We start from the raw sequence: 72,089 nt of genomic DNA, 5'->3' as shown, positions 1-72,089 counted from the left end.
TAGTAAATCTGAGTTTGGTGAGTGCCAAACTTGGTGGGTGTCAGAATAGCTAGCCATGATGGCCGGGCTATCTACTCAGAATATTGCAAAATGTGCTTTCACCGAAAAGCTATTTTAAAATTGGACATAGCAATTGCATAAAGGATTTCTGTATGTATAATTCTTAAAATAATTGTTATGTTTTTTGTGAACGTTTATCATGAGTAATTTAGTAAATTCACCGGAAGTTTCGGTGGGTATGCTAGTTCTGAACGTCACATGCTAATGTAAAAAGCTGTTTTTTTTTATATAAATATGAACTTGATTGAACAAAACATGCATGTATTGTATAACATAATGTCCTAGGAGTGTCATCTGATGAAGATCATCAAAGGTTAGTGCTGCATTTAGCTGTGGTTTTGGTTTTTGTGACATTATATGCTAGCTTGAAAAATGGGTGTCAGATTATTTCTGGCTGGGTACTCTCCTGACATAATCTAATGTTTTGCTTTCATTGTAAAGCCTTTTTTGAAATCGGACAATGTGGTTAGATAAAGGAGAGTCTTGTCTTTAAAATGGTGTAAAATAGTCATATGTTTGAAAAATTGAAGTTTTTGGATTTTTGAGGAATTTGTAATTCGCGCCACGCCCTATCATTGGATATTGGAGCGGTGTTCCGCTAGCGGAACATCTAGATGGAAGAGGTTAAAGCTTGGTCGCAAATGGGTCTTCCAAATGGACAATGACCCCAAGCATACTTCCAAAGTTGTGGCAAAATGGCTTAAGGACAACAAAGTCAAGGTATTGGAGTGGGCATCACAAAGCCCTGACCTCAATCCTATAGAAAATGTGTGGGCAGAACTGAAAAAGCGTCTGTGCGAGTTAGGAGGCCTACAAACCTGTGTCAGTTACACCAGCTCTGTCAGGAGGAATGGGCCAAAATTCACCTAACTTATTGTGGGAAGCTTGTGGAAGGCTACCCGAAACGTTTGACCCAAGTTAAACAATTTAAAGGCAATGCTACCAAATACGAATTGAGTGTATGTATATTTCTGACCCACTGGGAATGTGATGAAAGAAATAAAAGCTGAAATAAATCATTCTCTCTCCTATTATTCTGACATTTCACATTCTTGAAATAAAGTGGTGATCCTAACTGACCTAAGATAGGGAATTTTTACTTAGATTAAATTTCAGGAATTGTGAAAAACTGAGTTTAAATGTATTTGGCTAAGGTGTATGTAAACTTCCGACTTCAACTGTATATACTGTACATATTTATATTCTGGACTCTGACATTGTTCGTTCTGATATTACTTCATTTCTTTCTTTTTACTTTTGGAATTCTGTGTGTATTGTTTTCAATTGCTAGGTATTACTGCACTGTTGGAGCTAGAAGCACAAGCATTTTGCTGCACCTGTGATAACATCTGCAAATCTGTGTACACGACCAATAAACTTTGATTTGATTTGTAAGTGAATAGCGATAGTCAACAGGACTGGTCTGATTTCATGCTGTGTATGATGCCAGACCCACTATCATGAGGTTCTGCAAGTCCCATCTCTTCTTGTATGCCATTCACATCTCCACAGAGCAGGCAAACCCCATCCTTCTAACCCTGTGCCAAAAAGTGCTCAATCACCCACACATACTGTACACATACAAACACACATGCACCTGTAGATGAATGTAAGCATTACCACCACCATGAAAAATGTGTGATGTATGTGAAAACGGGAATGCGTAAAAATGTAAGTACTCAGGTGTCAAGATTGATCATATGGTTGGCCAAATAAGATAACCATGGATGTTATAGCGTAATGTTTCCCAAGGTTGTTAAAATATTTTTGTATGCTACCCCTTCAATTTCATGGATTGAAAATACAACAGCATTTAATTACCTTTTTTGGGCTACAACACTCAACACTTAGTTTCTTCTGACCCATGTGCAGTGTATGTTTCAAAACGATAAATCTCTCACTGAGCGTATCACTTGAGAATTATTTATTCTCAGATCTATTCAAGAAGTGCGTCATTAAATTGACTGTTACATGGCTTACTGTGTTTGCAACTGTGTGTTATTTATGAGCAATTATGAAGTCCTAGATCAATTGTAAGACATTTTAAATGTTCATTACTTTGCTTTTTATGCGTTGGTTCAAATCTCTGCCTTACTATGCCTTTAGTTTTATTTTCCACACACTCTCATCCTTTGTTAAGGGCTGTTTTGTATAATGAGGTAAACGTAATCTCATAGTCATTTTTTTTTATTAGAAACAGTCTTCAAACTAGAATCTCCCGCTGAGACAAATAATAACACTGATGATAACTGTATTACTGTGATATACACATTGAGGCTGAGTCATATAACAAGCTACAGTATTCACATTGCTGCAATTAAAATTAGGGCTCCTGAGTGACGCAGCGGTCTAAGGCACTGCATCTCAGTGCAAGATGCATCACTACAGACCCTGGTACGATCCCGGGCTGTATCACAACCGGCTGTGATCGGGAGTCCCACATGGCTGCGCACAATTGGCCCACCATCATTAGGGGAGGGTTTGGCCATGGTAGGCCGTCATTGTAAAATAAGAATTTGTTCTTAACTGACTTGCCTAGTTAAATAAAGGTTAAAAAAAATAAGTGGGAGCATCAGAAACAAAACGTTTATCATTTTAGGACAAAAAAAGTCAAGCCAAACAAAGGATTACAAACCTCAGGAGCCTCAAAGTAGGGGGGATGCTGCTTAGGGGCCAAACAATATTCTTTATAATAGCCCCCACATCAATCCATCCTAATCTACAGCCCCTGCATAGCATACTGGATGTTTGTTTTATACATATACAGTGAGATATGTAGTACTTGACGCATTCTAATGGACACTATAAAAATTTTATGATTTCATAGTGGTGGGACGTCAGCCACATCTAACTAAAGAGTAGTTGGAGATCACTGCGGGGTTGTGCCCCAATGAAAACAAAGAGAAAAAATAACAATGTTTGGAAGGGAGAAAAGCTAATAATTACATACTAATAAAAAATAATGAAATATTAACTGGTTACTCTCTCCCCAGGCTTTTAGTTGAAAGCATGGCTACTACAATTTTGTACGGTGGGGACATAAATTGAATGTTTATTTATTTTTCTTACTGCTATTATATTTTTTTCCTGTAATAAAATACAGACTACCTATGATGGACTCTGTGAAACAACTGTTTTTTAATTATTCTGTACTCTAAGGTATTGATGAAGAGTTGGCCCATCGGGAAGCAGAATTGCATAGGGAGACATTTGAAGTTGAGTCAACTTTAAAAATCAAGGCAATCAGCTGCAATACGATTCCTAGTTTACTCCACTTTGGGTCTGGAAAGTTCTGCTAACATGCATTCCTAGGTTTACTAAACACATTTTCCGAAGTTGACCCTGCTGGTCATCTATGAACATTTGAACATGTTGGCCATGTTCTGTTATAATCTCCACCCGGCACAGCCAGAAGAGGACTGGCCACCCCTCATTGCCTCGTTCCTCTCTAGGTTTCTTCCTAGGTTCCGGCCTTTCTAGGGAGTTTTTCCTAGCCACTGTGCTTCTACACCTGCATTGCTTGCTGTTTGTGGTTTTAGGCTGGGTTTCTGTACAGCACTTTGTGACATCAGCTGATGTAAGAAGGGCTTTATAAATACATTTGATTGATTGATTGAGTAAACTAGAAATTGTATTGCAGCTGGTTTCCTTGACTCAACTTTTGATTTCAAGTACTTTCAACTTAAAGATGTAAGGATATAATCAGCTGAACTATAAATTTTAAGTTGGATGAGCTATATTATAAATGTTTTCTTAACTATGGAAATGATTTTGTTATTGACAGATGTTATATTTTTTTATTTTGGTTGATGCAAGTATGGGAAAGGAATAGTTCACTCAAATTACAAAATGACTTATTGGTTTCTTTACTGTGTAAGCAGTTTATAGATACGGTATGACATCAATCCATGCTTTGGCTTTGTTTCCCTGGCCACTGTTTCAAATGCTAACATTTTAGCAAGGCAAGTCAGTTCTACCTATACTAGCATTTTCACGCTTCATGTTCAAATCATCTACACGGAGTATACCAAACATTAGGAACACCTTCCTAATATTGACCGGTGCATCTGGCACCTCTTTCAAAGGCACTTAAATATTTTGTCTTGCCCGTTCACCCTCTGAATGGCACACATACACAATCCATATTTCAATTGTCTCAAAGCTAAAAATCCCTCTTAAACCTGTCTTCATCTACACGGATTGAAGTGGATTTAACAAGTGACATCAATAAGGGATCATAGCTTTCACTTGGATTCACCTGGTCAGTCTTTGTCATTGAAAGAGCAGGTGTTCTTAATGGTTTGTACACTCACTGTAAAAGTAACTTCATTGAGTACACAAACAATTTTAGATACTTTAGGATTTGATCTGATAACAAACTAAATATGAAGAAGACCAGTTGGTTGTAATCTGATTATGACATCTTCTCAACCAGAAAAACAGTTTACAACCAGAAAATTACATCATATAAAAAACAAGTGGTTTACCATTGTATTTCTTTTTATCAACCTCTTGAAAAAGGGCATGCTTTGCTTCTTACTAGCACACTCTTAGCCAACACAAAACTGACATATCGCCCAGATATCACTGTTCTTCCCCTAAAGCCCACTGCAACACTTAACCTAACACTCCAATATGGCATATCTGTTTGCTGCTTCGCCAAGTAGTAAACTAGGAGATTGACGACAAAGAGAGGAGTTCCTTGGAGTTGAACCTTCTCATACCACATCCCTGAGCTAGGGCTGGCCTACAGTGGTACACGGCTACTAATAAAGACACACATGAACCCATGCCCTGTACCCTCCTCAGACCCCAATAAAAACCAGTGGCCAAAAGCAATAATCCATGTGCCAATTCCATGCCAAAATAATAAACTTCCCCCTCAACCCATTTTTCTTTCCATATTTTCCTGTGCTAGCAGCTACTCAGCACATTTCAATGGGATACGTTGGAGTCAAGTGGGGTAGTTATAGAGTTTGCACTTGCAGTGCACTTCCCCCGGACTGTACTTAACATATCCTTAGGTTGACCATATTTGAGGCAGTATAAGCTTTGACAAAGCTCACATCTTCCCATCAGCATCTGATAATGTTGACACACAGTACCTATATGTGCACGACAAACTGTTGATATTCAAATGCTCCAACTGCCATTATACATGGCCACATGGTGCAAGTACTAGTTAATGTTGAAGTATGATGTAATTCAATGCAGGTGTAATGACATACCTTTTAAAAGACGGAATTGGGAAGTTACAGTGGGATGGGCAATCTGGAGATATTGGTAGTGATCTGTCTTTCTGTCCCTTTCTTGGTCTCCCTTGTCTCCACCTTCCTCTCTCTTCCTCCTCTCTCTCTCCATCTCTCAGTATTTTCAAATGGAGGCAAACGGCTTCACAGCAAGCACTTTATGAGCTCTACAAACATGTAACACCAATGTATGGTTGGTCTTATGTTGGCTTTATGTGTGCTGGAGAGTTACCATTTTCTGCACCTGAGTCCTGTGGCTTTTGGTCAGACACAAATTGTTACGGAAACAGATGGCAGCAGTAGCCCTAGAAAGAAATCGCCCTCAAGTCATCAATCTAGGGTCAGGTAACCTAAACTCACCCCGACTCTAGCCTTAACCGAGGTTCCGTGGTTTCCATGGCGCCATGAGATAGTCTTTTTTCACTTTTTTTTGTTAGCTAACTAGGTTCTGATTGTATATAAGTGACCCGTTTTAGGAAGCTAGGCATATGTCACTACTTCACAGGAGAGGTATTTGAATATCTTTTTTTTTTTTTATCAAAATGTGTTTTTTGGCAGAAATGCCTTCTAGAACATGTGAACTTTCATGTGACTTAATAATAAACTGTGATTCCATCTGTAAATCCAAATAAAATTGTTAAATTACGAGCCTAGATGGTTTAGCCACAGGAAAAAAAGGAACCTTCCCGCTAGCGATGATTGGCTGAGATAATGGATGGACTGTGTCATGCCCTGATCTGTTTCACCTGTCCTTATGATTGTCTCCACCCCCTCCAGGAGTCGCTTATTTTCCCCGGTGTATTTATCCCTGTGTTTCCTGTCTCTCTGTGCCAGTTCATCTTGTATGTTCAAGTCAACCAGCGTGTTTTTCCCATGCGCCTGCTTTTTCTATTCTCTTTTTGCTAGTCCTCCCGATTTTGACCCTTTCCTGTTTCTGGACTCTGTACCCGCGTGCCTGACCATTCTGCCTGCCTTGACCTCGAGCGTGCCTGCCACTCTGTACCTCCTGGACTCTGAACTGGTTTTGACCTTTTGCCAGTCCATGTCCATTCTCTTGCCTACCCTTTTGTATTATAATACATTTCAAAGGTCTCGCCTTGTGCCTTTTAGACTGGACATACTGGGAGATGAGTTTGGATTGGTCTGCCATGTAGCATGCTTCTGTCTATAATGTAAGCTGCTCAGTATGTGTTGATAGTCCATTCTACTGCAGCGTTTTTGAAAAATATAACATTAGCCATCGAGAACTACAAAAGTTGGGCTACTTTTCTCAACAACATTGATGCCCTGAATTTAGCAGGCGCTATCGACAGATCAGTAAATTTCTGCACATGCCACGGTCAGTGTGAAACGGAATGATATGACACAATGCTGGCCAAACAAGATGTAGCTACAAACAAAACTGAGTTAAATGGTTCCAGTCTGCCGTGAATCGTTCATCCATGTATACGAGTAAGAGCCTAGCTACATTTTCAGATATAAGTTTCTAATTTGGTCAGAAATTTGTTTTCATTGCAAGTGAAAGCATACTGTTGGCTAGCTAGCGAGTGTTAGCTAGCTGGCTCGCTAGCTAGCATTACATGTATGATCTGTGTAGTAATATTATTTGAATCAGAAATCCATTAGCATTGCTATTTATAACCTAATGTTAGATAGCTAACATTGAACCTAGTTGGTTAGCTTTAGATACCTACAGATTCATACTACTGCTATGATAATGTTTGTATTGGTAGTAGTATAAATTGGGATTATGCTGGTTCATTGCTAAGTTAGCTAACTAGCTACATGTCTAAACAAATTACTCCACTTTGCCAGATGATTACATGACATAAAGTTAACCAGGTGTGTCTGGGGGTGATTACGGCTAATGTATTTCATGAACATGTGTACATGTCTAGACAATAGTGACTCATCCACTTAGCGAGTTGTGGCTGGGGGGTGGTTATAGCATTTATTTCACTTGACCCATCAATTTAGAGAAATGTGTCTGGGTAAGAGTCATCTAATACTTATGAAATATTTTTTATCTGGACACTTTCTTTTTTTGATATTTCTACTATGCAAGTAACAATTTTACTGTACCGTTTGCACCTTCTGTATCCTGTGCATGTGATCAATAAACACTGCTAGCCACGGCCCGCTAACGTTAGCTGTCTAGAGCACACCGGACTTTTAGCTTAAGAGGCCCATCGGACAAATTCTTCGGCCACTATACCTATTTTGCCAATTGTCTTGGTTTACCACATGGAGCCCTGCTGATCCGTCTGCCGACATATTCAGCACGAGGGGGCCACAACAGACTTTATTCCGTTGTGACGTCCTTCTAAGGCCCTTCTGCTAGCTGCTAGCCCGGGCCTCTAGCTGACTAAAGCCACTCACTGGACTCCCATCATAACTCAACTACGCATTCCTCTCCCTAACGTTAATATGCCTTGTCCATTGCTGTTTTGGTTAGTCATTATTGCCTTATTTCACTGTAGAGCCTCTAGCCCTGCTCAATACGCCTTATTGAACACTTTTATTCCACCTCCAACACATTCGGTGACATCACCTGATTAACCTGTTAGGGCTAGGGGGCAGTATTGACACGGCTGGATAAAAAACGTACCCGATTTAATCTGGTTACTACTCCTGCCCAGTAACTAGAATATGCATATAATTGTTGGCTTTGGATAGAAAACACCCTAAAGTTTCTAAAACTGTTTGAATGGTGTCTGTGAGTATAACATAACTCATATGGCAGGCCAAAACCTGGGAAGATTCCATGCAGGAAGTGGCCTGTCTGACAATTTCTTGCCCTTCTTGATTATCTCTATCCATTACAGAGGATCTCTGCTGTTACGTGACACTTCCTACGGCTCCTATGGGCTCTCAGAAGGCGGCAAAAAGCTGAATCGTGGCTTTGCAGGCTCTGGTTGAAAAAAAGTAGCGCTTTTGGGTAGTGGCTGGTTACAGTACTGTGAGACTCAGGCGCGTGCCCGCGTCGACCCCATGCTTTGTTTTCTTTTGTCTGTTTACCTAAACGCAGATTCCCGGTCGGAATATTATCGCTTTTTTACGAGAAAAATGGCATAAAAATGGATTTTAAACAGCGGTTGACATGCTTCGAAGTACGGTAATGGAATATTTAGAATTTTTTTGTCACGAATTGCGCCATGCTCGTGACCCTTATTTACACTTCGGATAGTGTCTTGAACGCACGAACAAAACGCCGCTATTTGGATATAACGATGGATTATTTTGGACCAAACCAACATTTGTTATTGAAGTAGCAGTCCTGGGAGTGCATTCTGACGAAGAACATCAAAGGTAATCAAACTTTTGTAATAGTAAATCGGAGTTTGGTCAGGGCTAAACTTGGTGGGTGTCTAAATAGCTAGCCGTGATGGCTGGGCTATGTACTCAGAATATTGTAAAATGTGCTTTCACCGAAAAGCTATTTTAAAATCGGACACCTCGATTGCACAAAGGAGTTCTGTATCTATAATTCTTAAAATAATTGTTATGTTTTTTGTGAACGTTTATCGTGAGTAATTTAGTAAATTCACCGGAGGTTTGCGGGGGGTATGCTAGTTCTGAACGTCACATGCTAATGTAAAAAGCTGGTTTTTGATATAAATATGAACTTGATTGAACAAAACATGCATGTATTGTATAACATAATGTCCTAGGTGTGTCATCTGATGAAGATCATCAAAGGTTAGTGCTGCATTTAGCTGTCTTCTGGGTTTTTGTGACATTATATGCTAGCTTGAAAAATGGGTGTCTGATTATTTCTGGCTGGGTACTCTGCTGACATAATCTAATGTTTTGCTTTCGTTGTAAAGCCTTTTTGAAATCGGACAGTGTGGTTAGATTAACGAGAGTCTCATCTTTAAAACCTGTTGGGGCTCGGGGGCAGTATTGAGACATTTTGAAAAAAATATGTGCCCATTTTTAACTGCCTCCTACACCAACTCAGAAGCTAGGATATGCATATTATTGACACATTCGGATAGAAAACACTCTGAATTTTCTAAAACAGTTTGAATGGTGTCTGTAAGTATAACAAAACTCATATTGCAGGCAAAAACCTGTGAAAAATAGATTTTAAAAAAAAATTGAATTTTGTGACTGTACTATTTAGTGTCATTGTTTTATAGATACCATAGTGAGAAAGGATTCATTTCGCAACACCTACGGCTTCCACTAGATGTCAACGATCTTTATAAAGTTGTTTGAAGCGTCTATGATAAACAGAGAGCAAATTAGAATCCAAGGAAGTTGACATGTCATCACTTCATTTTTTTGCGCCTGTGCATAAATCTGAGAAGCGTGAGTTTTCATCATTGTTTATCTAGACATAGGATAGGTTGTGTGAAAATATTACTGATGTTTAACGTTAAAAATGGACCAAAAGATTAATGCTAAACAACATTTGACATGTTTGAACGGACGTAAATAGATTATTTACTAGGTTTTTTTAGCTTTTCGGCGTGATTTTACACTCCCCCCACCACGTTTTGTGGGAGCATAATGAACGCTAAGTACTTGGTGTTATTTGGACATAAATTATGAACTTTGTCAAAAGAAACCACATTTGTTCCGGACCTGGGATGCCTTCCGGACCTGGGATGCCTGCCTTCTGATGGAGATAATCAAAGGTAAGGGGATATTTCCAATGTTATTATCGATTTTAGATGATGCTAACTGTATAGCATAGCCTGTTGTTCTTAGCATAGCACCCCGTTTATTGCAAAATGTGATTTCCCAGTAAAGTTATTTTGAGATCTGGCCATTCGGTAGCAATTACGAGATGATAATATATTATTCTTTGAATGACAATATTATAATTTACCAATGTTTTCGAATAGTAATTTTGTTATGTTCACCGGAAGCATTTCAGAGAAGAAAAAAATCTGAATTTCACGCTACTGTAAAATGCTGTTTTTGGATATAAATATGAACTTGATGGAACAAAAAATGCATGTATTGTATAACATAATGTCCTAGGAGTGTCATCTGATGGAGATTGACAAAAGTTGCTTTTGGTGCTTTTGGTGACGCCTGACCTTGAATTGAAAATGGATGTTTGTACTTTTGTGGCTATGTACTGTCCTAACATAATCTAACTTTATGCTTTTGCCGTAAAGCCTCTTTGAAAATCGAACAATGTGGTTAGATTAAGGAGATGTTTATCATTTAAATTGTGTAAAATAGTTGATTGTTTGAGAAATTGAATTTATTAGATTTTTGATGTTTTGAATTTCCAGCCTTGTTAGCAATCCCGACTCGGGGTTCATTGCTAACCTGTAGCCCCAACAGGTTAAAATGGTGTAAAATAGTCATATGTTTGAGAAATTGAAGTAATAGCATTTCTAAGGTATTTGAAAATCGCGCCACGGGATTACACTGGCTGTTGCGTAGGTGGGACGATTTCGTCCCGCCTAGCCCAGAGAGGTTAAATGATATTCCTAGAGACAATATCTCTTTCATCGTCACTCTATGCACAGGTTTACCCCCACTGTATTCACATCCTACCATACCTTTGTCTGTACATTATGCCCTGAATCTATTCTACTGCGCCCAGAAATCTGTTCCTTTTACTCTCTGTTCTGAACGTACTAGGCGACCAGTTCTTTTAGCCTTTAGCTGTACCCTTATCCTACTCCTCCTCTGTTCCTCTGGTGATGTGGCAGTTAACCCAGGCCCTGCAGTGCCTAGCGCCACTCCTATAACCCAGGCACTCTCATTTGTTGACTTCTGTAACCGTAAAAGCCTTGGTTTCATGCATGTTAACATTAGAAGACTGCTCCCTAAGTTTGTTTTATTCACTGCCCTACCACACTCTGCCAACCTGGATGTTTTAGCCGTGTCTGAATCCTGGCTCAGGAAGACTACCAAAGACCCTGAAATTTCCATCCCTAACTATAACATTTTCCGACAAGATAGAACTGCCAAAGGGGGCAGAGTTGCAATCTACTGAAGAGATAGCCTGCAGAGTTCTGTCTTACTATCCAGGTCTGTACCAAAACAATTCGAGTTTCTACTTTTAAAAATCCACCTTTCCAGAAACAAGTCTCACACTGTTGCCGCTTGCTACCCTCTGCCCCAAGCTGTGCCCTGGACACCATATCTGAACTGATTGCCCCCCGTCTATCTTCAGAGCTCTAGCTGCTATGTGACCTAAACTGGGACATGATTAACACCCCAGCCATCCTACAATCTAAGCTTGATGCCCTCAATCTCACACAAATTATCAATGAACCCACCAGGTACAACCCAAATCTGTAAACACGGGCACCCTCATAGATATCATCCTAACCGACTGGCCCTCCAAATATACCTCTGCAGTTTTCAACCAAGATCTCAGCAATCACTGCCTCATAGCCAGCATCCGTAATGGGTCCGCGGTCATACGACCACCCCTCATCACTGTCAAACGCTCCCTAAAACACTTCAGCGAGCAGGCCTTTCTAATCGACCTGGCCCGGGTATCCTGGAAGGATATTGACCTCATCCCGTCAGTAGAGGATGCCAGGTCATTCTTTAAAAGTGCCTTCCTCACCATCTTAATACATAAGACTGACCCTTTCAAAAAATGTAGAACCAGGAATAGATATAGCCTTGGTTCTCTCCAGACCTGACTGCCCTTGACCAGCACAAACACAGCCTGTGGCGTTCTGCATTAGCATCAAACAGCCCCCGTGATATGCAACTTTTCAGGGAAGTTAGGAACCAATATACACAGGCAGTTAGGAAAGCTAAGGCTAGCTTTTTCAAGCAGAAATTTGCATCCTGTTGCACAAACTCAAAAAAGTTCTGGGACACTGTAAAGTCCATGGAGGATAAGAGCACCTCCTCCCAGCTGCCCACTGCACTGAGGCTAGGAAACACTGTCACCACCGATAAATCCACTCTAATTGAAAATTTCAATAAGCATTTTTCTACGGCTGGCCATGCTTTCCACCTGGCTACGCCTACCCCGGCAACAGCCCTGCACTCCCCACAGCAACTCGCCCAAGCCTCCCTGATTTCTCTTTCACCCAAATCCAGATAGCTGATGTTCTGAAAGAGCTGCAAAATCTGGAACACTACAAATCAGCCGGGCTAGAGAATCTGGACCCTCTCTTTCTAAAATGATCTGTCGAAATTGTTGCACGGAATTCTAGGACCAGTGGAGATGCGGAATCAGGCGCAGGAGACAGAGGGCCGGAGCAACAGTGTTTTAATGCCACGGTAAACAAAACACAATAGCCGAAAGGCACAGGGTGCTTAAATAAGTCCGCCAGGAAAACACATTCCCAAAATAAAACACGAGGAAAAGCGCACGGGGCACAGCCCGGCAATAAATCTTACAAAGGCCAGCGAAACAGGCCACACACACAACTGTCCTGAGTGGACAATAAACAATCCCGCACGAGAACCCAAACTGAAAATACACACTAAATAACCCCCACTAATGACAGACACGAAACAGGTAGACAGACAAAACCAAAAGACACAGAAACATAGATCGGTGGCAGCTAATAGGCCGGCGACGACGACCGCCGAGCGCCGCCCGACCGAGGAGGGGCACCACCTTCGTTGGATACTGTGACATGTTGTTGTATGTGTCAAACTGCTGTGCTTTATCTTGGCCAGGTCGCAGTTGCAAATGAGAACTTGTTCTCAACTACCCTACCTGGTTAAATAAAGGTTACATAAAATAATCGTATAAATAAATTGAGAGACAGATGAACACCTCATCCAGCCTAGGCACATATAAGGAGTTTTTCCCCCACTTCTTGTGTTTTTCTTCTCAGCCTTCTCTCCTCAGCTCCAACACAGCTCCTCATTGGGACTGTAGTTATTGAGTGTGTGGTGTGTGTGTGTGTGTGGCGGAGCGTGCACAGACTCACTACAGGCCGTGCAAAGGGTTTATTTCCTAGAGCCCAGGAAATACATGCAGATCAGCCTGAGAAAAATAGTTGGAAATACAGTGTAGAACTCCTAACGGCGTCATGTCCTCACAGTGTGGGTAAAAGCTGCCCATATAGTAAGTGCTGATCAAAGCTTAGTGAGGCTGAGGATGTCCTTAAATGTACACCATAGTGCTTTAGGTTAATAGTAATATATTTAATTTGTATAGCTCTTTCATTACGTCAAGAATTTCAAAGACTCTTAATTAAAATAACAAAACAAAACATTTCAGTTAACCTATTGAAAGTTCTGGCAGGTCACATCCTTTGTCCGATCCAGAATTCCTCACCCACGCCGTCCACGTCTTTTCCAACCGAGGCAGAGATGAAGACTTGACCAGGGGAAATGATGATCAGATCCAGGGGGGAAACAAGTCAGTTGTCAGGTCACCTCTTGCCCCAGCCGTAACTTTATCCTCCGCCGAAAAAAAACATGTAGCACCCATCTGGGTGAAGCCATGCAGCTAAGCTTATAGGGTGCACGAAGCTCACTACAGTCAACAGGGATAGTCCACCTTGAAATTAACCACAAGAGAAAAACGTTTGTGATCCTTTGCCATCTTCATCCATTTCCAGGCCTCTGCCATCTCTTGATGTTTAAAATAAAAACAGTAAGCTGGCTAGCTCTCAGGTCAGTTGTTAAAATAACTTCTCAGTTCAGTTGGTAAAATAACTGACTTGCCAGACTTAACCTGTTGGGGCTAGGGGGCAGTATTTGCACGGCTGGATAAAAAAATGTACCCGATTTAATCTGGTTACTAATCCTACCCAGTAACTAGAATATGCATATACTTATTATATATGGATAGAAAACACCCTAAAGTTTCTAAAACTGTTTGAATGGTGTCTGTGAGTATAACAGAACTCATTTGGCAGGCAAAACCCTGAGACATTTTCTGACAGGAAGTGGATACCTGATGTGTTGTATTACCTTTAAACCTATGCCATTGAAAAACACAGGGGCTGAGGAATATTTTGGCACTTCCTATTGCTTCCACTAGATGTCACCAGCCTTTACAAAGTGTTTTGAGTCTTCTGGAGGGAGATCTGACCGAACAAGAGCCATGGAACGATGATGGCCCATTAGACACCTGGCGCGCGAGTTCATGTTGGGTACCCTCGTTCCAATACGTTATAAAAGAGAATGCATTCGTCCACCTTGAATATTATTCATGTTCTGGTTAAAAAAGCCCCTAATGATTTATGCTATACAACGTTTGACATGTTTGAACGAACGTAAATATATTTTTTCCCCTCGTTCATGAAGTGAAGTCCGGCGGGCTTAGATCATGTGCTAACAAGACGGAGATTTTTGGACATAAATGATGAGCTTTTTTGAACAAAACTACATTCGTTATGGACCTGTGATACCTGGAAGTGACATCTGATGAAGAGAATCAAAGGTAATGGATTATTTACATAGTATTTTCGATTTTAGATCTCCCCAACATGACGACTAGTCTGTATCGCAACGCGTATTTTTCTGGGCGCAGTGCTCAGATTATTGCAAAGTGTGATTTCCCAGTAAGGTTATTTTTAAATCTGGCAAGTTGATTGTGTTCAAGAGATGTAAATCTATAATTCTTTAAATGACAATATAATATTTTACCAATGTTTTCTAATTTTAATTATTTAATTTGTGGTGCTGACTTGACTGCCGGTTATTGGAGGGAAACGATTTCCTCAACATCAATGCCATAGTAAAACGCTGTTTTTGGATATAAATATGAACTTGATAGAACTAAAAATGCATGCATTGTCTAACATAATGTCCTAGGAGTGTCATCTGATGGAGATTGTAAAAGGTTAGTGCATCATTTTAGCTGGTTTTATGGTTTTGGTGACCCTGTCTTTGAATTGACAAAACATTACACACAACTCTTGTAAATGTACTGTCCTAACATACTCTAAATTTATGCTTTCGCCGTAAAACCTTTTTGAAATCGTAAAACGTGGTTAGATTAAGGAGATGTTTATCTTTCAAAGGGTGTAAAATAGTTGTATGTTTGAAAAATTTGAATTTTGACATTTATTTGGATTCAAATTTGCCGCTCTTGAAATGCACCTGCTGTTGATGGAGTGCACCACGGGTGGGACGCTTGCGTCCCACCTAGCCCATACAGGTTAAAAAAAATATATATATTTCACCTTTATTTAACTAGGAAAGTCAGTTAAGAACAAATTCTTACCAAATTCCTACCAAAAGGCAAAAGGCCTCCTGCGGGGATGAGGGCTGGGATTAAAATAAAAAATGTAATAAAAATATAGGACAAATCACACATCGCGACAAGAGAGAACACAACACCACATAAAGAGAGACCTAAGACAACAACATAGCATGGCAGCAACACATGACAACACAGCATGGTAGCAACACAACATGACAACAACATGGTAGTAATACAACATGGCAGCAGCACAACATGGTAGCAGCACAAAACAGGGTACAAACATTATTTGGCACATACAACAGCACAAAGGGCAAAGCAGCCACAACTATCAGTAAGAGTGTCCATGATTGAGTCTTTGAATGAAGAGATTGAGATAAAACTGTCCAGTTTGAGTGTTTGTTGCAGGTTGTTCCAGTCGCTAGCTGCAGCTAAAGACGAGCGACCCAGGGATGTGTGTGCTTTGGGGACCTTTAACAGAATATGACTGGCAGAATGGGTGTTGTATGTGGAGGATGAGGGCTGCATTAGATATCTCTGATAGGGGGGAGTGAGGCCTAAATAAGCATCAACCAGTGGGTCTTACGACGGGTATATAGAGATGACCAGTTTACAGAAGTGTATAGAGTGCAGTGATGTGTCCTATGAGGAGCATTGCTGGCAAATCTGACGGCCGAATGGTAAAGAACATCTAGCCGCTCGAGAGCACCCTTACCTGCCTGATCTATAAATTAGATCAGATGGTCATCCGAATCAGGGTTAGTTACGATAGAGGAAACCAAGTCTAGATTTAACTTTATCCTGCAGCTTTCATATGTGCAGAGAGAAGGACAGTGTACAGGCTGAGGTATAAGCGGCCGAAAGATCAAGTAGTTCACGAAAACAGATAACTGAACACTGTTTAAATGAGTTGTAATGAAAATCAACAAAGCTGTGCCAGGTCAATCTCATTTGTACAAGACCATTGTGATTATAATTAGGAGCACCTTGTGATGAGTATAGTGGCACAACAAGGCCAGGATTCAATCCGATCGTGGACTTGGACAATGTGCCATTTCACCTCTCTGGGCTAGGTGGGACGAAATCGTCCCACCTACGCAACAGCCAGTGTAATCCCGTGGTGCAATTTTCAAATACCTTAGAAATGCTATTACTTCAATTTCTCAAATATATGACTATTTTACACCATTTTAAAGACAAGACTCTCATTAATCTAACCACACTGTCCGATTTCAAAAAGGCTTTACAACGAAAGCAAAACATTAGATTATGTCAGCAGAGTACCCAGCCAGAAATAATCAGACACCCATTTTTCAAGCTAGCATATAATGTCACAAAAACCCAGAAGACAGCTAAATGCAGCACTAACCTTTGATGATCTTCATCAGATGACAACCCTAGGACATTATGTTATACAATACATGCATGTTTTGTTCAATCAAGTTCATATTTATATCAAAAACCAGCTTTTTTACATTAGCATGTGACGTTCAGAACTAGCATACCCCCCGCAAACCTCCGGTGAATTTACTAAATTACTCACGATAAACGTTCACAAAAAACATAACAATTATTTTAAGAATTATAGATACAGAACTCCTTTGTGCAATCGAGGTGTCCGATTTTAAAATAGCTTTTCGGTGAAAGCACATTTTGCAATATTCTCAGTACATAGCCCAGCCATCACGGCTAGCTATTTAGACACCCACCAAGTTTAGCCCTGACCAAAGTCAGATTTACTATTACAAAAGTTTGATTACCTTTGATGTTCTTTGTCAGAATGCACTCCCAGGACTGCTACTTCAATAACAAATGTTGGTTTGGTCCAAAATAATCCATCGTTATATCCAAATAGCGGCGTTTTGTTCGTGCGTTCTAGACACTATCCGAAGTGTAAATAAGGGTCACGAGCATGGCGCAATTCGTGACAAAAAAATTCAAAATATTCCATTACCGTACTTCGAAGCATGTCAACCGCTGTTTAAAATCCATTTTTATGCCATTTTTCTCGTAAAAAAGCGATAATATTCCGACCGGGAATCTGCGTTTAGGTAAACAGAGGAAAGAAAACAAAGCATTCGGTGGACGCAGGCACGCGCCTGAGTCTCACAGTACTGTAACCAGCCACTACCCAAACGCGCTACTTTTTTTCAGCCAGAGCCTGCAAAGCCACGATTCAGCTTTTTGCCGCCTTCTGAGAGCCTATGGGAGCCATAGGAAGTGTCACGTTATAGCAGAGATCCTCAGTCTTCAATAAACCGAGGCAAGAAGAACGACACCTTGTCAGACAGGCCACTTCCTGCATGAAATCTTCTCAGGTTTTTGCCTGCCATATGAGTTCTGTTATACTCACAGACACCATTCAAACAGTTTTAGAAACTTTAGGGTGTTTTCTATCCAAAGCCAATAATTATATGCATATTCTAGTTACTGGGCAGGAGTAGTAACCAGATTAAATCGGGTACGTTTTTTATCCAGCCGTGTCAATACTGCCCCCTAGCCCTAACAGGTTAACCTGTCTGGGAACCTGGGACGTTTGCGTCCCACCCTAGTCAACAGGCAGTGGAATTGCGTCGCGCGAAATACAAATACCTCATAAATGCTATAACTTCAATTTCTCAAACATATGACTTTTTTACACCATTTTATAGATACACCTCTCCTGAATCGAACCACATTGTCCGATTTCAAAAAGGCTTTACAGCAAAAGCAAAACATTAGATTATGTTAGGAGAGTACCCTGCCAAAAATAATCACACTGCCATTTTCAAAGCAACTAGCATGCATCACAAATACCCAAAATACAGCTAAATGCAGCACTAACCTTTGACAATCTTCATCAGATGACACTCCTAGGACATCATGTTACACAATACATGCATTTTCTGTTCAATAAAGTTCATATTTATATATAAAAACAGCATTTTCCCTCAAATGCTTCCGGTGAATCAGCACTACAATTTACAAAATTACTATTCGAAAACATTGTTAAAATGTAATATTGTCATTCAAAGAATTATAGATTAACTTCTCGTGAATGCAACCGCATTGCCAGATTTAAAAATAACTTTACTGGGAAATCACACTTTGCAATAAACGAGGTGCTATTCTCAGAAACATAGGCTAGGCGATACAGGTTAGCGCCATCTTGGAACCATCTAAAATCAAATATACTATTGTAAATATTCCCTTACCTTTGATTATCTTCATCAGAAGGCACTTCCAGGCATCCCAGGTCCACAACAAATGTAGTTTTGTTCGAAAAAGTTAATAATTTATGTCCCAATAGCTCCTTCTTGTTAGCGCGTTCCGAAGGCTACTCATAATGTACGAGGTGCGTGGGACTTGTCGTCACGAATGTGCAAAAAATATATATTTACGTTCGTTCAAACATGTCAAACGTTGTTTAACCTCTATGGGACCGGCGGGACGAATTCGTCCCACCTACGTAACATCCACTGCCAGCCTGTGGCGCGATTTTCAAAATCTTCAAAATCCTATTACTTCAATTTCTCAAACATATGACTATTTTACAGCCATTTAAAGATAAGACTCTCGTTAATCTAACCACACTGTCCGATTTCAAAAAGGCTTTACAACGAAAGCAAAACATTAGATTATGTCAGCAGAGTACCAAGCCAGAAATAATCAGACACCCATTTTTCAAGCCAGCATATAATGTCACCAAAACCCAGAAGACAGCTAAATGCAGCACTCACCTTTGATGATCTTCATCAGATGACAACCCTAGGACATTATGTTATACAATACATGCATGTTTTGTTCAATCAAGTTCATATTTATATCAAAAACCAGCTTTTTACATTAGCATGTGACGTTCAGAACTAGCATACCCCCCGCAAACTTACGGGGAATTCGCTAACATTTTACTAAATTACTCACGATAAACGTTCACAAAAAGCATAACAATTATTTTAAGAATTATAGATACAGACCTCCTCTATGCACTCGATATGTCCGATTTTAAAATAGCTTTTTGGTGAAAGCACATTTTGCAATATTCTAAGTATATAGCCCAGGCATCACGGGCTCGCTATTTAGACATCCGGCAAGTTTAGCACTCACCATAATCATATTTACTATTATAAAAATGTCATTACCTTTTGTTGTCTTCGTCAGAATGCACACCCAGGACGTCTACTTCAATAACAAATGTTGGTTTGGTCCAAAATAATCCATCGTTATATCCGAATAGCGGCGTTTTGTTCGTGCGTTCCAGACACTATCCGAAATAGTAAAGAAGTGTCGCGCGCTTGGCGCAATTCCTGACAATAAAATTCAAAGTATTCAATTGCCGTACGTCGAAGCATGTCAACCGCTGTTTAAAATCAATTTTTACGTCATTTTTCTCGTAGAAAAGCGGTAAAATTCCGACAGGGAATCTCCTTTTCGGCAAACAGAGGAAAAAATCCCAAAGGCGGGGGCGGTCGGGGTCACGCGCATAAGCTAGTGTCTCTTGATGGGCCACTTGAGAAAGGCGATAATGTGTTTCAGCCTGGGGCTGGAATGACGACATTCTCTTTTTTCCCGGGCTATGAGAGCCTATGGACGACGTGGGAAGTGTCACGTTAGAGCAGAGATCCTTAGTAAATGATAGAGATGGCAAAGAAGTTCCAGAAATGGTCAGACAGGCCACTTCCTGTAAAGGAATCTCTCAGGTTTTGACCTGCCATTTGAGTTCTGTTATACTCACAGACACCATTCAAACAGTTTTAGAAAATTTAGGGTGTTTTCTATCCATATGTAATAAGTATATGCATATTCTAGTTACTGAGTAGGAGTGGTAACCAGATTAAATCGGGTATGTTTTTTATCCAGCCGTGTCAATGCTGCCCCCTAGCCCTAACAGGATAACATAAATCTTTAGGGCCTTTTTCAATCAGAGCTTCAATAATATTCAAGGCGGACGATTGCATTGTCTCACTAAACGTTTCGGAACGAGAGGGTACCCACGGGCGCCCGCATCATACTAGTAATGGCCCTCCCCCTATGACCAACTTTCCAGGCCTCTCGTTCAGTCAGTTTCTACCGGAGAAGACTCAAACCACTTTGTAAAGACTGTTGACATCTAGTGGAAGCCTTAGGAAGTGCTAAATGAATCCTAACTCACGGTGTGTTTCATAGGCAAAGTGTTGAAGGCGATTCCACAAATCAGATTTCCACTTCCTGCATGGAATCTTCTCAGGTTTTGGCCTGCCATATGAGTTCTGTTATACTGACAGACACCATTCAAACAGTTTTAGAAACTTTAGAGTGTTTTCTATTCAATTCTACTAATGCATATTCTAGTTACTGGGCAGGAGTAGTAACCAGATTAAATCGGGTACATTTTTTATCCGGCCGTGCAAATACTGCCCCCTAGCAACAACAGGTTTTAAAGGTAATTGCCTTAAAAACCTGCATTGCAGACAATCAATTGAAATTGATGGAACACATGATTCATTTTAAATCAGTGCAAAAATATACCTGGCAATTTCAATCAACACTTTCTCTGACCCATTTGTGTAATGCATCATGGATAATTTGTAAATACAGTGTATTTACTTAAAATGTTATCAATCTTTTCATGTTATCCAAAGCCATCAGCGGTTATGAGAATGCATTTTAGTTGAGGACATATAAAATAATTTTGAGCTCATTGCCTGGGGATCTGACAAAGGTAAGTTCCCAGAGTAATCTCCTCCCCAATTCCACACCTGCTTACAATGAATGATACCACTTTATACAGGAGCACATGAGTTGCTATGAATACTGAAAAGGAGTTACATAGAACACTATATGAATGTGAGAACGGGCACTATGAATCCATTATGCACAAGGGTTCGTAGCAATAACAATCTGATGATGACAAGGCAATGGAAGGCAGAGCACCTACACCACCCCCTAGTGGTCATTTATCTACATACATGGGCTGGGATAATGGGCTTCTCTGTAAAAAAATGCATCCCAATGTGCTTCCTTCTGTCTCACAGCCAAGCAAAACTGATTGCATATTTTATTGTAGGTTCTGTTTTCCAAAGGGGCTGAAATAAGTTCTCTGGCGGGATGAGGGAATTTTATAAATCTGAATATGGCTCTTTAGTAGGACTTTGAAACAAACAATCCATTTGGCTCTGCACACTGAGGGCTAAAGAGATGTTTTTGGACAAGTAGCTGCTCAGGCAATTTGGCAAAATCCATTTTAAAGTGTGAATGTTGTATACAGCAAAGTGACGGTGCATGTGATTTATATGTGAAATTGTCTATAGTACAAAAGCAATATCTCACATATATGTTTATTTTGTACAACATTTTCTTACTTGATCAAGGCATTTATGTTTAAGGGAATGTTAAGAATTGTTAAAACTGTGTTTTGATATGTTTAAGGAGAAGCCTGTGGAGATTCTCAGGAAGTGTAGACAGTGTACTCCAGTTCAAGCCATACGTACTTCAATCAATTCTGTGTCATTTGAATGACTGTTCGCTCCGCATGCCTCATAAAGAGAGGGAGGAGAACTCCCTTGTCTCCCTTGTCTCAATAAGTTATGAATAAATACAATAAAAGGTGAAAGCAAATACACCTCTTATAGGCATACAAGTACTTCACATCCTCTAATTGCAGCTGTGAGGCCTGCACAGCGGCACACACACCACAGCTGGGATGCTTGTCCAAGCAGAATGTTCAGACACACACAGCACTACAGCACCCGTGATGTTTGTCCCAGCAGTGAACCGAGGCTACACCACCACCGAAGCCTGTGGTCCACTTCATGAAAGCCCTGGGTGGACGAAGGGCTGACGGACTACATAAAAGGGTTACACAGCTCAGCTGGAGACAAGACACTATATTCTGCTGATTGGGACCAAGCTTTCTCCGCTCTGCTGTGCTTGGCAGCCGATCACAAACACACACACACACGCACTGCTGTCCTGGCCCCACGCCACCAGCCCCCATCACACACACACCCCTCGCCAACCCCCCAGGCCTCCAACTCCCTAAACTCCTGCATAGCCAGTCATGGTGGGGAACCTTTGTAAATTAAACTACATTAAACACACTCTGGGAAAGATAATAACAGAGTGAGCAGATGTAAACAAGCAAACAGCGCCGCGAGAGTCGCCCACTGAGGCGCACTGTGGAGAGACCGGTCCTTGCTGTGAAGTTGAGCTGACAGCCCAGGGCCGTGAGCCTAAGGACTTTCGTAACTGAATCGAGACTCTGTGGGGACTGACCATATGAAGACCAGAACTGGGTCATGTTCAGTAGGCACGAAATGGAAGAAATGGTCAAAAACGGGGAGGTACTATCAGGACATCTCCAGTAAGAAAAACACATTTTCGTTTTCTGTCTCACAACATTTTGGAATGTTTTGATATGATGTGCCCTAATGAACATGATCCTGGGTTTTAATATAAGCTGGTCTGGCACAATGGAACCAATGGAATAGTCCCAAAAGGGCAAATGTCACCCATCTGGCACTCAAGGCAGGCTCAAGAAAACGCTCAAACTATTTGAGAGATACTTTTTAAACCCGTGTTCTTCATGGATTACAATGAGGAGGACTCAGCACCCTATTTTAAAGAAAATAGTTTGAATGAGCAAGTTGTTTGCTTTTTCTTGGTCCTTGGTTAGAACATGTAAACAGCGATGTAATGGTCTGAGTTAGGGGTTAACCTCAACCAGTGGAAATGTCCCTGAAGCCTCACCGATATCTCTAGATCTGAGGCTCCAGCATCTCTTGTCCTACAAAGCAGGGGAGCTGAGGGCTTCGCCAACAATGTGGAATAATGGAAACTTTGTTCAAAAGTAGTGTATACACATCCAACAGATCTCCACAGATGCAGGGTACATATACAAATGGCATAGAAAAAGAAGGAAGAGGAGAAGTTTAATAGGACTGAAATGTCAGGAGCAATCAAACAGTGTGTTGGGTACTGTCTTCTTTTTCATAATGTGAACTTCAAACCCTGAGACAATTTTAAAGACCCACTGTTCATTTTAACTCTTGAAATCATGCAGATGCTAAAGTGTATCACTTCATTAGAGGTACAATCTGTAAAATTTACTGCTGTTCAATGTTTATTTTAATTCTTGATGCAGTGGAGGTATAACCATTGATTCTTGAATAACCCAAAATATAAGGAAGGCATTGTTGGGAAAGCTACTCTGAAAAGATAGTTTACCAAGCTACCATTTAATTGACATCGAAAGACATTACACTACTTCTACGAAAAATAAATTACTTCCTTCACCGACATTTTATTTAATTTTTGCAAAAAAAGTAGTTTGTAGATCCAGTAGTTAGCTACACCACTATATGGAAAAAAAAGTATTTAACTACTGAAAACACTATTGAGTTTTGAATTTAGTTAAACTACCACCAAAGCTACTGAAAAATGAAGTTAAATTACTAGTTGAACTACATGTATATACACAATATACTGAGTGTACAAAAGATAAGGAACACCTTTCTAATATTGAGTTGCACCCCTTTTGACCTCAGAAAAGCCTCAATTCATCAGGGCATGGACTCTACAAGGTGTCGAAAGCATTTCACAGGGATGATGGCCCATGTTGACTCCTTTCATCTGTGGAGCTGCTTTCTTGTGCTAATCTACAAGTGCTGTGCTATAACATAGGCAGCTTAATTAGCCATATACACTGAGTTTACCAAACCTAATATTGAGTTGCATCCCCACCCGCCCCCCCTTTTGCCCTCAGAAAAGACTCAATTCATCGGGGCATAGACTCTACGAGGTGTCGAAAGCGTTTCACAGGGATGATGGCCCATGTTGACTCCAATGTTTCCTACAGTTGTGTCAAGTTGGCTGGATGTCCTTTGGGTGGTGGATCATTCACCATGGCATTTTTTTGCCTATACCTCCCTTATCTCACATCATTTGCTCACATTGTATATAGTCTTATTTTTCTTTTCTTTTTTTTCTTTTCTTTTCTTCTACTGCATCATTGATTGTATGTTGTTTTACTCCATGTGTAACTCTGTGTTTTTGTATGTTGTCGAACTGCTTTGCTTTATCTTGGCCAGGTCGCAATTGTAAATGAGAACTTGTTCTCAACTTGCCTACCTGGTTAAATAAAGGTGAAATAAAATAAATAAAATAAATTCATGATACACACAGGAAGCTGTTGAGCGTGAAAAACCCAGCAGCGTTACAGTTCTTGACACACTCTACCATACCCCGTTCAAAGGCACATGAATATTTTGTCTTGCCCATTCTCCCTCTGAAAAGCACACATACACAATCCACGTCTCAATTGTCTCAAAGCTTAAAAATCCCTCTTTAACTTGTCTCCTCACCTTCATCTACAATGATTAAAGTGGATTTAACAAGTGACATCAATAAAGGATCATAGCTTTCAGTCTATGTCATGGAAAGAGCAGGTGTTCCTAATGTTTTGTACACTCAGTGTAAGGTTATTGGCAAGGAGCTGGAAGGCATTAGATATTGGTTTGATGTTTCAATGTACATTACAGCATTACAGCATATCGCTTTTGAAGCGTTAAGTCACAGTAGGAATCAATCAATCAATCAAATTTATTTATAAAGCCCTTTATTTATAAAGCCCTTCAGCAGTCACAATGGACTACTGTACCACAGATGCAGTAAGAAAATATGTGCATACATAAGTGCATGCATTTTAATAAGGCACTATACAAATGTTTTATATACTTGATATTCAATACTCAGTCATAACAGGCATAAGTGGCCATTACTATTACTTCCTTTTCAAAGTGTATTAAATCATTCAACATTGAATGTGTAAGTAGTTCCCATCTGGATTATGCTATGGGGAAAGTACCAATGAACATCCAACCAATCCAGGATAATTTTGTGAAACATGGTTGCAAAACTGTTTAAGACAAAGTGGCTTTTTGGTGGAAGACCTCCTGTGTTTTGTTGTGGTAGGGTGAAGTAGTCAAGCTAGCTAGCTCAGAGGACTAGTCCATCCACAAAATAGTTCTATAATGGAAAACAAAATAATGTATGGGTGTGGGGGTTATGAAAAAATAATGAAAGGGTTTAACTTAGAGTGATTAGGAACATTTGCCTTTCAATTCGTCAGGCTCCACAATATTGTACAAATCAAAGGGAAGGTATGGTACACATTTACATTTACTCCGATTGGCAAACCCTATCAACTGTTAGATGTACACATGTAGGATCTTGTTTTGATCACTCTATTACAGGAGAACTTTCCTGCAATGCAGGAAACGTAAAACTTGTAGTGTATTTGAGGTTTAAAAATGCTTCTGAAGATCATCATTTACACATTTAAATTTCAGAATTGTATCCACCCCTACAAAAATGTCCATTAACTATAATCCACATAATAATTCACATTTCCTGTTGCTGCAGGATTATTTTCCTGCTGTAGCAAACTGTCTCTGTATGTCCATAAACCTGCTATAGATTTCCTTCATCCATCAAGGGAGAATGACATCAAAGGGTTTTCTTTCAATGTATGTGTCCTCCATTGATTTATAGAATAGCATTCTGAAGTAAAATTGATACAGCATACTCTTTCATTTGTTTATTAATTTGACAAAAACTTAAATTCTATCGTCAGTGCATAGTCCAATTATATGGTTGTGGTCAGTGTTGACATTATCAATTGTCTGCAATGCTTGGTGACTGATGAGTTAAGAAATCTATGTCAAATGAGACAAGCTAGGAAGCTGCAGGACATAGAAGGAACTGTAAGCATTCCACTGGCATTTTTTTACAATGCTCCCTCTATTTAATGTTCTCTTGACGAGAGCAAGTTCTAATACCATTCCCACATTTATCTTTAATTAGCCATTCATTCCAGCACCGACACTGGCTCATGACCGTCTTCTTCCCTCCCTTAGCCCTGTTAAATCAGTATACAGTAAACTTGTCCCCACTTTCTACTATCTTATCAGGAGCTGGTCTCTGTCTGTAACCTCCACTGTCTGCTTCTCATCTGCTCTGACTTCAACAGCCTGTGTCACCTTGCCTCTCTCCAATCCACAAGTTTGGCAATTGGAAAATGGGAGGTACATGGGGAGTTGCGAAAGGAGCTCTGGGCTGCGGTTGCATTCCATTTTAAAAGGTTGTCCCCCTCCCTTCAACCCTTGCTCAAACCTATTCACAAATCTGAAATACAACTGGATAGGTATAACTCCAGCAGCTCTATATCTATTGTCCAGCTACATTAACATCCTGTCACCTATCCATTTCTATCAGATCCATGAAGCGGATCGAACTAGGGCAGAAGGGAGGAGCTTCTGGAATGAAACACAGCCCTTGGTAGTCGGGGTGAAGGAGGGAACGAGGGAGAGGAGGAATTACAAAGCTGACCCGCTGCTGCTTTGCCTCTTCTTCCCAGGGTCCCCCTTTGTCTAGACAGCACCCTGTTATCAGTCCTGCCGAAACACTAATCAGCGAGTGTTTCCTTTCTGGTCCCAGCTTCCAATCCACTAGCGACAAGACAGGAAGCAGACTTACGTTCCTCCCTCAGAATAGAGGCGGTATGCGCTTTCTCAGCGTCCTCCAACGATGCCAGACTAAGATGAGAGGGAACAGAAGCTTTCGCTCTCAATCCACTCAGCTTCTAGTTTTATGACAGTGATTATTATTGTTAGTGTTCTACATTTGGACCTTCTGGGCTAACGACCTTCGGTTAAACCGTCTGGTTCTTAAAGCATTTAGCGATGCATGGCTGTCTGCGTACTTCCATAAGTATGGTTGCTGCTTTGAAGTTCATGGGTGCAGCAAGTACTGTACAGAGTAAATTATTGGATTATTAAGATGACAATGGTGAAGAGTTTTCTAATGACATATAAAGTACTTATACGTAGGTAGTTAAGCACATTTTGTATCACTTATAATGGCTTATTAATTCATTTGTGAAGTTAAGTTGTTGTAATATCTTCTTGCTACATGTCAGCACTGTGACCTCTGACCTAGCCCTTCTCAAGAGGAGCCCGATGACACTCCTGTCACCAACTCAACATGTCTAAACTCTCCCCTTGATCTGAAGTCTAAGTGATCAGCAGTAGTTTTCTGCTGGTGGAGTATATGTCCGTCCCATACTTTGTTTACTCTTTGCCACTGAAACTCAAACACCAAGAACAAAGTGAAGTGGTAGTTTTTTCGTTTTTTTCACCTTTATTTAACCAGGTAGGCTAGTTGAGAACAAGTTCTCATTTGCAACTGCGACCTGGCCAAGATAAAGTATAGCAATTTGACACATACAACAACACAGAGTTACACATGGAATAAACAAAACATACAGTCAATAATACAGTAGAACAAAAGAAAACAAAAAGTCCATATACAGTGTGTGCAAATGAGGTAAGTTAAGGCAATACATAGGCCATGGTGGCGAAGTAGTTACAAAATAGCAATTAAACACTGAATGGTAGATGTGCAGAAGATGAATGTGCAAGTAGAGATACTGGAGTGCAAAGGAGCAAGATAAATAAATAAATACAGTATGGGGATGAGTATAGTATGGTAGATAGATGGGCTGTTTACAGATGGGCTATGTACAGGTGCAGTGATCTGTGAACTGTTCTGACAGCTGGTGCTTAAAGCTAGTGAGGGAGATATGAGTCTCCAGCTTCAGAGATTTTTGCAGTTCGTTCCAGTCATTGGCAGCAGAGAACTGGAAGGAAAGACGACCAAAGGAGGAATTGGCTTTGGGGGTGACCAGTGAGATATACCTGCTGGAGCGAGTGCTACGAGTGGGTGCTGCTATGGAGACCAGTGAGCTGAGATAAGGCAGGGCTTTACCTAGCAGAGACTTGTAGATAACCTGTAGCCAGTGGGTTTGGCGACGAGTATGAAGCGAGGGCCAACCAACGAGAGCGTACAGGTCGCAATGGTGGGTAGTGTAAGGGGCTTTGGTGACAAAACGGATGGCACTGTGATAGACTGCATCCAGTTTGTTGAGTAGAGTGTTGGAGGCTATTTTATAGATGACATCACCGAAGTCGAGGATCAGTAGGATGGTCAGTTTTACGAGGGTATGTTTGGCAGCATGAGTGAAGGATGCTTTGTTGCGATATAGGAAGCCGATTCTAGATTTAATTTTGGATTGGAGATGCTTAATGTGAGTCTGGAAGGAGAGTTTACAGTCTAACCAGACACCCAGGTATTTGTAGTTGTCCACGTATTCTAAGTCAGAGCCGTCCAGAGTAGTGATGCTGGATGGGCGAGCAGGTGCGGGCAGTGATCGATTGAATAGCATGCATTTAGTTTTACTTGCGTTTAAGAGCAGTTGGAAGCCACAGAAGGAGAGTTGTATGGCATTGAAGCTCGTCTGGAGGTTAGTTAACACAGTGTCCAAAGAGGGGCCAGAAGTATACAGAATGGTGTCGTCTGCGTAGAGGTGGATCAGAGACTCACCAGCAGCAAGAGCAACATCATTGATGTATACAGAGAAGAGAGTCGGCCCGAGAATTGAACCCTGTGGCACACCCATAGAGACTGCCAGAGGTCCGGACAACAGGCCATCCGATTTGACACACTGAACTCTATCAGAGAAGTAGTTGGTAAACCAGACGAGGCAATTATTTGCGAAACCAAGGCTGTTGAGTCTGCCAAGTAATAAAACTTGCCCCTCCACACCCAGATGGCGCCTAGCCATTTTGATCTGGAGTGACTCAACAAGGGCAAGTCATTCAAAATGGCGTCCCTTGAAAATAGATTTCACTCAAACAAGGTTAGACATCAACTGGCAGGAGAATCTATGTCGTTGTCGTCGGCATCTATCACGCACAGGGGATAGACTCCTAGGAAATAATGAGCCTTCAAATGTAGTCTGGAGGGAACCGGCAGTTCAGCCAACCTCACAGTCAACGTTTCTTTGCTGTCTTGACGTCCTCTAGGTCTTAACCTCTGGTCGTAATGAGGCATCCCTTGTCTTAATCCCTGGTCGTAATGAGGTGTCCTCTAGGTCTTAACCTCTGGTCGTAATGAGGGAAATCAGAGCAACTAGCATGGCCAAGGAACATCGTTTCCCAGAGTTGCCGCCGCCCGATGACGCTGAAACCAACTGGAGAAACAATCAGCAATGTCACAAATTGTATTATTAGTAGTATTAATATTTTTTTCAGGGCTGGTATGGACATTACTGTCGGAATGATGGAAATCCCTCATGGAGGGAGAAAAAAGAAACTTAAATTGAGGTAACAAGCAAGACCATGGGCGCTCTGCATGGAACTGAGCACAAATACTGTAAGCCCGTGGAATCATTTTCTCGTATTTCATGTGAGGTATTTCATGTGAACTTTTTAGGGTTGGAAGTGGGTGTGCCCAGGTCACTACAACCTGATGGTTGAGCTTAAAGGTGTCCACTCCCAGGTAGTGTGCAGCCACCATGAATTTGAATTTCAATATATTTGAGATATTGTCCTTTATTTTCAATGGATTCTTGTCAATTCATACATGCATCAATGCTCCCCTGATTTGAGTATGTTATAAAGGAATCTACTCCAACGCCTGAGAGAAAATCCTGCAGTCATATTGTGTGATGGCCCACCATCGAAACACAGGTTGACAGTGGAACACGTCTCCCAAAGGTTTTTGTCCATGTCAAGAGCACCATTTTTATAACGACAATGTAGGGCAGTTCATGTCCCAACAGGAGCCAATGGTTTTTAAGGGTACAAAGTTCCTGTCTACTTAAATGTTAATCTAAGCACCACTGATGTCACTCCTTGACATAAAGAAGGTCTCCGAAAACTGTACACCTGTGCATAATCTGTCCACCAAAAACAATAACAGTAACAATAACAATAATATTGGACGTCTCTCTGAGTGTGAAAGAGCTAGTTTTGTCCCAATGTAACCAAGCCACCGGCCATGGAAGTAAACACACCGACCCAGCCTCACAGCAGGGGATGTGTAAGACTGGGAGGTTACTGCAGGGGAACATTCTTGTACACTTTTTATGTGCAACATTATAATTGCAAACCTTATTTTACCACACTTTCGCTTAAGTGACAACAATAAAAGCCAAGCGATTTTGACAGGCGCTCTGCGGGGCATCCGAAAACACGGTTCGAAACCCAAACCCTACCTTCCCTAAGAATGGATTCTGGACCCAGTTCATCTTGAGGGAACCATATCCTTGAGAGTTTGGGAACCTTATGCTGCACCAACAAAAACAAACACAGAAATCACAGTAGCTGTAATTTGAAGTTAACAAACAAAAAAATGTATATACCTCCCAAAATAATTGTACCTTTCGCCCGGCTGTGGTTGGCAGTCTGGTGTGCCAGTGACTTTTCAGATTCGTTAGTTCCCACACTGCTTACTAAGGCTTTGCTAGAAACCTCTTCTTTTCCAATGACCCAAAAAATATTCTACCAGATGGGTTGAGGGTACACTCTTTTCGACCTTCTGATTTCATGAGTTTTTCTAGGCAATTGGGACACCACTGACATGTCCTAATTACGTTTGCATGGAAATGGAAGTGATTCAATGGATACAAACAAGGATGCAGCGAGCAGTACCAGTGCGTATTAAGGACATTATCATATTTTGCTCCATGACTACATGGTAAACTCAAAATATGGTTTGTTACTATGTAATTACAGACTAGGGATTAGGTCTAGGTCTTGGGTTTGTTTGTGGTCAGAGCCTGGTCACTGTGTAGAGATGAGGTTGGATGTAAGGGTTATTTCATATTCTACTACTGTATATGACGTGCTTACCTTGAACTCAACTCTCATGCAAAATTCATCCAACTGTCACCTACTTTAGGATGTTCAAGTCATTTTATAATAATATACCACATAACGCAATACTCAACATCATTAGGGCTGCAATGTTCCTCCTGTGGGGGTTGTATAGAAATGTTCACTATACTAAGCTGTAAGTGTCTTTCTCCTTACTACATAGTGCAGTACACAAACTGTTACAACCCATTCTCTGTTGCTATTGCTAACGAATGGCCAAATGGTTCAATTCAGGAAAGTGTCATTAGGGATATTTGCCCAGGATTTTTATTTTACATTTTTCCATCCTTATATCGATTCCTCATTTTCTACAAAAAGATCCATATAAATCAATAAATCAATGCATTTGAAAATAAACCCAGAATCGTGTTTTATGGCCAATTATCCATTTTCAGAAAGTCTGCTGTGGTCTTAAATGATGGACGCTTTTCATACTGTTTAAGTATACAGATCTTGTGCAACAGACCTGGAGTCTGCAACTGACTAGCCCGTGATTCTTTCAGTGTGCAGTGAATATATGAGGTGTTCCACTCAAAGGGAAAGCCCCATAGAATGTATCCCTAAACTGTGTCCAACTAAAACGCAAGGTCATAAACCCAGTTGGGCCACACAAACCATGCCCTCACTGTTTCCAATTGGAGAGATGCGCAGTGTTTGATTTGAGGATTTAGAAAGAAGTGGATCCTCCTTAGATTATCCCAAGTTTATTATATTTCTGGGCCGCTCTACCACTTTCAGAATCGTTCCATTTCTGTAATCGCATGGATACATGCTTAGCAGCTCAACAATTTGGTCATAGTCAGATTCATGAGGTTATGAGCCAGTATGGTTCAGCAAGAAGATTCACACCAACACTCACACAGAACTACCCTACGCCTTGACTTTTTCTCCACTCATGAGGTCTGGCCGCCTGACAACCTGCCTGCTCGACCACATCCCTTCTCCAGACAATCTCTGGAGACCTTCTCCCATTCCTCACTTCCCTCAACAACTGGTCAGGGTTGCCCCCCTACTCAAGAAACCAACACTTGACCACTCTGACATCAAAAACTACAGACTGGTTTCCCTTCTTTTTTTTATTTCCAAAAAACTTGAGCGTGCTGTGTCTGACCAACTCTCTCACTATCTTGTCCTTACAGTGAGGGAGGCTTCTTCTTGACCCTAACGATCTTCTTGACCCTAACCCGTCAGGCTTCAAGACGGGTCACTCAACCAAGACGGGTCACTCTTCTCTGTGTCAGTGAGGCTCTCCACACTGCCAAAACTGATTCTCCTCTGTTCTCACCCTCCTAGATCTATCCGCTGCCTTCAACACTGTGAACCATCAGATCCTCCTCTCCACCCTCTCAGTACTGGGCATCTCTGGCTCTGCACACTCTTGGATTGTATCCTACCTGGCAGGCCGCTCCTACCAGGTGATGTGGAGAGGATCTCTGTCTGCACCATGTACTCTCACAACTGGTATCCCTCAGAGCTCAGTTCTAGGCCCTCTCCTCCTCTCTGTACACTGACAACTCCACGATTTCCCCCTCCCAGAGTGCAAAGAACCCTGACGTGACCCTGGACAATACCTTGTCGTTCTCTGCAAACATCATTGCAGTGACTTGCTCCTGTAGGTTCATGCTCTACAACATCCGTAGAGTATGACCCTACCTCACACATGAAGTGGCGCAGGTCCTAATCTAGGCACTTGTCATCTCCCGTCTGGACTACTGCAACTCGCTGTTGGCTGGGCTCCCTGCTTGTGCCATCAAACCCCTGCAACTTATTCAGAATGCTGCACCCCTTCAACCTTCCCAAGTTTTCCCATGTCACCCTGCTCCTCCGCACACGCCACTCACATCCATGGTAATTGCCTATGGAGCAGCAAGAGGAACTGACCCTCCCTACCTTCAGGCTATGCTCAAACCCTACAACCCAACCTGAGCACTACATTCTGCCACCTCTGGCCAGCTTTGGCAAAGCTAGAAATAATTTTCAGACACAAACAGAGGACTAATAAAACAGTCACATTTCAGCTTAGACTGTATCAATAAAATAATTGAATAATAAAATGTCCCTAATCAGTTTCAAACATCTGACTCCCTCATTATTAGAGCACTTGGGACATAAACAATCCCACCTGCCACCAGTTAGGGCAGCCATATTGGATGCTTTGGGTTCACATTAATTCAATATTCATATAAATTGTTGGAATCAGTGCATTTTATATAACACTTTATGACGTATGACTGTTTCTAAATTATTTTTAAAGCATCTACAGTATATGTAGTGTTTATGAAGACTTTATGAATGCTCTTTAAAAAAATAATAAGATTGGACAAAATATAAAAATGTTATGCATGCATATAAATCAAATCAAATGTAATTGGTCACATACACATGGTTAGCAGATGTTAATGCGAGTGTAGCGAAATGCTTGTGCTTCTAGTTCCAACAGTGCAGTAATATCTAACAAGTAATCTAACAATTCCCCAACAACTACCTAATACACACAAATCTAAAGGGGTGAATGAGAATATGTATATATATGTATATGGATGAGCGATGGCCGAGCGGCATAGGCAAGGTGCAGTAGATGGTATAAAATACAGTATATACATGTGATATTGTCACGTCCTGACCATAGAAAGCTGTTATTTTCTATGGTAGAGTAGGTCAGGGCGTGACAGGGGGGTTTTCTAGTTTAGTTTTTCTATGTTGTCATGTTCTAGTTTTGTATTTCTATGTTGGGTTTTGTTTGGGACGATCTCCAATTAGAGGCAGCTGGTCATCGTTGTCTCTAATTGGAGATCATACTTAAGTAGGTGTTTTTCCCACTTGGGTTTGTGGGAGATTGGTTTTGAGTTAGTGTATGTTGCTACTCTGCGTCACGGTTTGTTGTTTTTGTTCGTTCAGTTTATTGTGTATGTATTGCATAGTTTCACAGTGAAAATAAAATGTGGAACGAGACACACACTGCACTTTGGTCCGCTCCTTCCTACGACAGCCATGACAGATATGAGTAATGTAAGATATGTAAACATTATTAGAGAGGCATTATTTAAAGTGGCATTGTTTAAAGTGACTAGTGATCCATTTATTAAATTGTCCAGTGATTGGGTCTCAATACAGTATATACATGTGGTATGAGTAATGTAAGATATAAAACATTATTAAAGTTGCATTATTTAAAGTGGCATTGTTTAAAGTGACTAGTGATCCATTTATTAAAGTGTCCAGTGATTGGGTCTCATTGTAGGCAGCAGCCTCACTGAGTTAGTGATGGCTATTTAAGTCAGCCTTGAGATAGAAGCTGTTTTTCCATCTCTCGGTCCCAGCTTTGATGCACCTGTACTGACCTCGCCTTCTGGAAGATAGCGGTGTGAACAGGCAGTGGCTCGGTTGGTTGTTGTCCTTGATGATCTTGTTGCCTTCCTGTGACATCAGGTGCTATAGGTGTCATGGAGGGCAGGTAGTTTGCCCCCGGTGATGCGTTGTGCAGACCCCACCACCCTCTAGAGAGCCTTGCGGTTGAGGGTGGTGCAGTTGCCGTACCAGGATGTGATACAGCCCGACAGGATGTAAAAGTTTGTCAGGGTTTTGGATGACAGGCCAAATTTCTTCATCCTCCTGAGGTTGAAGAGGCACTGTTACGCCTTCTTCAGCACACTGTCTGTGTGGGTGGACCATTTCAGTTTGTCTGTGATGTGTATGCCCAGGAACTTAAAACTTTCCACCTTCTCCACTGCTGTCCCTGACACCCCAATGGTGGAACAAGCTCCCTCACGACGCCAGGACAGCGGAGTCAATGACCACCTTCCGGAGACACCTGAAACCCCACCTCTTTAAGGAATACCTAGGATAGGATAAAGTAATCCTTCTAACCCCCCCCCCCCCCCCGCCCCCCTTAAAAGATTTAGATGCACTATTGTAAAGTGGTTGTTCCACTGGATATCATAAGGTGAATGCACCAATTTGTAAGTCGCTCTGGATAAGAGCGTCTGCTAAATGACTTAAATGTAAATGTAAATGTAATGTGGATAGGGGGGTGCTCCCTCTGTTGTTTCCTGAAGTCCACGATCATTTCCTTTGTTTTGTTGACGTTGAGTGAGAGGTTGTTTTCCTGACACCACACTCCGAGTGCCCTCACCTCCTCCCTGTAGGCTGTCTCATCGTTGTTGGTGATCAAGCCCACTACTGTTGTGTCATCTGCAAACTTGATGATTGAGTTGGAGGTGTGCATGGCCAGGCAGCCATGGGTGAACAGGGAGTACAGGAGAGGGCTGAGCACACACCCTTGTGGGGCTCCAGTGTTGAGGGTCAGCGAAGTGGAGTGGTTGTTTCCTACCTTCACCACCTGGGGTGGCCCGACTTAAAGTCCAGGACCCAGTTGCACAGGGAGGGGTTGAGACCCAGGGCCTCAAGCTTGATGATGAGCTTGGAGGGTAATATGGTGTTGAATGCTGAGCTGTAGTCAATGAACAGCATTCTTACATAGGTATTCTTTTTGTCCAGATGGGATAGCACAGTGTGCAGTGTGATGGCGATTGAGTCATCTGTGGACCTGTTGGGGCGTTATGCAAACTGAAGTGGGTCTAGGGTGGTCAGTAAGGTGGCGGTGATATGATCCTTGACTAGCCTCTCAAAGCACTTCATGATGACAAAAGTGAGTGCTACGGGGCGGTAGTCATTTAGTTCAGTTATCTTTGCCTTCTTGGGTACAGGAACAATGGTAGACATCTTGAAGCATTTGGGGACAACAGACTGGGATAGGGAGTGATTAAATATGTCTGTAAACACACCAGCCAGCTGGTCTGCACATGCTCTGAGGATGCGGCTAGGGATGCCATCTGGGCCAGCATCCTTGCGAGGGTTAACAAGTTTAAATGTTATACTCACGTCAGCCACTGAGAAGGAGGGGGGGGGGGGCGCCGTCTTTGTTAGCGATCCGTGATGGTGGCACTGTATTATCCTCAAAGCGGGCAAAGAAGGTGTTTCGTTTGTCTGGAAGCATGACATCGGTATCAGTGACATGGCTGTTTTTGTTTTTGTAGTCCGTGATGTCCTGTAGATCCTCACTACCCTCTGATGTGCGGGGATGCCTGCTGAGCGGCCGGGGTGGGAGACGTCATTCCCAATGGCTGCGGGGGTGCCGGCAACAATAATGGTCATCATCAGCGTGATTCCCTCTGACAGGCTCAAATACTTATGTGTGACTCCTCATTAACAGGATCACATGGCACAAGGCATGCATTAAGCGTGATGTCGGTATCCGTGATGTTGGCTGTTTTTGTTTTTGTAGTCCGTGATTTCCTGTAGACCCTGCCACATGCGTCTCTTGTCTGAGCTGTTGAATTGCGACTCCACCTTGTCCCCTTACCGGCATTTTGCTTGTTTGATTGCCTTGCGGAGCGAATAACTACACTGTTTATATTCAGCCATATCTCCAGACCTCTTTCTATGGTTAAATGCGGTGGATCGCGCTTTCAGTTTTACGCGAATGCTGCCATCCATCCACGGTTTCTGGTTAGGGTAGGTTTTAATGGTCACAGTGGGTACGACGTCTCCAATGCACTTATTTATAAACGCACTCACGGAGTCAGCGTATAGGTCAATATTGTCCTCTGAGGCTGATCGGAACATATTCCAGTCCGCGTGATCAAAACAATCTTGGAGCGTGTCTTCCGATTGGTCAGACCAGCGTTGAATGGTTCTCGTCACTGGTACATCCTGTTTGAGTTTCTGCCTATAAGCCGGGGCGAGCAAGATGGCGTCGTGGTCGGATTTACCGAAGGGAGGGCGGGGGAGGGCTTTGTATGCATTGCGGAAGTTAGAGTAGCAGTGGTCGAGAGTATTAGCCCTACATGTCGTGCAATCAATATGCTGATAAAATTTAAGTAGCATTGTTCTCAAATTTGCTATGTTAAAATCCCCAGCTACAATAAATGCAGCCTCCGGATATAAAGTTTTCAGTTTACATAGATTCGAGTGAAGTTCCTTGAGGGCTATCTTGGTGTTCTCTTGAGGGTGGATGTACACAACTGTGACTATAACTGACGAGAATTCTCTTGGTAGGAGAATGGCCGACATTTGAATGTAAGGAATTCTAGTTCGGGTGAGCAGAAGGACTTGAGTTCCTGTATGTTGTTATGATTACACCAAGAGTGTTCACACCACCACCCTTCCTCTTCCCAGAGACGTGTTTATCTCTGTCGGTGCGATACATGGAGACGCCTGGTGGCTGAACCGATTCCTACAACATATCCCAAGACAGCCATGTTTCCGTGAAACAGAGAATGTTACAATCTCTGATGTCTCTCTGGAAGGCAACCCTCGCTCAAATTTAGTCTACCTTGTTGTCAAGAGACTGGACATTGGCAAGTAGTATTCTCGGGAGCGGAGATCGATGTGCCTGTTTTTGAAGCCTGACCAGAAGACTGCTCTGTCTGCCCCTTCTGCGTCTCCGTTATTTTCGGTCAGCTGCTGGGATTAGATCCATTGTCCTGGGTGGTGGTCCGAAGAGAGGATCTGCTTGGGAAACGTCGTATTCCTGGTCATAATGTTGGTAAGTTGACATTGCTCTTATATCCAATAGTTCTTCCCAGCTGTATGTAATAAGACTTAAGATTTCCTGGTGTAACAATGTAAGAAATTATACATAAAAAAACAAAATACTTGTCATGTCCTGACCATAGTAAGATGTGATTTTCTATGGTAGGGTGGGTCAGGGCGTGACAGGGGTGTTTTGTGTTTTTCTATGTTTTCTATTTCTATGTTTAAGTTCTAGTTTTTCTATTTCTATGTTTTTTGGGGGGGGGGGGTTGATCTCCAATTGGAGGCAGCTGGTCCTCGTTACCTCTGATTGGAGATCATATTTAAGTAGGGGTTTTTCTTCCTGGGTTTTGTGGGTGATTATCTTTTGAGTAGTGTTTGTTTCTCTCTGCGTCACAGTTTGTTGTTTTGTAAATTCAGTTATTTATGTTTTGCAAAGTTTCATGGATTTAATAAAACGTGGAACTACAACCACACTGCACTTTGGTCCGATCCTTTCGACAGCTGTGACAATACTGCATAGTTTCCTAAGAATGCGAGTCGACCATCTCTGTCGGCGCCATCTTGTATGGCATTATAGTCGAACAATTAAGTTGTTGGATAAGACCAAACAAGTGTACTACGCAAGTAGTAAAGATACTGCATGTTGGCATTGGAGATAATGGTATCAAGCTGATATCAAATCATATTTGCATTATCGCATGGAAGGGACTCCACTGAGAACCAGAAAACACAGTATACACATTTGTATATTTCCAATGGAAGCATCCCAAAAGTGGGTCGTTCTGTGAAGGAATGTACTTTCAAAACACAGGATCTCCTGACACAAACCTGCCAGATGCGCTCAGAGTGTCTTCATTTGTCAGAATCTGTGTGCGCGAGATCTAAGTAAGGCCCTACTGTACACAGAAGTCAGGAGATCAATCTCCAGAGGCTGAATCTCAAATCTCAGCTCTTTTTTCTCCCCTCTCTTCGACTCACTGCTGCACTGTGGAGAGGTTACAGCAAGATGAGTTGGAAGGCTGCCCACCAAAAGTAATCCACTATAAAGGGGTACTGATTCAAACTCCTTTTCCTGTTTAGACAAGGGCCTGAGGTATGCAACATGGATATGAGAGCCAAGCACGTCACGCCGTGAGTGCAGTGTGGCAAGGGACCGATGGGAGAAGAGAAATGTGGTGGGACTTTTGGAGGGGATGGAGGGAGGATCATTGTCTTATTAAAATGGTATGTTGCTTCTCCATTGATATGTCATTCTACGAACAAAACATTTCAGTGTAGATAGTAGATTTAATTGGCTCTGATTTGTGCAGTGAAAATGTTGTTCAGAAGAACTCTCTCTTTCCCATATACTTCTGTTCAGATCTCTGCTGTTAGCCATGTTAAAAAGCATTACATGTTTCAGAGAAAACAACTTCCTTGTTCATGGTATCATGAAAAAATAGCGTCCTTATTTATCCTTTTTCATGCCCTTAGTTTACACACGTTTTTTTTTTTTTTTTTAATCCGAAGAGCACTAAGATCTGTCTCTCCTACCTCCCACAAAGGCCCAACCAGTTAGGGGGCATTTATAGGGAAGCTGTGGTCTTTTGAGAAGTATTTTATCTGAAGTTTAATATCTAATGACTCCAATCCTCCCATCTCTCTTGCATATAACTTTTATAGCCAATGAACACAAAGTTGAGTCAATATTATTTCTAACAATAATTTATTCGGCCATGTTCTTGGTGGCATGTTGAGAGGATGAGTTCACTACTCTCTGATGTGCGGGGATGCCTGCTGAGCGGCTGGGGTGGGAGACGTCATTCCCAATGGCTGCGGGGGTGCCGGCAACAATAATGGTCATCATCAGCGTGATTCCCTCTGACAGGCTCAAATACTTATGTGTGACTCCTCATTAACAGGATCACATGGCACAAGGCATGCATTAATAAAGAGGCAGCCTACTCTAGGAGGGTGAGAATAAGCCAACATTAAGTGTCGGTTGCACCAGTATTACTGCCCTGAATTAACTACCTATATTGAATTAATGACACATATAACGCTACAGAATAAACAGATGAAAGACCAAGACTGACTTTTTATAAAGTATGCAGCTACGCCAGAATTCCATGAAATGCTAATTGTACAGCCAGTGATTGCCCTTGCAGTTTAACCTGTGAAAATCGCTTGTTCTCATGTGAAATAGCTGTTTTCATGTTGAGCCTAAATTTCACGTGAAACTATATTTTCAGACGTATTCAATTTAGAGTTCACATGTTAACACCACCTTTTCACATGAGTAAAAAAACATGTTTTCACCTCACATGAATTGCAGTTTCACATGTTAAAAACTTTGTCATGAGAAATCACAATCACATGAAAATCAATCACATGTGAAAATATAATTTGCAGTTTCACATGTAAGAAAACTCCACGTGAACTTTTCTCGTTCACATATTGAATTTCATTTTCACATGTAAAAAAACATAATATGTAAAAAAATCACATTTGCAGTTTTACATGTAATAAACATTTACATGTGAAAATCTAACATTCACATATGGAATTGCAAGTTCACATGTGGTGGTGAAATAGTGTTATTCTCCTTAAGTGAAAAGGTGGTGTTAACATGTTGCAGTAGCAATGTTTCAACATATGGAATTTCAAATTCTGTAATGCCATTCTATAAAAAGATAACTTAGCCTACCTGAGTATAGTAATTCCAGTGTGTTAAAAATAATTATGTATTATTTTTTAACCATCCATTCTGGGTGTTACTGCTGCAGGCGCACGCCTCTCTTCATATGTTGGTCAGTGACTGTTGGAAGAAGTCCAGTGAAAGAACAGAGAAGCTAGCACTCCGTGTCTCCTTATTTATCCCTTTTAACATGTAAAAATTAACGCTGCCAGAGTTATTCAGTTAACTCAAGTTAACTTTTTGTAATTTTAGTACATAATTTCCTTTTCATGCACATTGTCTGAAAGCATTCACAATACACTGAAACATCCAAAATACATAATCTATACCGCTAAAAACAACAATGCAACGTGAAAAAAGTTGACTTTGAGGTTAAAGAAAGTGTGTCTATCATTTTACCAGATTTTGCTAACAGTTACTTTGAACAAATCAAAACGACAATATTCTTGTCAAACTTTTTGTATAAAAAAATCTTCAATTACAGCTCAATTTGAGCAAATTATGAATTTGTGATTAATCTTGGTTAATCAAAGCAAATCCTGCGATAAAAGCAGCAAAAGATTAATGTGTAGCGGACATGGGTTTGTCATGGTCACATGATGAGGTAGCCCCACCTGCGACTTCAAAATGAGTGGTGTTCCTCTTGGGATCGAATGGTCAAGACATTGGCTTCTCACGTGGGTGACCCGGGTTCAAATCCCTCCAAGTTACATGTGAAATGTTGGGAAACCACATGTATCTGAGTCATGTGAAACTTCACATATGTCTATATTTTCACGTGATTTGTTCACGTGAAAAGTTCCTGTGAAACGTCACGTGTCTGAAAACCACATTTTTGAATGTATTCTTTTCACGTGATTTTTCATGTTTGATTTTTTGCAAGAGTGGTAAGATGAGAGGATAAAAAAAAGGGAACACCTTTGTGAATTGTAGAACTGTGCTTAACTGCACCCGCTTCCATACATCCCACCTCCTGACAAGGGTATGTCGGGAGATGTCTGGCAAAGGCAAATCTCTTACAATAACAAACACCTGGATTTGTTCAGGTGTTTGTTTCTGTCCAATTACAATATTTTGTCCAATATTTCTGTTCATTAAAACCTTCCGTTCAAAATTCTGCATAGCTTCTTTGAAACTTTATTTCTAGTCATTTACAGAACATAATTTCATGTGAATGTATCTTGTCTGGATGGTTGTACAGTCGTCTCAAATAAAACTGTGAAGGACCTCGGCGTTACTCTGGACCCTGATCTCTCTTTTGAAGAACATATCAAGACTGTTTCAAGGACAGCTTTTTTCCATCTACGTAACATTGCAAAAATCTGAAACTTTCTGTCCAAAAATGATGCAGAAAAATTAATCCATGCTTTTGTTACTTCTAGGCTGGACTACTGCAATGCTCTACTTTCCGGCTACCCGGATAAAGCACTAAACAAACTTCCGTTAGTGCTAAATACGGCTGCTAGAATTTGATCATATTACTCCAGTGCTAGCCTCCCTACACTGGCTTCCTGTTAAGGCAAGAGCTGATTTCAAGGTTTTACTGCTAACCTACAAAGCATTATATGGGCTTGCTCATACCTATCTTTCCGATTTGGTCCTGCCGTACATACCTACACGTACGCTACGGTCACAAGACGCAGGCCTCCTAATTATCCCTAGAATTTCTAAGCAAACGGCTGGAGGTAGGGCTTTCTCCTATAGAGCTCCATTTTTATGGAATGGTCTGCCTACCAATGTGAGAGACGCAGACTCAGTCTCAACCTTTAAGTCTTTACTGAAGACTTATCTCTTCAGTAGGTCCTATGATTAAGTATAGTCTGGCCCAGGAGTGTGAAGGTGAACGGAAAGGCTGGAGCAACGATCCGCCCTTGCTGTCTCTGCCTTGCCGGTTCCCATCTTCCCACTGGGATTTTCTGCCTCTAACCCTATTACAGGGGCTGAATCACTGGCTTACTGGTGTTCTTCCATGCCGTCCATGGGAGGGTTGCGTCACTTGAGTGGGTTGAGTCACTGATGTGGTCTTCCTGTCTGGGTTGGCGCCCCCCCCCTTGGGTTGTGCCATGGCGGAGATCATTGTGGGCTATACTCGGCCTTGTCTTAGGACGGTAAGTTGGTGGTTGGAGACATCCCTCTAGTGGTGTGGGGGCTGTGCTTTGGCAAAGTGGGTGGGGTTATATCCTGCCTGTTTGGCCCTGTCTGGGGGTATCATCGGATGGGGCCACAGTGTCTTCTGATTCCTCCTGTCTCAGCCTCCAGTATTTATGCTGCAGTAGTTTATGTGTCGGGGGGCTAGGATCAGTCTGTTACATCTGGAGTATTTCTCTTGTTTTATCCGGTGTCCTGTGTGAATTTAAATATGCTCTCTCTAATTCTCTCTTTCTGTCTTTCTCTCGGAGGACCTGAGCCCTAGGACCATGCCTCAGGACTACCTGGCATGATGACTCCTTGCTGTCCCCAGTCTACCTGGCCGTGCTGCTGCTCCAGTTTCAACTGTTCTGCCTGTGGCTATGGAACCCTGACCTGTTCACCGGACGTGCTTGTTGCACCCTCGACAACTACTATGATTATTAGTATTTGACCATGCTGGTCATTTATGAACATTTTAACATCTTGACCATGTTCTGTTATAATATCCACCCTGCACAGCCAGAAGAGGACTGGCCACCCCTCATAGCCTGGTTCCTCTCTAGGTTTCTTCCTAGGTTTTTGGCCTTTCTAGGGAGTTTTCCTAGCCACCGTGCTTCTTTCACATGCATTGCTTGCTGTTTGGGGTTTTGGGCTGGGTTTCTGTACAGCACTTTGAGATATCAGCTGATGTACGAAGGGCTATATAAATAAATTTGATTTGATTTGATTTGTGAAAGCTTACAAGCCTTAAGACACTTACTATACCTGCGTACACCTACTCAGATGACATTTCTTGCACTCTAATTAGCAGGTCATCATTGATACCTGTGAAATCAAAGGTAACATCAGCAGTGAAAAACTGTTGGGTGTTATTAATTGAGATCTCTCAACAGTACATTCCATTGGAGCGAAACAGCTTAACCACAATACAACTTCTGTTCTGTTGATGAGCTAGCTGTCTTTCAGGGAAGTCTGAACTGCCTGGAGGGAATTTTTCATGCGGTCGACACACTGTTTTTGTTTACATAGCCAAATGCTAATATTTCTTGATAAGAGAATCACATTGTGGAAGACCTACTGGGTCTTCAAGTAAAGCTATCATTGCAACACATTTGGTAGTCATGTCTGACAGAATTATTGTTGATTCTGACTATAATTTTTATTAAAGATTTGTGGCAATTGGTGTCAGCAGTTGATACTTGCATATTTACCTGGGTCTGTATTCATAACGCTTTTCAGAGTTTAAATCCTAATGCACAAGGGTTCATTAGGGACCTTATCCTAGATTGGAACTTGTACTCTGAGACACTTTGTGAATACGACCCTGATCTGAGCGTCAGTGAGAGGTGGAACTGAATGTCAGTGAGAGGTGGAACTCACTCTCCTTGACAGACAGCTGGCTAGAAGTGACAGCGGAATGTCACATTGTTGCTTGAGGGGAAAACAGCGTCAGGGAGCCCAGTCTGACTCGTGCCCTCCCCTCTGCAACTCATTGACGCCGTCCCATGTCTACAATTCTGCTAATTACATGTAAGCCAATACTTCAATTGCTAGAACTATCCTTCCAATGATGCTAGGTGTGTTGAGGGTGTCGGCCACATTGTTTTCACCTGCCCTATCCTGTCTCACCACACACTCCCCACACGGGGGAGTCAACGACGGGAAACGAGAGGGAAAAAGGGAACACCTTTGTGAATTGTAGAACTGTGCTTAACTGCACCCGCTTCCATGCATCCCACCTCCTGACAAGGGTATGTCGGGAGATGTCTGGCAAAGGCAAATCTCTTACAATAACAAACACCTGGATTTGTTCACTCACCATACAAGGGATTAAAACCATGTTTGTTTTTTTCATTGGATTCGTATTCGCCTTGACGAAGATACGCACGACTGAACACGTTCGGCCTCTCTTCGGTCCAAAAGTATGCTTCAATTGGAAAAAGATTAAACTTTGTGACTGCCTTCCCGACCATGAATGAATGTCTATTGATCATTTGGAAATGAATGAATCCAAGAAAAATAACACTTGAAATGTTTATTAAAATAACTATTGTTGACCAAATCAAATGATTAGCACGTAACAGAGACACATTTATTATTGAGGCAAGACATTCAAATTGATACGCAGAACTGCACCAATGCTGTCAATGCCAAAAGCTCACAGCACAAAAGATGCTTGACTTGTAAATGGAACTAACATTGTCAGATCCTATATTCAGTTAACACCATGACCATTCATTGTCTTTTCATTCCTATCATTCCTCAGCAAAGGCATTCATTGACCAAGAGTACCTCTCATATTTTAGACTATCGTTGATCTCTTCCCATACCTCTGCATTACTGTTTCTTGTTGCTCACATTTCAGAGACAATGAAGCACTTGATCGTTTTTCACAGCAGACAACCACCTTTGCCAATCAGTAGAGCAAAATGTATTGGCTGAAACCAGTTGTGTTTTTCTGTGGTATGATTAACGTTTTCAGTATTCATTAAGGAATTCAGTGCCACATAATCTGAAGAATATCATCTGGAGTTGCATTTCAATGGTTATCCAGGATAAGGGTATCACAGAACGTGGACATAGAGGTGGTGTACAGACATTTTGGTAGCACTAAACTTGGCTGTTACGTCACGGTCCTCATACTGTCCTGACAATGATGTAATAGATGCTATTAGCAGTTATAACATTAACAACTGTCAGGTACTTTACCAAAACTACTGTTTGTGTCAGTTGTCAAGAGCTGTACCATCCAATGTTACTGAAATTATCTCACTATAACCTTATCTGCTACTACATCTGTTTACTGAACTGACATATTTTGTCAGAGGTCTAAGTTCACACCCGACTTTGTTGACATTAATGAACATTATCTCCATGCGACAGATATGTACAGCACTGGCTCCTCTGAGAGTTCACTTCACCCATCCATGACTGTTAACATCACCCTTGATAAACTTGTACAACTACTTATAATTGTCTATATTCTGAGTTATACAGTAATCATTTTGTATTGCTTTCTAAATAAACTGTCATCTTATCAGGGTGTGTCTCTCCAGTTATGTTTTATGTTGTCTGACTGTTGTCTGTGTCAGCAGCTCTCTTGCCTTGTGTACCCAACATGGTTGTGGTACTTAAGGGTAGTTAACTTCTGTAAGTTTAGCTTATTTTTTGCTATCATTACAACTTTCATCCAAACTGTTTTGACTATGTTAGTTGGTCATTTAACAATGTCCAGAATCTTAAGGCTAGAGCTTAATAAAATTTAAAATGTGAATTGAATGCCTCTCTATTTCCAAACCCCATATGACACCTTTGTTTGTCTCTTGATCCTGGACGCTGCTTATCTCCCACCTTTATCTCGGAGATGAAGAAATAAAGAAGACAAATAAGACAAAAGCCACATTGTCCACACTTGCAACAGACAGCGATCCCAATGTACTCGAGAAAGAATGAAAGGTGTTTTCCAAACACAACTCTTACAAGTATGCATTGTTAAAAAATTGGCAACTGGCTGCTGCCGCAAAGGAAAAAATTACTCAGCACACATAACATTCCTCTTTATTGTCACCAACCCCCACCACTACCACCTGACTCTTGAGCTTCCTTGCCTTATTAAAACCTATAAATCCTCTCGCCTGTGACATCATGAAATATGAAAACGAAAGGCGTCAGCAGAGAAACACATCATTTGGATTGCAAATGAAGATCTACACCTGGCTATTTGTTGGACATACTGATCATTGTATTGAGAGCAACACAGCTGTGTGCCTTTCAAATCTCGCTTTGGCTGTCAATGTATTCACACCTATCAGTTTCTTTGCCAAATTGCTCCCACACACCAAACATTTTCAATTAATTTGAGCACATATGCATTGCAGTTGCGGTATACGACTCTCTCTCTCTTCCAATGTTACAGCACAAGCAGAGCCAATGGGAATCTGTTGGGATTTTTTACTCATCCATAATAGCAGTTTTCATTAAGAAACTTTATAAATTAGTTGGCAGTGGGTTTGACTAAGCATTAATGTCTCAGATATTTTGAGGTTGTTCATTATTTCAGCAAATTTAAGATTGGAAATCTTTCTGGTTGAAGTGGTATGTCACGGAAGTTTCAATGGAAAGAACCCACTGAAGTGGCACACCAGTGACTGTAGCTTGGAAATTGGATGTCAATCCATGTTACTGAGGAAATCAGCAAGTGCCTTCAAAACCATGACTCTGGATCAGAAGGTTGTGTCTTCAAACCTAGTGGTGGACACTCGTTCTGTATTTTTTGTTTTGGTATTTGGTATTTTATTAGGATCCCCATTAGCTTCCTGGTGTCCACACAAAACAACAAAACATGACATAATACATAACATTAATAGACAAGAACAGCTCAAGGATAGATCCTCATGAATTTAAAAACAGCACACATAGTCTTCATACCAATACATATACACAAAATATGTAGGTTAAATAGGAGAGAGTTGTGGTGTTGTGCCGTCAGGTGTTGCTTTATCTGTTTTTTAACCAAGTTTGCTGTTCATTTAAGCAATATTATATGGAAGGGAGTTCCATGCAATAACGTCTCTATATAATACTGTACACTTTCTTGAATTTGTTCTGGATTTGGGGACTGTGAAAAGACCCCTGGTGGCGTAAGTGTGTGTTTAAGTTGACTATTCAAACTATTTGGAATTTTCAACACATGAATGTTTCTTATATAAAGAAGAACTCTTAGCCAAGAGAGACTGGCATGCATAGTATTTGTATTAGCCCTCTGATTACAATGAAGAGCAGACGTGCAGCTCTGTTCTGGGCCAGCTGCAGCTTAACTAGATCTTTCTTTGCAGCACTTGACCAGATGTCTGGACAATAATCAAGGTAAGACACAATTAAGCAGGACTTGCTTATTGGAGTGTGGTGTCTAAAAAGCAGAGCATCTCTTTATTATGGACCATCTTTACAACCATTCAATCTATGTTTTGACCATGACAGTTTACAATATAAGGTAACCCCAATTAATTTCGTCTCCTCAACTTGTTCAACAGCCACACCATTCAAAACAAAATTCAGCTGAGGTTTAGAGCTTAGGGTATGATTTGTACCAAATACAATGCTCTTAGTTTTAGAGATGTTCAGGACCCGTTTATTACTGGCCACCCATTCCAAAATTGACTGCAAAGGTTTCAGTGACTTCATTAGCTGTGGTTGCTGACACATATATGGTTGAATCATTAGCATACATGGACACACAGGCTTTGTTTAATGCCAGTGGCAGGTCACTGGTAAAGATTAGAAAAGCGGAAAGGGGCTTGAAAGCTGTCCTGCGGAACACCACACCCTACATGTTTGACATTAGAGAGGCTTTCATTAAAGAAAACCCTCTGAGTTCTATTAGATAGATACAGTAGCTTTGAATCCACGATATGGCAGAGGTTGAAAAGCCATAACACACAAGTTTTCTTAACAACAGGTTATGGTCAATAATATCAAAGGTTGCACTAAAATCTAACAATACAGCTCCCACAATCTTCTTATTATCAATTTCTTTCAACCAATCATCAGTCATTTCTGACAGTGCAGTTCACGTTGAGTGCCCTTCTCTAAAAGCCTGCCAAAAGTCTGTTGTCAATTTGTTTACAGAGAAATAGCATTGTATTTGGTCAAACTATTTTTTCCAACAGTTTGCTAACAGCTGGTAACAAGCTGATACTGTAGGTTTGCTGTTAGAACTAGTAAAGGTGGATTGGCTTTGGCTTCTCTCCAGGCCTGAGGACAAACACCTTCCTCTAGACTCAGATTAAAGATATGGAGGGAACATAGAGTCAGCTACACTCCTCAGTAGCTTTCCATCTAAGTTGTCTATGCCATGTTTGTCATTATTCCTAAATAATGCATGAATATAAGTTTGCCCACTTTGCCAAATAAGTAATAATTAAAATAATTGGCAACATCAAATGGTTTTGTGATGATTAAGCCATCTGATTCGATTAAAGATGGCATTGAATTTGTCTTTCTGCCCATAATTTCATTTAAAGTATTTCAACATTTTTTTCCATCATTCTTTATGTCACTGATCTTGGCTTCATAATACAGTTTATTCTTCTTTTTGTTGAGTTGAGTCACATAATTTCAAAATTTGCAGTAAGTCAGACAGTCAGATGTGCAGCCAGACTTATTAGCCACTCCTTTCGCCCCATCTCTTTCAACCATACAGCTTTTTAATTCCTCATCAATCCATGGAGCCTTAACAATTTTTAACATCATCCACATACAGTAAGAGTCACAGCAAAATCTTTTGTATGATATCTTATACACTATTTTAGGCCCTGTTTTTGGAACTTTGGCTTTCCTGGATATAGCCACTATATATTGTGATCACTGCATGCAATGGGTACGGATACATCTTTAGACCAAAGTTCTACAGTATTAGTAAAAATGTGATCAATACATGTGGATGATCTTGTACCAGATTACAGGCACTGGTTACAGTGAGTAGCTTCCTCTTGAGCGGATAGCTTGATGAAAAACAGTCAATATTCAGATCCCCAAGAAAGTAGACCTCTCTGTTTACATCACATACATTATCAAGCATTTCACACACATTATTTAAATACTGACTGTTAGCACTTGGTGGCCATTAGCAACACCCCAAAATAATAGGCTTTAGATTAGGCAGGTGAACCTGCAACAACAGCACTTCAATAAGACTTGACATGAGATTTTCTCTAGGCATTACATGGATATGGCTCTGAATATATACAGCAACACCTCCCCCATAAGCATTCCTGTCTCTTTTATAGATGTTATATCCTTATATTGCTACTGCTGTATCATCAAAGGAATTATCTTAGTGAGTCTCAGAAATGGCTAATATATTAATGTTATCTGATGTTAGTAAGTAATTGATTTCATTCATCTTATTTCTAAGGCTATATACAGTATATTAATATAGGCTATTTTTAGCCCTTTCCTGGGTAGCTTCTCAGAGATAGACATAATATGGAAAAGAACAAACAAAGCAAGAGAAGAAAAAAACTGCAGCCCATTAATCAGTTGATGTGTGTAATTTTGTGTGTGTGGGCTGCGGGGTTGAAACTACGAACCCATAGGCTTGGATCTCTCATCCCTTCCAGGCTTTTGGGAGGGAGGATGGCCAATGAGCCTGTCATAGCGAATGTAAGTAATGTCCCATGCGCTCTGGCAGCTTTCATGGCCGGGATAAGTTATTTTCTCTTCTGGCACACAGCTTCAGAATAGTCCTCGTTGAGGAAGATATACGTTCTTCTCAAGTTCTTGGCTCTTTACAGAACAGCTACCTTGTCCTTGAACGTCAGGAACCTGACCACTATCGACTTGAGCCTGTCACCTGGGCCGGTGGTGGGTTTTACAATCCTGTGGGCGTGCTCTACCTCAGTCTTCCTGTGGTCCATCTTCAGTTTCTCTGAGATAATTTCCTACACTTTGTCCTCAGATTCCATCCAGGTCTCATGTGGAGATTCTGCAATTCCATCCACAACAATGTTGTTCCGCCTTGATTGTCCCTCGAGTTAATCTGATTTCTCTGTCATTGTTATCATGGATTCACATACAGAACTGATGTCCTCGCTCAGTGACTTACAGATTGCTGTCATCTTGCCATTTTCCTGTTTAAACTCTTTGAGCCGACCATGGGAGAACTGCAAACTGTTCTTCAGGTCCTGGACCTCTCTGGTCATGTCATCTATTATTTTATTAGTTGGGTCCACCAGTGTTTGGACACTTGAAGCTATTTTCTTGTTGTAACGACTGCTTGTAAAACTATTTATGATTGTTTAAAAGATCCTTCACCTGTGACAGAGAGACACCACTGTCCTCAACGGTACTCCCACTGGCTTTGGTCTTTGTCATGTTAGCAATGTAGGCTACGCTGTTACTCCTCGCATTTCCAGGCAGTGCAGGTCACAGGGAAGATGGAAACAAACAGCAGGGATCTAGACAGTTACAAGCACAGGACAATCCGTGGTCCCAGCCACAAGGGTTAACTGCGTCAAAGGCTGCATTCAAGACCTCAAGGAAACCCCGCTAGCTTGATAGGCAGCTAACAGTGGCAGCTAGGCTAGTTGCAACGCCAAGCAGCTCATCAGACCCTTGGCGGCAAAGACCGCTCATGGCCAATCAATAAACCAGATAAACGTTGCAACTAATTTTGAAAGTTGGAAGAGTGACACCGAAATGGCCACCATTCTCATGGACTGGTAATGTTAGCTAAGTGTTGGGTAGCGTTTTTAGCCTGCTAATTGGCTATTCGGAGTGTTTTGTAATCAAAGGAATCTAACAATAGCATAAACCCAACAAGATGCCCAATGTCTTTATTTCAACTAGCTAACGTTAGCTAGCTAAAGCTAGATATGCACATCATTGACATGATAGTGTGTTTCATTTGTAGATGATAATGCTAGCTAGCTAGGTGGTCGACAGCATTTTCGGCCCAGGACCACCCCATAAAATGTATCTAGCTATAAAATTCGGTACAGTAACATCTAGGGCTGTGGCGGTCATGACATTTTGTGTGCTGGTTATTGTCATGTAAAAGATTGCCGCTCTCATGGTAAAGTAACATCACACAAACATATTTTACAGGGAGATACTGCAGGAGACAAGTTGTGGTTGTGCAAACCTCAACACTGAAAGAGAGATAAGAAATGCTGCATGCATTTTCTGTTATGCTTTGTGATTCAATAATTCTTTTCTTGGTTATCGACCAAAATAGTTAGCTATGTTTACCTGTTCAGCACATTGCCTGCCTATATACAGCTTTGATTCCTACCTAGTGTGAATTACCCACCAGAACGACTGAATGAATATCCAGCATGGTCAGTAAAGTAAACAATGGCTCATCTGCATAACATATTGGTGGAGTATGGTCCATTTATCCTGAAGATCCGACGTTTAATTGCATAGAATTCTACGTTTGGCAGAAATTAGCGTTTGGATCAGGAAAGTTTCCTCTTACAACCTCTACAAGCTAGAATGCTGAATAAAATTATACTTTATACTTGCTGGTAATAATGTGAGACAAAATACCCACAGAGTAGTGTTATCAACCCGACCTTCAGTATGCTGGTCTGTATATTGTTTCTATTTCGGTTGTTTATTTTCAATACTGAAGCAATTCGCATGTGACAAACACATGCACAATACGGCCAAGCCTAACTGAACTGCGAGGAAACGTGTTTTGGTCGACTACATTCGGTTACACTCGGCTATTGTTTACATATTGAACCTACCGGAGCCGCAAAAAGTACTCTCCTGTGGATACTCTATCACCGCCTACTGCCAAAAGCACCAACAACATCTACAACCGGTAAAGTAATTGAACATCCTGCCTATTGCGTCTTTTTCTACAGCGACTTCTTTCAGACTGATATCCAAGGAGTAACCATAGTAACAGCCAATGAGCCATCATGTCATAGGATGGTTAAATTAGCATGCTACACTGGTTACAACACTGAATATTTCATCCATATTATGTTATCCTCTTTTATAAAAATCTATGTTTATTTGGTATATGCACAGGATACAGTAGGGTGTATACAGGAATATGACATTCCATTGTACTGTGTACTACTGAAGTAACAATTAGTTTTATGTTTTCCCACAGTGCCAACACACCCCAAAGACTCGTCTCTCCTGACCTAACTACCAACCAAGCAAGAGTTACTCAATGAACATCGGTGAAAAAGACTTGGTAGGAAACTTTTGTTCATACAGCATGGCAGAGCATAGCATATTTCACCTTTTCCTGATGAAACTTGAGAAATTAATATCCAATTACATTGAGTTAAAATCAAAACTATGAAAACGTGGAAACTTTGGAAAGGCCACTGACACTTGCGTTAGTACAGTGAGGGAACAAAATATTTGATCCCCTGCTGATTTTGTACATTTGCCCACTGACAAATAAATTATCAGTCTATAATTTTAATGGTAGGTTTATTTGAACAGTGAGAGATAGAATAACAACAAAACAATTCTGAAAAACGCATGTCACAAATGTTATAAATTGATTTGCATTTTAATGAGGGAAATAAGTATTTGACCCCTCTGGCAAAAACATGACTTAGTACTTGGTGGCAAAACCCTTGTTGGCAATCACAGAGGTCAGACGTTTCTTGTAGTTGGCCACCAGGTTTGCACACATCTCAGGAGGGATTTTGTCCCACTCCTCTTTGCAGATCTTCTCCAAGTCATTAAGGTTTCGAGGCTGACGTTTGGCAACTCGAACCTTCAGCTCCCTCCACAGATTTTCTATGGGATTAAGGTCTGGAGACTGGCTAGACCACTCCAGGACCTTAAACCTGTTAGGGACAGACATTCCGCTAGCGGAACGCCTCACCAATATCCAATGGTATAGAGTGGCGCGAATTACAAATACCTCAAAAATGCAAAAACTTCAATTTTTCAAACATATGACTATTTTACACCATTTTAAAGACAAGACTCTCCTTTATCTAACCACATTGTCCGATTTCCAAAAGGCTTTACAATGAAAGCAAAACATTTGTTTGTGCGTTAAAGTCACTATCCGAAGGGTGACGCGCCGGAGCGTTTCGTGACAAAAAAATCAAAATATTCCATTACCGTACTTCGAAGCATGTCAAACGCTGTTTAAAATCAATTTTTATGCGATTTTTCTCGTAAAAAAGCGATAATATTCCAACCGGTATCCGTTCAAACACTGAAAGTAAAACATGGAGTCGTCACATGCACGCCAGTGCCATTGTCCTCAGAAGGACCACTCTCCAAAACCCCTGCTGTTTTTCGCCCAGAGACTGCAGAGCTATCATTCAACGTTCTGGCGCCTTCCTAGAGCCAATGAAAGCCTTAGAAAATGTCACGTTACAGCAGAGATCCTGTATTTTCGATAAAGAGGCTATAGAAGGACAAGAAATGGTCAGACAGGGCACTTCCCATATAGGATCTTCTCAGGTTTTGGCCTGCCATATGAGTTCTGTTATACTCACAGACACCATTCAAACAGTTTTAGAAACTTTAGGGTGTTTTCTATCCAAATCTACTAATTATATGCATATTCTCATTTCTGGGCAGGAGTAATAACCAGATTAAATCGGGTACGTTTTTTATCCGACCGTGAAAATACTGCCCCCTATCCCTAACAGGTTAATGTGATTCTTCTTGAGCCACTCCTTTGTTGCCTTGGCCGTGTGTTTTGGGTCATTGTCATGCTTGAATACCCATCCACGACCCATTTTCAATGCCCTGGCTGAGGGAAGGAGGTTCTCACCCAAGATTTGAAGGTACATGGCCCCGTCCATCGTCCCTTTGATGCGGTGAAGTTGTCCTGTCCCCTTAGCAGAAAAACACCCCCAAAGCATAATGTTTCCACCTCCTTGTTTGATGGTGGGGATGGTGTTCTTGGGGTCATAGGCAGCATTCCTCCTCCTCCAAACACGGCGAGTTGAGTTGATGCCAAAGAGCTCCATTTTGGTCTCATCTGACCACAACACTTTCACCCAGTTGTCCTCTGAATCATTCAGATGTTCATTGGCAAACTTCAGACGGGCATGTATATGTGCTTTCTTGAGCAGGGGGACCTTGCGGGCGCTGTAGGATTTCAGTCCTTCACGGCGTAGTGTGTTACCAATTGTTTTCGGTGACTATGGTCCCAGCTGCCTTGAGATCATTGACAAGATCCTCCCTTGTAGTTCTGGGCTGATTCCTCACTGTTCTCATGATCATTGCAACTCCACGAGGTGAGATCTTGCATAGAGCCCCAGGCCGAGGGAGATTGACAGTTCTTTGTGTTTCTTCCATTTGCGAATAATCACACCAACTGTTGTCAACTTCTCACCAAGCTGCTTGGCAATGGTCTTGTAGCCCATTCCAGCCTTGTGTAGGTCTACAATGTTGTCCCTGACATCCTTGGAGAGCTCTTTGGTCTTGGCCATGGTGGAGAGTTTGGAATCTGATTGATTGATTGCTTCGGTGGACAGGTGTCTTTTATACAGGTAACAAGCTGAGATTAGGAGCACTCCCTTTAAGAGTGTGCTCCTAATCTCAGCTTGTTACCTATATAAAAGACACCTGGGAGCCAGAAATCTTTCTGATTGAGAGGGGGTCAAATACTTATTTCCCTCATTAAAATGCAAATCAATTTATAACATTTTTGACATGCGTTTTTCTGGATTTTTTGTTGTTGTTATTCTGTCTCTCACTGTTCAAATAAACCTACCATTAAAATTATAGACTGATCATTTCTTTGTCAGTGGGCAAACGTACAAAATGAGCAGGGGATCAAATACCTTTTTCCCTCACTGTAAGTGATTTCAATACATTTCAGTGATATGATTTTTTTCCCCCTCCCATCAGCATCAAAACTGCCAGGGTAACAGAACCATGGATGACTTGGACTACCTGCTGCATGATGAAAGACTGACCTATGCTATGTAAAAATCCACACAATTCACAATAAAAATCTTTGGAAGGTAAAAGTGACTGTTTTCAACAACAACAAAAACTGACAATTACAACTGAATTCTTGTTGAACTTAAATAAAACACCCATACAAGGCAGGACATATACAGCTACCTACCAGCTCCCAGGAAAAAAAGTCTACATGGTGCCACATTGGATCACAGAAGGCCAGTACTCGCCACACACAGCAGCTTGGAATGTGTTGCCAGGTCCCACACCTCCAGACCACAAACTGTTATGTGCTGCTCCTGGTTCCCACACCCCCTACTAGGAGGTGATCAGAGCAGGTATTTAAAAAAAATTCTGGACTATTAAGCGCACCTGAATATAAGCCGCACCCACTGAATTTTTTTTTAATTATTATTTTGAACATAAATAAGCCGCACATGTCTATAAGCCGCAGGTGCCTACCGGTACATTGAAACAAATTAACTTTACAGAGGCTTTAACGAAACACGGCTTGTAACAAAACTAAATAGGCTTTAATGAAACACGGCTTGTAACAAAAATAAATAGGCTTTAACGAAGCAAGGCTTGTAACAAAAATAAATAGGCTTTAACAAAACACGGCTTGTTGAAACGACTGTTGTGAGAGAGAGTGGACCAAAATGCAGCGGAGTTAGTGTTCATCATATTTAATTATTAAAGAACACTATGCAAACAAAACAAGAAAAACCGACAGCCAAACAGTCCTGTCAGGTGAAACACAATGACAGAAACAATTACCCACAAAACCCCAACGGAAAAACATGCACTTATGTGTGACTCCCAATCAACAACAACGAACTTCAGCTGTGCCTGATTGGGAGCCATAACCGGCCCAAAACAAAGAAATACAAAAACATAGAAAAAGAACATAGAACGCCCACCCAATGTAACACCCTAGCCTAACCAAAATAAAGAACAAAAAACCCCTCTCTATGGCCAGGGCGTTACAGTACCCCCCCCCCCCCCCCGCAGTTGCAGACTCCGGCCGCAAAACCTGACACTGAAGGGGAGGGTCTGGGTGGGCCTTCTTACGGCAGCAGCTCAGGTGCGGGACGTGGCCTCTGCCCCACCCTTGGCGTCGCACTCTTAGGTGGCGCACCTGGCCGCGCCGAAGGTCTGGTGGGCGACCCTGACTTCGCCCGGCTGGCGGTGACCCTTGTTGCGCCCGGCTGGCGGACGACCCTGGCTGCGCCCGGCTGGCGGGCGGCGATGGCTGCGCCCGGCTGGCGGGTGTCCCTTGCTGCGCCGGCTGGCGGACGACCCTGGCTTCGACCGGCTGGTGGCCCATTCTGGCAGATCCGGACAGGCGGCCCAGTCTGGCAGATCCGGACAGGCGGGCCACTCTGGCAGCTCCGGACAGGCGGGCCTCTCTGGCAGCTCCGGACAGGCGGGCCACTCTGGCAGCTCCGGACAGGCGGGCCACTCTGACAGCTCCGGACAGGCGGGCCACTCTGGCAGCTCCGGACAGACGGCCCATTCTGGCAGCTCCGAACAGGTGGGCCACTCTGGCAGCTCCGAACAGGCGGGCCACTCTGGCAGCGCCGAACAGGCGGGCCCCTCTGGCAGCTCCGAACAGGCGGGCCACTCTGGCAGCTCCGAACAGGCGGGCCACTCTGGCAGCTCCGAACAGGCGGGCCACTCTGGCAGCTCCGAACAGGCGGGCCACTCTGCCAGCTCCGAACAGGCGGGCCACTCTGGAGGCCTAGTCCCGGGAGGTGGCACCGGACGGACCAGGATGGGGAGACCCACTGGAGGCCTGGTCCGAGGAGGAGGCACAGGCTTAACCAGGATGGGGAGACCCACTGGAGGCCTGGTCCGTGGAGCAGGCACAGGACAGACCAGGATGGGGAGACCCACTGGAGGCCTGGTCCGAGGAGGAGGCACAGGCTTAACCAAGATGGGGAAACCCACTGGAGGCCTGGTCCTAGGAGGAGGCACAGGACTGACCAGGATGGGGAGACCCACTGGAGGCCTGGTCCGAGGAGGGGGCACAGGCTTAACCTGTTAGGGCTAGGGGGCAGCATTGACACGGCTGGATAAAAAACATACCCGATTTAATCTGGTTACCACTCCTACTCAGTAACTAGAATATGCATATACTTATTACATATGGATAGAAAACACCCTAAATTTTCTAAAACTGTTTGAATGGTGTCTGTGAGTATAACAGAACTCAAATGGCAGGTCAAAACCTGAGAGATTCCTTTACAGGAAGTGGCCTGTCTGACCATTTCTGGAACTTCTTTGCCATCTCTATCATTTACTAAGGATCTCTGCTCTAACGTGACACTTCCCACGTCGTCCATAGGCTCTCAGAGCCCGGGAAAAAAGAGAATGTCGTCATTCCAGCCCCAGGCTGAAACACATTATCGCCTTTCTCAAGTGGCCCATCAAGAGACACTAGCTTATGCGCGTGACCCCGACCGCCCCCGCCTTTGGGATTTTTTCCTCTGTTTGCCGAAAAGGAGATTCCCTGTCGGAATTTTATCGCTTTTCTACGAGAAAAATGACGTAAAAATTGATTTTAAACAGCGGTTGACATGCTTCGACGTACGGCAATGGAATACTTTGAATTTTATTGTCAGGAATTGCGCCAAGCGCGCGACACTTCTTTACTATTTCGGATAGTGTCTGGAACGCACGAACAAAACGCCGCTATTCGGATATAACGATGGATTATTTTGGACCAAACCAACATTTGTTATTGAAGTAGACGTCCTGGGTGTGCATTCTGACGAAGACAACAAAAGGTAATGACATTTTTATAATAGTAAATATGATTATGGTGAGTGCTAAACTTGCCGGGTGTCTAAATAGCGAGCCCGTGATGCCTGGGCTATGTACTTAGAATATTGCAAAATGTGCTTTCACCAAAAAGCTATTTTAAAATCGGACATATCGAGTGCATAGAGGAGGTCTGTATCTATAATTCTTAAAATAATTGTTATGCTTTTTGTGAACGTTTATCGTGAGTAATTTAGTAAAATTTTAGCGAATTCCCCGTAAGTTTGCGGGGGGTATGCTAGTTCTGAACGTCACATGCTAATGTAAAAAGCTGGTTTTTGATATAAATATGAACTTGATTGAACAAAACATGCATGTATTGTATAACATAATGTCCTAGGGTTGTCATCTGATGAAGATCATCAAAGGTGAGTGCTGCATTTAGCTGTCTTCTGGGTTTTGGTGACATTATATGCTGGCTTGAAAAATGGGTGTCTGATTATTTCTGGCTTGGTACTCTGCTGACATAATCTAATGTTTTGCTTTCGTTGTAAAGCCTTTTTGAAATCGGACAGTGTGGTTAGATTAACGAGAGTCTTATCTTTAAATGGCTGTAAAATAGTCATATGTTTGAGAAATTGAAGTAATATGATTTTGAAGATTTTGAAAATCGCGCCACAGGATGGCAGTGGCTGTTACGTAGGTGGGACGAATTCGTCCCGCCGGTCCCATAGAGGTTAACCAAGATGGGGAAACCCACTGGAGGCCTGGTCCATGGAGCAGGCACAGGACAGACCAGGATGGGGAGACCCACTGGAGGCCTGGTCCGAGGAGGAGGCACAGGCTTAACCAGGATGGGGAGACCCACTGGCGGACTGGTCCGAGGAGGAGGCACGGGCTTGACCAGGATGGGAAGACATGCAGGAGGCCTGGTTCTGGGCGTAGGCACAGGACGTGCAGGGCTGGGAAGACATGCAGGAGGCCTGTTTCTGGGCTTTGGCACAGGAGGTGCAGGGCTGGGAAGACATGCAGGAGGCCTGTTTCTGGGCGCAGGCACAGTCTTCAACAGACGGCAAGTACGCACCTCAGGACGAGTATGGAGAACTGACTCAGGTGACATCAATTCACTGACACGCTCCGTAGGGCGAATGCCGTGCCTTATGCACCAAACCAGCAGGTCTCTCATCTCTCTCTCCTTCAATCTCCCCATCAACTCCTTCACTGTCTCTGCTTCGCACCCTTCGCTCACCTCCAACGTCAACCCGACTGGCCCTGGTTCCGACCTCGGCACCGCCGACTGTCCCGTGTGCCCCCCCCCCCCAAAAAAAATGTTGGGGCTGCATCTCGTGCCTGTTGCGCTCTCTCTCCTCATACCATCGCCTCTCCGCTCTCGCCGCTTCGATCTCCCGCAGCGGGAGGCGATAATCCCCAGCCTGAGTCCATGGTCCCTCTCCGTCCAGTATTTGTTCCCACGTCCATGAGTCCATCATGCTGCTCTCCTTGGTCCAGGATCCTTGCTCCTCCTGGCGCTGCTCCTTCCTCCACTGCTTGGTCCTTTTGTGGTGGGTAATTCTGTAACGACTGTTGTGAGAGAGAGTGGACCAAAATGCAGCGGAGTTAGTGTTCATCATATTTAACCTCTCTGGGCTAGGCGGGACGAATTCGTCCCACCTACGTAACAGCCACTTGCAGCCTGTGGCGCGATTTTCAAAACCTTAAAAATCTTATTACTTCAATTTCTCAAACATATGACTATTTTACAGCTATTTAAAGACAAGACTCTCGTTAATCTAACCACACTGTCCGATTTCAAAAAGGCTTTACAACGAAAGCAAAACATTAGATTATGTCAGCAGAGTACCAAGCCAGAAATAATCAGACACCCATTTTTCAAGCCAGCATATAATGTCACCAAAACCCAGAAGACAGCTAAATGCAGCACTCACCTTTGATGATCTTCATCAGATGACAACCCTAGGACATTATGTTATACAATACATGCATGTTTTGTTCAATCAAGTTCATATTTATATCAAAAACCAGCTTTTTACATTAGCATGTGACGTTCAGAACTAGCATACCCCCCGCAAACTTCCGGGGAATTCGCTAACATTTTACTAAATTACTCACGATAAACGTTCACAAAAAGCATAACAATTATTTTAAGAATTATAGATACAGACCTCCTCTATGCACTCGATATGTCCGATTTTAAAATAGCTTTTTGGTGAAAGCACATTTTGCAATATTCTAAGTACATAGCCCAGGCATCACGGGCTCACTATTTAGACACCCGGCAAGTTTAGCACTCACCATAATCATATTTACTATTATAAAAGTTTGATTACCTTTTGTTGTCTTCGTCAGAATGCACACCCAGGACTGCTACTTCAATAACAAATGTTGGTTTGGTCCAAAATAATCCATCGTTATATCCGAATAGCGGCGTTTTGTTCGTGCGTTCCAGACACTATCCGAAATAGTAAAGAAGTGTCGCGCGCATGGCGCAATTCGTGACAATAAAATTCTAAATATTCCATTACCGTACTTCGAAGCATGTCAACCGCTGTTTAAAATCAATTTTTACGCCATTTTTCTCGTAGAAAAGCGATAATATTCCGACAGGGAATCTCCTTTTCGGCAAACAGAGGAAAAAATCCCAAAGGCGGGGGCGGTCGGGTCACGCGCATAAGCCCAGAGTCCCTTGATCGGCCACTTGAGAAAGGCGATAATGTGTTTCAGCCTGGGGCTGGAATGACGACATTCTGTTTTTTCCCGGGCTCTGAGCGCCTATGGACGACGTGGGAAGTGTCACGTTAGAGCAGAGATCCTTAGTAAATGATAGAGATGGAAAAGAAGTTCAAGAAATGGTCAGACAGGCCACTTCCTGTAAAGGAATCTCTCAGGTTTTGACCTGCCATTTGAGTTCTGTTATACTCACAGACACCATTCAAACAGTTTTAGAAAATTTAGGGTGTTTTCTATCCATATGTAATAAGTATATGCATATTCTAGTTACTGGGTAGGAGTGGTAACCAGATTAAATCGGGTATGTTTTTTATCCAGCCGTGTCAATACTGCCCCCTAGCCCTAACAGGTTAATTATTAAAATCAATTTTTATGCCATTTTTCTCGTAAAAAAGCGATAATATTCCGACCGGGAATCTGCGTTTAGGTAAACAGACAAAAGAAAACAAGGCATGGGGTCGACGCGGGCACGCGCCTGAGTCTCACAGTACTGTAACCAGCCACTACCCAAACGCGCTACTTTTTTTCAGCCAGACCCTGCAAAGCCACGATTCAGCTTTTTGCCGCCTTCTGAGAGCCCATGGGAATCGTAGGAAGTGTCACGTAACAGCAGAGATCCTCTGTAATGGATAGAGATCATCAAGAAGGGCAAGAAATTGTCAGACAGGGCACTTCCTGCATGGAATCTTAGGTTTTGGCCTGCCAAATGAGTTCTGTTATACTCACAGACACCATTCAAACAGTTTTAGAAACTTTGGGGTGTTTTCTATCCAAAGCTAATAATTATATGCATATTCTAGTTACTGGGCAGGAGTAATAATCAGATTAAATCGGGTACGTTTTTTATCCGGCTGTGAAAATACTGCCCCCTAGCCATAACAGGTTAACCCACAATTTCATTGGTCTAATGAAAGCTTCATGCCGCCAAAAAACTGAGCACGTCACAGAATGTGTTTTTTTTTTGAAAAAAATTTGAAAGCGGGAAAAATCCATATATTCGCCGCGTCATTGTTTAAGCCGCGACGTTGAAAGCCTGGGAAAAAAGTTGCGGCTTATAGTCCGGAAATTACGGTAGTCAGTTAAGAACAAATTCTTATTTACAATGACAGCCTAGGAACAGTGGGTTAACTGCCTTGTTCAGGGGCAGAACAACAGATTTGTACCTTCTCAGCTCGGGGATTCGATCTAGCGGTTACTGGCCCAACGCTCTAAACGCTAGGCTACCTGCCGCCTCCGCAATGCAACCTTACGACCTTGCTACAGAGGTTCAATTATCAATGGCTGACACACGAATTCATTCGATCTTGTGAATTGAAATAATGAGAAATAATGTTGATTTGGTTGGTTTCTGGTGTAGCAGGTAGAATGTCACATGGACACTGCTGATGGTGACGCATGTAGTGTAGCTGAAGGGTTAGGATGTTCGTCATCATCTATGGCTGACTTTGTTTCTTCCAACCAACAGGTCCAAGCTATCCTGTGCATTATTGGTTGACATTGGGAAAACATGAAACAAATTGTTACTTCAATAGTACACGGTACGGTGCAAGGTCATATTCCCGTATACATCACACTGTATCATGGGCATATGCCAAATAAACTTTGATTTTGATTTGATAACATAATATTGTTGGAATATGAGTACATTATAGTAATAACGTATGCACCGTTTAGGAATTCAACCATATCTTATTCAATGCTCTCCAGGGTTGTGAATCACCATCAATTCTCTGTTGACTACAGCATTACCACCAAATAAGTCAGTGTCACAACAGTGTCCTTTACATAGATAGCATGTGGTGTTGTGTTGTAACCAGTGTAACATGTGTCATGCTACAACTTGTACAGACTCAGGTTCCCTCGAAAACAGACCCTTTCCACCAGTATCTCCCTGTGAAAAACATGTTTGTGTGATGTTACTAGGGTTGTTGCGGTGACAGTATTACTGCCACACTGCCAGTCATGAGTCATGACCACAGTCACGTGACCGTTGAGTCATGGTAATCTCCTCTTCTAAAATTAGACATGCGTTGGTAGTACCTAACTCACTAAAGATCATCAGGCCACTAATGGCCTGATTCTCAGGGCTGTATCGTCCCTCTAAACACTCTAAGATCAATGCAAATGCAATCAAAAATCACATCAATCACATGTAAAAAAAATATATAAATAAATATATAAAATATATAAAATATATATTTTTAAATCACATCAAACACATCATCAAAACAGTATAGTGCTTTTAAAACTCACCTCACTGTGATTGATCAATTTGAAAAAAGAAGTTCAAAAACAGGTTGAAACTGAATGGAAAACATGGTCGTTGTGGATGTTGTTTCAAAGCCTAACATAACAAAATGGACAGCGCTTTCTAAGGTGATGATTCATTCAGAACACCTATATTCATATTAGAGCATATGCATAAGCTTATGAGCCCAAACCCGAAAAAAAACAGAATTAAAATAATGATGTACAAGATTAAATTGAAAATAGTCCAAATTTGATCACTTGATGAGCAAACAGCTGTGCAGCCTGAGGCAAGGAGCAGAGCACAAACTTTATTGCGACTTTCTCAAGTCATCATCAGCCTATAGCACATCATGCAGCCCATATATGTTTTGATTTCTAAGACATTCTAAGGATTGTATCATTCACAACTTAAGTTGCCAAATAACTCTAAATCTAGTGAATAGCACCTGTTTCAAATGATCACTTTTACACTCAACATAACCTGTTTAAGCTCGCTCGGAAATGGGAAAAATATCCTTTTGATTTTATAAAGCTAAGTTAAATTATATTCTTCGTACTATAAAATCATATAATTTAAAATAATGGCACAGAACTTATGCTTCTAAATGAACTAGCTTACAGCCTGTCACGTCCTGACCAGTATAAGGGTTATTTGTTATTGTAGTTTGGTCAGGACGTGGCACAGGGTATTTTGTTTATGTGGTTCGGGGTGGTGATTTATGTAGTAGGGTGTTTGATTTATTATTTACGGGTTTTGGTCTATGTTCTATGTTTTGTATTTCTATGTTCTTTCTGGTTTGTGGTATTTCTATGTGTAGGTTAATGGGGGGTTGGACTCTCAATTGGAGGCAGGTGCTTTCTCGTTGCCTCTGATTGAGAGTCCTATATATGGGTAATTGTTTGGTGTAGTGTTGTGGGAGATTGTTTCTTGTTTTGCCTGTGTGAGCATGACAAGACATTTTTGTTGTTCGTGCGGTCTTCATTTTTTTATTTTGGTGTTCTCTTTATTTAAAATAAATAACAAGATGAGCATCCACATTCCTGCTGCGTTTTGGTCCTCTATTCCCGACGACAACCGTTACACAGCCTATGGTATGGCACATAGCCAGATAACATACAGTAGGCCAACTGATATTCTGTTCTTCATATCATTGTTTATTTAGACCTGCCTAAAAGAAATAATGGATTTATTGTGATGGTGTATATTAAATTGATTTATTGGTTTTTAAAATGTAGATGTTCCAAAGGCTCACACCAGCGGCTTGTATGCGTGGAGGCCTGGAAATACTAAACGTGTTTATGTTAATTAATGTTCAATTACCATGAAACCGGCAGTCTTTTACATGACATTAACCAGCAGACAACATTTCTGAACTGCCACAGCCCTAGATGTTACTGTGCCGACTTTTATAGCTATATGCATTTTTTTAGGTGGTCCTGGGCCGAAAATGCTGTCGACCACCTAGCTAGCTAGCATTATTAACTACAAACGAAACACACTATCATATCAACAATCTGCATATCTAGCTTTAGCTAGATAACGTTAGCTAGATGAAATAAAGGCATTTGGCTTCTTGTGGGGTGTATGCAGTGTAGCTAAATTATGCTATCATTAGATTCCTTTGGGTACAAAACAGTCAGAATACAGAAGATGTTAGCTAGCTAGCTAAGTAGCCTTGTTAGTGAGCTTGAATACTGAACACACTAAGGTTAGCAGCTAATATAGCTTGCAGGCTAAACACGCAACCCAACACTTACCTAATGTTACTAATCCATTTCGGCATCACTCTTCCACCTTTCAAAATGTTTTCCAATGTTTATCTGGTTTATGGATTGTTCATTAGTATTTTTTTTCCTCGCTTCTTTTTTTCTTTAGGGGTCGAGTTGATTCAGACCCAAGAACAGAGAATGATGCTTGTTGGCTTCGTCTGCTCTGTTTGTTTCTGGCGTCTATAACGTTAGGTTACAAGTGACATTAACTTCCTCTCCAGCTCCGGGGCAGCAGGGTCATTCCAGTAGGCAGGATTAACGCAAAGACACACCTAGCCCAGAAGGCCAGCCCAAGGCGGTTTAGGGCTCAATCCCCATGTTTTTGTTCGAAGTGAAAGCACTACACAAGAAGAGGGGCGGCATAGGGTTGCCCACAAGCTACGGATTTTGGCTTTAACCATTCGGAATGAGTGCCTAAACGTAATGTTTTACTCCTATCAAAAACCTTTACCCTTAATCTCCTAAATTTGACGTTTGGACGAATTTAGAAATGTGGCTTTTGGAGAAACATGGATAAACGCCTGATTCTGCAGTACGACTGTGAGAACTTGTTAGCTTGTCACACACACACACACACACACACACACACACACACACACACACACACACACACACACACACATACACGTGTAGACATGTCATTTTGGTCACGTCAAGACAATGTAAAACAGGTTGCAGTATGTTTGCTTTGGTGTTCTTGTTCCTGAATGAACAAACCCTCTTTCTCCTCTGGTGAAGTCAGAGGGTTACCACTTCAGTACACATGTGCGGCATTTTGGAGCTCATTTGATCTGATTGAAAGAGAAAACATTGGAATTCATCAACAACAAAAAATCTGGAAAATACAAGGACAAAAGGGCTGTCATAAAGAAAAACAACTGAATTTATTTGAAACTGATTTCTTTATTTTCTCTCCCTCACATAAATACCTTAATACCACAGACTGCAAAACACTTACCCACCCATGCGTGTAAAACGGGTTACATCATCGAATACTGCCCTCTCCAGCTCTGTCAGTCAATGCTAAAAGGAGGTTGGGGACTTAATCAGTCCAGCATGGCAGAGCCCTTCAGTACTGTTAGCTTTGGCACGTACTCCCCCTTGACAGCTGCCGTCTGTATAGTCCTACTCCGATAGGGTCTGCACCAGTGTTTCCCCTATATCACTAACTCTGTAGGCCCCCGCCTATATGAGTTTGGCATCTATTTATTTCAGTTGATGGTTGGCATTCTGAGAGAAAAGATGAGCATGGCCAACAAAAAATAAAAACTGTGGAAAGACTTGTGTACTCCTATAACACCTGTATAACACCTAGAGGACAGTGTTTCTACAGTACTATAGAGGGAGTACACAGCCCCACTCATCCCGTTATGATGATGTTTGCTAGCTCTACAAGTTCACATACACGGCTACCATTCTCAGCCTCAGTCTATGCTTATTGCTACCACTGACAGCTGTTTTACATTTGCAACTCCTTTGTTGTAATTCGAAAAGCAGCAGAAAATGTTGCAAAAGATTACTTTACTTTATGGTATTCCACTGAAGAAAATTGCTGCCAGTTTACACAGAAATAGCCCGGTACCGGCTGACAGTATACCCTGCATATATTTTAGATTAGCATTTGTTTCCCAAACCCCTGTACATTATTCGTCCACTATAAGAAAAACTGTGCTTGTTGGACACTCTTTAATGGTATGCATACAAACAGTTTTACCCCCATTGAACTCTGATGTTTTTACTCACCAATGTAACAATACAGTGTGGTCAAAGACTTAATAACTTAGTTGCAGTCACGATCGGTTACCTATAACTACAAACATAGTTATGTTTTTGGGTTATTACATATTTATTATTATTATAGTTATTTACAGAAATCTTCTATACTTCCCACAATGCACTATTTCTAAACCTCAATATAGAGGATCTTCTTTGTGCTACCTTGGTCGTATGCTAGCTCAGTAGATAGCGCAAGCTGGCTAACGTTAGCCAAACTACATGCTCTTCACGGACTTTGTGGCTGTGTCATCTAGTGGGAAGTCGTTAGCTCTGCAGGCTTTGGTGCCTTTTTTCCGTGGGCTCAAACCTAAAGAAAAAAATCATACGTTTCTTGCTCTAAATGTGTAACATTAGTACCTCCTTTTTGTTTTGCCAACTTTTTGGCATGTTCTCTGTGAAGTTATCTACGGGAGTTTTGTAACTTTTTCAACCTTGGCTTAGTGCTAGCGTGTTAGCTGACTGACATCTGGAATCGCTCTATTTTGGATTTTTCTCGCTAAAGTTTTTTATAACATTTTCCCTGATTCTTACCATCGGATGGGCCCAAGCCATCAATCTGTAATTCACTGCTCTTTTGATCTGTGGTTATGTTGTGTTCTAACTGGTCTCCGGTAGTTGGGCTCTTGCTTGCCGACTATAACCATGCTGGTTGGCTAGGCTGGCTATGCTAATAGCCAGGGTTAGATGGCTAAATAGCTTTCTGGCTAAGAAAACTGTATATAGCTAACATTCTTTGATATTTGGTTAGATGACGTTATGTATTTCCAAAACTTTGATTTACTTTAATGTAGCTGTAAGCTGAGTGTTTATAGCAACACGCTGACTAATTCAGAGCTAACATACAGTCCTTCGGAAAGTATTCATAGACCCATTGACCTTTTCCACATTTTGTTACATTAAAGCCATATTCAAAAAAATATATATATATCCTCAGCAATCTACACACAATACCCCATAATGACAAAGAAAAAACAGGTTTTTAGAATGCTGGCAAATTTATAAAAAAACCCAACAGAAATACATTATTTACATAAGTATTCAGACCCTTTTCTATGAGACTCGAAATTGAGCTCAGGTGGATCCTGTTTCCATTGATCATCCATGAGATGTTTCTACAACTTGATTGGAGTCCACCTGTGATAAATTCAATTGATTGGACATGATTTGGAAAGGCACACACCTGTCTAGATAAGGTTCCACAGTTGACAGTGCATGTCAGAGCAAAAACCAAGCCATGAGGTCAAAGGAATTGTCCATAGTGCTCCGAGACAGGATTGTGTTGAGGCACAGATCTGGGGATGGGTACCAGTTTTCAAACTGAGAAGGGCCTTCGTCAGGGAGGTGACCAAGAACCTGATTGTCACTCTGACAGAGCTCTAGAGTTCCTCTGTGGAGATGGGAGAACCTTCCAGAAGGACAACCATCTCTGCAGTGCTCCAACAATCAGGTCTTTATGGTAGAGTGGCCAGACAGTGGCCACTGTTCAGTAAAAGGCACATGAGAGCCTGCTTGGACTTTGCCAAAAGGCACATAAAGACTCAAAGACCATGAAAGACAAGATTCTCTGGTCTGATATAATCAAGATTGATCTCTTTGGCCTGAATGCCAAACGTCACGTCTGGAGCAAACCTGGCACCATCCCTACGGTGAAGCATGGTGGTGGCAGCATCATGTTGTGGGTATGTTTTTCAGCCAAGACCACACAGCCAAGACAATGCAGCCAAGACAACCACACAGCCAAGACAATGCAGGAGTGGCTTTGGGACAAGTCTCTGAATGTCCTTGAGTGGCCCAGCCAGAGCCCGGACTTGAACCCAATCCAGCATCTCTGGACAGACCTGGAAATAGCTGTGCAGCAACGCTCCCCATCCAACCTGACAGAGCTTGAGAGGATCTGCAGAGAACAATGGGAGAAATACATGTGTGCCAAGCTTGGTGCATCATACCCAAGAAGACTCAAGGTTGGAAACACTGCCAAAGCTGCTTCAACAAAGTACTGAGTAAAGGGTCTGAGTACTTATGAAAATGTGATATATCAGTTTAATTTGTTTTTATAAATTAGCAAACATTTCTAAAACCTGTTTTTGCTTTGTCACTATGGGATATTGTGTGTAGATTGATGAGCAATTTAATCAGTTTTAAAATAAGACTGTAACCTAGCAAAATGTGGAAAAAGTCAAGGGTTATGAATACTTTCCGAAGGCACTGTAACATTAGTTGGATGGTAGGGCTAACGTTATAAGGCTACTAGGGCTAATGTTAGCCGGCTAGTTGGCTAGCAACCTTGCAAGTAGATTTTTATTAATAAATTCATAAAGTATTTGCTCGTAAGTTCCGTGAAAATGTTATTGAAATCAGTAGTCATGAGTGCAAATGATATGGTTTAATTTGAAGTTATACATTTGAAGTTATTTCTGTTGGAGTTTACATTATAGGGAATAGGCTGGCTTGCCAGGTCCTTCATATTACATCACACAACAGAAATGTTGACATGTTTTTTTATTTAACCTTTATTTAACTAGGCAAGGCAGTTAAGAACAAATTATTACTTACAACGAAGGCCTTCCAGAAGGCAAAAGGCCTCCTGCGGGGATTAAAAAATATAGGACAAAACACATCATGACAAGAGAGCCACCACAACACTACATAAAGAGAGACCTAAGACAACAACATAGCATGGCAGCAACACATGAACACACAGCATGGTCGCAACACAACATGCAACAACATGGTAGCGACACAACATGGCAGCAGAACAACATGGTTGCAGCACAAAACATGGTACAAACATTTTTGTGCACAAACAACAGCACAAAGGGCAAGAAGGTAGAGACAACAATACATACGCGAAGCAACCACAACTGTCAGTAAGAGTGTCCATGATTGAGTCTTTGAATGAAGAGATTGAGATAAAACGGTCCAGTTTAAGTGTTTTTTTCAGCTCGTTCCAGTCGCTAGCTGCAGTGAACTGAAAAGAAGAGCGATCCAGGGATGTGTGTGCTTTAGGGACCTTTAACAGAATGTGACTGGCAGAACAGGTGTTGTATGTGGAGGATGAGGGCTGCAGTAGGTATCTCAGATAGGGGGGAGTGAGGCCTAAGAGGGTTTTATAAATAAGCATCAACCAGTGGATCTTGCTATGGGTTTACAGATATGACCAGTTTACAGAGTAGTATAGAGTGCAGTGATGTGTCCTATAAGGAGCATTGCTGGCAAATCTGATGGCCGAATGGTAAAGAACATCTAGCCGCTCGAGAGCACCCTTACCTGCCAATCTATAAATTACGTCTCCATAATCTAGCATGGGTAGGATGGTCATCTGAATCAGGGTTAGTTTGGCAGCTGTGGTGAAAGAGGAGCAAGTACAATAGAGGAAACCAAGTCTAGATTTAACCTTAGCCTGAAACTTTGATATGTGCTCGGAGAAGGACAGTGTACCGTCTAGCCATAATCCCAGGTAGTTGTATGAGTTGACTACCTCAAGCTCTAAACCCTCAGAGGTAGTAATCACACCAGTGGGGAGAGGGGCATTATTCTTACAAAACCACATTACCTTTGTTTTGGAGGTGTTCCGAACAAGGGTAAGGGCAGAGAAAGCTTGTTGGACACTAAAAAAGCTTTGTTGCAGAGCGTTTACCCACAAAATACAGGGAGGGGCCAGCTGAGTGTAAGACTGTATCATCTGCATGTAAATGAATGAGAGAGCTTCCTACTGCTTGAGCTATGTTGTTGATGTAAATTGAGAAAAACACGGGGCCTAGGTTTGAGCCTCGGGGTACTCCCTTGGTGACAGGCAGTGGCTGAGACAATAGATGTTCTGACTTTATACACTGCACTCTTTGAGAGAGGTAGTTAGCAAACCAGGCCAAAGACCCTTCAGAGACACCAATACTCCTTAGTTGGCCCACAAGTATGGAATGGTCTACCGTATCAAAAGCTTTGGCCAAGTTTATAAAAATAGCAGCACAACATTGCTTAGAATCAAGGGCAATGGTGACATAATTTAGGACCTTTAAGGTTGCAGTGACACATCGATAACCTGAGCGGAAACCAGATTGCATACCCAAGAGAATACCATTGACATAAAGAATGCCAGTCAGTTGATTATTGACAAGTTTTTCCAACAATAGGCCTATCACAGTTAGGATCAGCTTGATCTCTCCTTATAAAATAAAGGATGCACCGTGGCTGCCATCCAAGCAATCGGAACCTCCCCAAAGAGGAGAGACAGGTTAAAAAGGTCAGAGATAGGCTTGGCGATGACATTGGGCAGCAACCTTGAAGAAGAAAGGGTGTAAACCATCTGAACCAGATGTTCTTTTGGGGTCAAATTTAAGGAGCTCCTTTAGCACCTCGGACTCAGTGACCGCCTGCAGGGAGAAACTTTGTAGCGGGGCAGGGGAAAAGAGGGAGGAGGAACGGGGATAGTCACATTAGAAGGGGTGGGAGATGAGGAAATGTTTCACGGGCAAGGAGGCATGGCAGAGTCAAATAGGAATCCTGACTTAATGAAGTGGTTATTAAAGAGCTCAGCCATGTGCTCCTTGTCAGTAACAACCACATCATCAACATTAAAGAACATGGGCAGCTGTGAGGAGGAGAGTTTATTCTCCAGGTCTTTAACCGTTTTCCAGAACTTCTTGGGGTTAGTCCCACACAGAAAGAGCTGCTCCTTAAAGTAACTAGGATAGCCTGAGTGCACTTATTTATAATTTGCCTGAAATGCCCTGACTTCGACACTTTTCGGAATTCTGTCTGGTTTTATTTAATAACTCCAAAAATAGAAAAGTGACTTTGCATTGGGACTTTTCATGCGTATACTAATACAAAGTGGAAGACGGTGCCGGAGAAGATTGCTGACGTTTTACGTGCTCCTAACTGATTGTGTTTTTATGTTAGTTTTTGTAACTTATTTTTTTACTTATTTTGAACATAAAATACCCATTGACCGAAAATAACTTGTGGACATCAGAACAACGGTTACTCACCACGAACTGGCAGAAGCTTTTTTTAAGTTTACCGAGTAAGACAAGCCCGACGTGAGCGACATACTGCTTTCGCGGCAACAGGCCCAAATCCTTGTCATTTGCGTGAAGAGACGATGGAGAAAAAGAGGATGGAGGTTGGGCTGCCTTCTGAGAATTTGTGGCGATCGAATAAACCCCCCCTGCCTTCCGTTTTACTAGCTAACGTGCAATCATTTGAAAATAAAATCGACGACCTACGAGGAAGATTAAACTACCAATGGGACGTTAAAAACTGTAATATCTTATGCTTCACAGAGTCGTGGCTGAACAACGGTATCATCAACATACAGCTAGCTGGTTATACGCTGTATCGGCAGCATAGAACAGCATCGTCTGGTAAGACAAGGGGTGGCGGACTGTACATATATGTAAACAACAGCTGGTGCACGAAATCTAAGGAAGTCTCGCAGTTTTGCTCGCCTGAGGTAGAGTATCTCACAATAAGCAGTAGACCACACCATCTAACCTAAAGTTTTCATCTGTATTTTTTGTAGCTGTCTACATACCACCACAGACCGATGCTGGCACTAAGACCGTACTCAATGAGCTGTGTTTCACCAAAAGCAAACAGGAAAACGTTCATCCAGATGTGACGCTCCTAGTGGCCGGGGACTTTAATGCAGGGAAACTTAATAAATCTGTTTTACCAAATTTCTATCAACATGGTAAATGTGCAACCAGAGGGGGAAAAAGAACTCTAGACCGCCTTTATTCCAAACACAGAGACGGGTACAAAGCTTTCCCTGGTCCTCCATTTGGCAAATCTGACTATAATTGTATCCTCCTGATTCCTGCTTACAAGCTAAAATTAAAGCAGGACGCACCAGTAACTCTGTCAATAAAAAGGTG

Source organism: Salmo salar, chromosome 09 (genome assembly GCF_965601325.2).
Source record: "Salmo salar chromosome 09, fSalSal1, whole genome shotgun sequence".
NCBI lineage: Eukaryota > Metazoa > Chordata > Actinopteri > Salmoniformes > Salmonidae > Salmo > Salmo salar.
This window is presented reverse-complemented; position numbering follows the sequence as displayed.